This window comes from Manis pentadactyla, chromosome 13, assembly GCF_030020395.1.
Source record: "Manis pentadactyla isolate mManPen7 chromosome 13, mManPen7.hap1, whole genome shotgun sequence".
Taxonomy (NCBI): Eukaryota; Metazoa; Chordata; class Mammalia; order Pholidota; family Manidae; genus Manis; species Manis pentadactyla.
The window spans coordinates 56,440,169-56,512,257 of NC_080031.1; the positions used below are offsets into that span (position 1 = coordinate 56,440,169).

The following is a 72,089-nucleotide window of genomic DNA, read 5'->3' on the forward strand; positions in this document are numbered from 1 at the left end:
CACTATTTATTAGTCTTAAGTATTCTAGAATTTTTACATAAATAAAACAGGATATAATATTTTGTGTCTGGTTTCTTTCACTCAGGGTAAGCATGTTGTTGGGTGTAACAGTTGCTCATCCCTTTCTGCAGACTTCTGTGTTGTGTCCAGTATTGGACCATTATGAATAAAGTTGCTATAAACATATTTACAAGTTTTTGTGCAGTCATATGTTGTCATTACTTTTGAATAAATTCGTAGGACTTAAATGATCATATTAATAGAAGTTAAATTTATCTAAGAAACTGTCAAGTTCTTTTTGAAAGTAGTTACAAAATTTGATACTCACTAGCAATTCATGAGAATTAAATTGTTCAGCATCACTGGCAACACTTAATATTGTGAAACTTTTAACAAGTAATCTTCCCAAGGAGTGTGTAGTGGTATCTCACTGTAGTTTAATTTTCATTTTTCATTTAACTTGCTATGTCGATCACTTTTTCATGTGTTTATTTACCTTTCACATATCTTCCTCTGTAGTCTCTGTTTCAGTCTTTTCACAGTTTTTAATGGATTATTTACATTCTTATGATTGAATTATCAGCAATAGTTTCTCAAAATATTTCTCAGTATAAGTATTTCATCCCATGCATGTGCTGGAAATATTTCCTCCACGTGTGTGACTTGTTTTCTTATTGTCTAAACATATTATTTCAAAAAGCATGTGTTATTAATTTTGATGAAACTTCATGCATCATTTACCATTTTTATCTTTTTTGTTTTCCATTGATCATTTTTTATCTTTCATGATTAGTGCTACTAAGCCCTAAAAAGTATTCGGCCAATAAATAAATAGTGTTGGGAAATCTGCACTATATGCAAAGAACAAAGCTTGACAACTTATACCATATACAAAAATAAACTTAAAATGATTGAAGACATAAGTGTAAGAACAGAAATTATAAAACTCCTAAAAGAAAACATAGGGAATAAACTCTTGGACATGAGACTTAGCAATTTTGGTGGGGGTCTGTTGACACAGGCAAGGTCAACAAAAGCAAAAATAAACAAGTGACACTATATCAAACTAAAAAGCTTCTGCACAGCAAAGGAAACCAACAAAATGAAAAGGCAACCTAGTGAACGGGAAAATACATTTGCAAATGATATAAGTGATAAGGGGTGAATATCCAAAATATATAAAGAACTCATACAGCTCTACAACAAAAAAACGAAACAATCTGATTACAAAATAGAACCTAGGAGGAGGGGCGGAAGATGGCGGTGTGAGTAGAGCAGCAGAAATCTCCTCCCAAAACAACATATATCTATGAAAATATAACAAAGACAACCCTTCCTAGAATAAAGACCAGAGGACACAGGACAATATCCAGACCACATCCGCACCTGAGAGAACCCAGCGCCTCGCGAAGGGGGTAAGATACAAGCCCCGGCCGCCGGGAGCCGAGCACCCCTCCCCCCAGCTCCCGGCGGGAGAAGAATAGGCAGAGCGGGAGGGAGACGGAGCACAGGGCTGCCGAACACCCAGCCCCAGCCATCCGGGCCAGAGTGCAGACACAGTACGTGCCCAGGGGCCGTGGATGCTAGGGAAACAGGGCAGCAAGAACAGTGAGCGGGCACTGGAGGCCGGGAGTCGGAGGACATAAGAAAAGCGCGCGACCATTTTTTTTTTTTTTTGCTTTTTTGCTGTTTTGTTTTGGCGAGCGCTTTTTGGAAATCTTAAAGGGATAGGGACCCCAATACTAGGGAAACAGGGCAGCAAGACCAGTGAGCAGAGGCCTGAGGCTGGCACCGGAGAATAAAGAAAAATGAACGACCACCTTTTTTTTAATTAAAAAAAATTTTTTTTTTTTTTTAATTTAAAAATTTTTTTCTTTTTTTTTTTTTGCTGGTCGTTGTTTTGTTTTGGCGGGTACTTTTTGGAACTCTTAAAGGGGCAGGGAGGGTCACTTAATCCAGAGGTAGGGAATCCGAGGATCTCTGGGAACCCTAACACCTGGGCTGCAGGGAGCAGGGGGGCCCCTTGCGGAGGTAGGTAGCTTCCCAGCCACTCCTGCTCCAAAGCGACTCCACCATTTTGGAGTAGCTGCCCGAGCCAGGCCACGCCCACAGCAACAGCGGAGATTAACTCCATAGCAGCCGGGCAGGAAGCAGAAACCCTGTCTGCGCGCAGCTGCGCAGCACAAGCCACTAGAGGCCGCTGTTCTCCCAGGAGAGGAGGGCCACAAACCAACAAGAAAGGAAGTCCTTCCAGCCGTCACTCGTCCCAGCTCTGCAGACTATTCCTATCACCATGAAAAAGCAAAGCTACAGGCAGACAAAGATCACAGAGACAACACAAGAGAAGGAGACAGACCTAACCAGTCTCCCTGAAAAAGAATTCAAAATAAGAATCATAAACATGCTGACAGAGATGCAGAGAAATACGCAAGAGAAATGGGATGAAGTCCGGAGGGAGATCACAGATGCCAGAAAGGAGATCGCAGAAATGAAACAAACTCTGGAAGGGTTTATAAGCAGAATGGATAGAATGCAAGAGGCCATTGATGGAATTGAAACCAGAGAACAGGAACGCATTGAAGCTGACATAGAGAGAGACAAAAGGATCTCCAGGAATGAAACAATGTTAAGAGAACTGTGTGACCAATCCAAAAGGAACAATATCCGTATTATAGGGGTCCCAGAAGAAGAAGAGAGAGGAAAAGAGATGGAACGTATCTTAGAAGAAATAATTGCTGAAAACTTCCCCAAACTGGGGGAGGAAATAATCGAACAGACCACGGAAATACAGAGAACCCCCAACAGAAAGGATCCAAGAAGGACAACACCAAGACACATAATAATTAAAATGGCAAAGATCAAGGACAAGGAAAGAGTGTTAAAGGCAGCTAGAGAGAAAAAGGTCACCTATAAAGGGAAACCCATCAGGCTAACGTCAGATTTCTCAACAGAAACCCTACAGGCCAGAAGAGAATGGCATGATATATTTAATACAATGAAACAGAAGGGCCTTGAACCAAGGATACTGTATCCAGCACGACTATCATTCAAATATGATGGTGGGATTGAACAATTCCCAGACAAACAAAAGCTGAGGGAATTTGCTTTCCACAAACCAACTCTATAGAACATCTTACAGGGACTGCTCTAGATGGGAGCAATCCTAGAAAGAGCACAGCACAAAACACCCAATATATGAAGAATCGAGGAGGAGGAACAAGAAGGGAGAGAAGAAAAGAATCTCCAGACAGTGTATATAACTGCTCAATAAGTGAGCTAAGTTAGGCAGTAAGATACTAAAGAGGCTAACCTTGAAACTTTGGTAACCGCGAAGTTAAAGCCTGCAATGGCAATAAGTACATATCTTTCAATAGTCACCCTAAATGTTAATGGGTTGAATGCACCAATCAAAAGACACAGAGTAACAGAAAGGATAAAAAAGCAAGACCCATCTATATGCTGCTTACAAGAAACTCACCTCAAACCCAAAGACATGAACAGCCAAAAGTGAAGGGATGGAAAAAACATATTTCAAGCAAACAACAGTGAGAAGAAAGCAGGGGTTGGTGTACTAATATCAGATAAAATAGACTCCAAAACAAAGAAAGTAACAAGAGATAAAGAAGGACACTACATAATGATAAGGGCTCAGTCAAACAAGAGGATATAACCATTCTAAATATATATGCACCCAACACACGAAAACCAGCAAATGTGAAACAAATACTAACAGAACTAAAGGGGGATATAGACTGCAATGCATTCATTCTAGGAGACTTCAACACACCACTCACCCAAAAGGATAGATCCACTGGGCAGAAAATAAGTAAGGACACGGAAACACTGACCAACACAGTAGAGCAGATGGACCTAATAGACATCTATAGAACACTACATCCAAAAGCAGCAGGATATACATTCTTCTCAAGTGCACATGGAACATTCTCCAGAATAGACCACATACTAGGCCACAAAAAGAGCCTCAGAAAATTCCAAAAGATTGAAATCCTACCAATCAACTTTTCAGACCACAAAGGCATAAAACTAGAAATAAACTGTACAAAGAAAGCAAAGAGGCTCACAAACACATGGAGGGTAAACAGCACGCTCCTAAATAATCAATGGATCAATGACCAAATCAAATGGAGATCCAGCAATATATGGAAACAAATGACAACAACAACACTAAGTCCCAACTTCTGTGGGAAACAGCAAAAGCAGTCTTAAGAGGAAAGTATATAGCAACCCAAGCATATTTTAAAAAGGAAGAGCAATCCCAAATGAATGGTCTAATGTCACAATTATCGAAATTGGAAAAAGAAGAACAAATGAGGCCTAAGGTCAGCAGAAGGAGGAACATAATAAAGATCAGAGAAGAAATAAATAAAATTGAGAAGAATAAAACAATAGCAAAAATCAATGAAACCAAGAGCTGGTTCTTCGAGAAAATAAACAAAATAGATAAGCCTCTAGCCAGACTTATTAAGAAGAAAAGAGAGTCAACACAAATCAACAGCATCAGAAACGAGAAAGAAAAAATCATGACGGACCCCACGGAAATGCAAAGAATTATTGGAGAATACTATGAAAATCTATATGCTAACAAGCTGGGAAACCTAGGAGAAATGGACAACTTTCTAGAAAAATACAACCTTCTAAGATTGACCCAGGAAGAAACAGAAAATCTAAACAGACCAATTACCAGCAACGAAATTGAAGCGGTAATCCAGAAACTACCAAAGAACAAAACCCTCGGGCCAGATGGATTTACCTCGGATTTTATCAGACGTAGAGGGAAGACATAATGCCCATTCTCCTTAAAGTTTTCCAAAAAATAGAGGAGGAGGGGATACTCCAAAACTCATTCTATGAAGCCAACATCACCCTAATACCAAAACCAGTCAAAGACACCACCAAAAAAAACACTACACACCAATATCCCTGATGAACGTAGATGCAAAAATACTCAACAAAATATTAGCAAACCGAATTCAAAAATACATCAAAAGGATCATACACCATGACCAAGTGGGATTCATCCCAGGGATGCAAGGATGGTACAACATTCGAAAGTCCATCAACATCATCCACCACATCAACAAAAAGAAAGACAAAAACCACATGATCATCTCCATAGATGCTGCGAAAGCATTTGACAAAGTTCAACATCCATTCATGATAAAAACTCCCAGCAAAATGGGAATAGAGGGCATGAACCTCAACATAATAAAGGCCATCTATAATAAACCGACAGCCAACATTATATTGAACAGCGAGAAGCTGAAAGCATTTCCTCTGAGATCGGGAACTAGACAGGGATGCCCACTCTCTCCACTGTTATTTGACATAGTACTGGAGGTCCTAGCCACGGCAATCAGACAAAATAAAGGAATACAAGGAATTCAGAATGGTAAAGAAAAAGTTAAACTGTCACTATTTGCAGATGACATGATACTGTACATAAAAAACCCTAAAGACTCCACCCCAAAACTACTAGAACTGATATAGGAATACAGCAAAGTTGCAGGATACAAAATCAACACACAGAAATCTGTGGCTTTCCTATATACTAACAATGAACCAACAGAAAGAGAAATCAGTAAAACAACTCCACTCACAAATGCATCAAAAAAAATAAAATACCTAGGAATAAACCTAACCAAAGAAGTGAAAGACTTATACTCTGAAAACTACAAGTCACTCTTATGAGAAATTATAGGGAACACTAACAGATGGAAACTCATCCCATGCTTGTGGCTAGGAAGAATTAATATCGTCAAAATGGCCATCCTGCCCAAAGCAATATACAGATTTGATGCAATCCCTATGAAACTACCAGCAACATTCTTCAATGAACTGGAACAAATAATTAAAAAATTCATATGGAAACACCAAAGACCCTGAATAGCCAAAGCAATCCTCAGAAAGAAGAATAAAGTAGGGGGGCACTCCCCAACTTTAAGCTCTACTATAAAGCCATAGTAATCAAGACAATTTGGTACTGGCACAAGAGCAGAGCCACAGACCAATGCAACAGACTAGAGAATCCAGAAATTAACCCAGACATATATGGTCAATTAATATTTGATAAAGGAGCCATGGACATACAATGGCGAAATGACAGTCTCTTCAACAGGTGGTGCTGGCAAAACTGGATAGCTACATGTAGGAGAATGAAACTGGACCACTGTCTAACCCCATATACAAAAGTAAACTCAAAATGGATCAGAGACCTGAATGTAAGCCATGAAACCATTAAACTCTTGGAAGAAAACATAGGCAAAAACCTCTTATACATAAACATAGTGACCACTTCTTGAACATATCTCCCCGGGCAAGGAAAACAACAGCAAAAATGAGTAAGTGGGACTATATTAAGCTGAAAAGCTTCTGTACAGCAAAAGACACCATCAATAGAACAAAAAGGAACCCTACAGTATGGGAGAATATCTTTGAAAATGACACATCCGATAAAGGCTTGACGTCCAGAATATATAAAGAGCTCACATGCCTCAACAAACAAAAAACAAATAACCCAATTAAAAAATGGGCAGAGGAACTGAACAGACGGTTCTCCAAAAAAGAAATACAGTTGTCCAACAGACACATGAAAAGATGCTCCACCTCACTAGTCATCAGAGAAATGCAAATTAAAACTATAATGAGGTATCACCTCACACCAGTAAGGATGGCTGCCATCCAAAAGACAAACAACAACAAATGTTGGCGAGGCTGTGGAGAAAGGGGAAAACTCCTACACTGCTGGTGGGAATGTAAGTTAGTTCAACCATTGTGAAAAGCAGTATGGAGGTACATCAAAATGCTCAAACCAGACTTACCATTTGACCCAGGAATTGCACTCCTAGGAATTTACCCTAAGAATGCAGCAATCAAGTATGAGAAAGATCAGTGCACCCTTATGTTTATCGCAGCAATATTTACAATAGCCAAGAATTGGAAGCAACCTAAATGTCCATCGATAGATGAATGGATAAAGAAGAGGTGGTACATATACACAATGGAATACTACTCAGCCATAAGAAAAGGGCAAATCAATCATTTGCAGCAACATGGATGGAGCTGGAGGGTATTATGCTCAGTGAAACAAGCCAAGCGGCGAAAGAGAAATACCAAATGATTTCACTTATCTGTGGAATATAAGAACAAAGGAAAAACTGAAGGAACAAAACAGCACCAGAATCACAGAACTCAAGAATGGACTAACAGGTACCAAAGGGAAAGGGACTGGGGAGGATGGGTGGGTAGGGAGGGATAAGGTGGGGGAGAAGTAGGGGGGTATTAAGATTAACATGCATGGGGTGGTAGGAGAAAAGGGAGGGCTGTACAACACAGAGAAGGCAAGTAGTGATTCCACAACATTTTGCTGTGCTGATGGACAGTGACTATAAAGGGGTTTATCGGGGAGACCTGGTATAGGGGAGAGCCTAGTAAACATAATATTCGTCATGTAAGTGTAGATTAGTGATACGAAAAACAAAACAAAACAAAGCAAAACAAAAAGGGCAGTTCCTGTGTGGTAACCTCCAATGAGTTCTACACAAGGGTATAAAGGGCATATAAAAATGTAGGCAAAGGGTCTGTTTGTGTTTATACAGAAGATCAAAGCCTAATTGGGCTACCCCGAAAATGAACTAAGATACGATATGAAAGAGAACTTCCAACATCAGCACTCTCTGGAAGACACATGCCAGAAGATGATCATCAAAAAACCCCAACAAAGATCCACGCACTGCTACAGCTGTAGATGCACTCATCCCACCAGCTCCTGGACTTGTCATGGGAATGAAGGAGATATCTAAGCTGGCCTGTGCATACAGTAAAACAACAAATTTGACTGGATTTATACTGTTGGAACTCAACCAAGAATTAGGAGAAGTGCAAATTGTAGTGCTCCAAAATCTTACAACTACAGACTATTTACTGTTAAAAGAACATATGGGATGTGAACATTCCCCAGGAATGGGTTGTTTTAATTTGTCTGATTTCTCTCAGACTGTTCAAGTTCAGTTGGACAATATCCACCATATCATAGATAAGTTTTTACAAATGCCTAAGGTGCCTAACTGGTTTTCTTGGTTTCACTGGAGATGGCTGGTAATTACAGATATGCTTTGGTTATGTAACTATACTCCTATTATGTTAATGTGTGTGCGCAATTTAAGTAGCAGCTTAAAACCTATACATGCTGAAGTTACTCTACAAGAAGATATGTCAAAGAAATAATCAATCTTTCCATGTTTTCTTCCGACTGCGACTTCTATAGCTTTTCTTCTTCCTTCCTAATTACAACCCTTAAATAGAATTCGTGCCTCATATCAAATTTTCCGAGTATCATAATTCTTCCAAGTGGTAAAGATACCTCAAGACAAATGCTGGGCATAGAAGCAGAGGGCATAAATACGCAAAGAAATAAAAAGCTAACCATTTCAAACAATAAGGCTTCTCTCTCACTTATCAACTTTTCATTTCCCTGTATGGCCCCGGAAGATGACTGGTTAGCCAAAGACGGGTAAGATTCCTCAAGGGAGGAACAACCTAAGACAGGCACAGTCGCAGGGGGGTCATCAGGTGAGAAATTGGGGATCAACAGAGGTGAGGCTTAGAAACTCACCCCCCCGTTCTGAGAGAAATCTTCTGCATACGTGGATGTTTTATTGCCCTTGTCTAGCTTGGATTAACACATAGTCTACAGGCACACACCTGATCATCTACATTTGCTCTCTTACAACACTAAACTATGTTTTCTACCTTTATCTTGTATCTACCTACCACTTCAGCATTTTATTAAAAATAATAATAATAAAGAGAGAAATGTGGTATCCACATATAAATCAAGTATAAAAACCAAATGAGTATTCATATTTGAACTGACTGTTTATAGTTCATAATGCATGAGCAAAACGAAAAGTTTCTGTGATGACTGCCCTTGTACTGTTCACTATGTAACTTATTCATTATGTAAGAATTTGTTTTCCATGTAAGAACTTGTTTGTTATGCCTCAGAAGATTGGAGACTGACGAAAATTAGGCTTGGGGTGGATTAATGATTGTGCATTGAGCATTGACTCCCCTATACAAAATTTTATTGTCGTTAACAACCATTTGATCAATAAATATGAGAGATGCCCTCACAAAAAAAAAAAAAAAAAAAGGACAGACTTCCAATGGTAAAATAAATAAGTAACCAGGATGTAATGTATTGCATAAGGAATATAGTCAAGATATTGTAACAGCTTGGTAGGGTGATAGCTGGAACCTAGAATTATGTATATAAATGTTTTATCACTGTGTTGTACACTTGAAACTAATGTAATGTAATACTGTGCGTCAACTACCCTTCAATAAAAAATAATTATCTAAAAAAAAAAAATAGAACCTAAATAGACATTTTTTCAAAGAAGACATGCAGAATGGTCAACAGACACATTAAAAGATGCTCAATATCACTAATCATCTGGGAAACGCAAATCAAACCACTATAAGATATTACCTCATACCTGTCAGAATTTTTTTTATCAAAAGACAACAAATAACAAGTATTGGTGAGGATGTGAGGAAAAGGGAACCTCTATGTCCTATATTAGTTGGTACAACTACTATGGAAAACAGTAAAGAGATTCCTGAAAAAATTAAAAACAGAAATATCACATGACCCACAGTTTCTCTTCTGGGAATTTCCCTAAGGAATATAAAAACACTAATTCAAAACGATTTCTTCTTTCCCATGGTCATTGCAGAATTATTTACAATAGCTAAAATATGGAAGCAATCAAGATTGGAGACTGACGAAAATTAGGCTTGGCGTGGATTAATAATTGTGCATTGAGCATTGACCACCCTATACAGAATTTTATTGTTAACAACCATTTGATCAATAAATATGAGAGATGCCCTCACCAAAAAAAAAATACACACTTCCAATTGTAAAATAAATAAGTAACTGGGATGTAATGTATAGCATAAGGAATATAGTCAAAATATTGTAACAACTTGGTATGGTGATAGCTGGTACCTAGAATTATCATGTATATAAATGTTAAATCACTGTGTTGTACACCTGAAACTAATGTAATACTGTGTGTCAACTACCCTTCAATAAAAAATAATTATCTAATAAAAAAAAATATGGAAGCAATCTAAGTGTCCACTGATGGATGAATGGATAAAGCAGATGTGGTGTGTGTGTGTGTGTGTGTGTGTGTATGCATACACACACACAAATACATGCAATAAAATATTACTCAACCATAAAAAATGAAATCTTGTTATTTTTCACAACATAGGTGAATGTAGAGGACATTATGCTAAGTGAAATAAATCAGAAAAAGACAAATATTGTATGATTGCACTTATATGTGGAATCTAAAAATAAAACAAATGAACAAACAGAAGAGAAACAAATTCATAGATACAGGCAACAATCTGGAAATTGTCAGAGGGGAGGGAGGAGGGGGCATTGGTTAAACAGGTGAAGAGGATAAAGAGGTACAAACTTCCCATTGTAGAATAAGTAAGTCATGGGATTGGGAAGTACATCATAGGGAATATAGTCAATAATACTGTAATAACTTTGTATGGTGACAGGTGGTAACTATACTTTTTGTAGTGAGCATTTTGAATTGTATGTAACAGTCAAATCACTATGTGGTACATCAGAAACCAATACTGCATGTAAACTATGCTTCAAGTAAAAAAATAGTAATAAAGTAAGACACTTACATCTTCCTTATGCACAGTCTTTTTCAGTGGCAACTGGTATAGGATGAAAAATTTGAGATATACAAAATAATCACCAAAGGGGGGAAAAGTTCATTACCAAAGCAACAAATCTTTGTATGTCATATTAGAATAATTAGAACAAAGTTGAAACAAAAAAAAAATTTGCCTAAAGTTGTAAAATACTTTTACCGTGTATTCTCCCATTCATTTTGTTATAGATATAATATTTTATAAAATTAAACCTGCTTTTCCTCTGATGTAGCTACCTGATTAGAATCTGCCTTGCTTAAAATGCTGTTCTCTCAGGATTAGATTAGAATAAATTAAGACTTTTATATCTGATCCATTCTCTCAGAAGTTGTATAAATAATTTAGTTAGATATGGGAAGCTTTGCTGTGAAGAATGACTCCAAATACATCTGCGGATCACTGGAGACTGGGCTGTCAATTTATTCATAAACTTGACAATCATTCTGAAAATCCATGGTTATTCAATGTCCCTGTATTTTTCCGTAAAAGACTGAATTATAACCTTCTAAAAAGGGCAGGAGACATAAGTAAGATTATTAATAGCTCATGGTGTTGATATCTGATTAACATGAAACAGACTCAACCTTCTACTACTTCCAAGTGCTTTATTGTGTTAAATTGCTAGTCATGGTAAATTTGGTGTATATTGTCTATTTTGGTTTGGCATGTTTCCTTCGGGGCAATGTCCAGAGGATGAATAACTGAGGAGAGAATGAGACTGCAGCATCCCACCCATGAGTACACTTTTCACTGGGGAGTTTGAACTTTCCCCGCATCTGTTTAGATTCTTTGTAAGCATAGCTGACAGAACAGCAGAATATTCCTGGGATGCCATTTACTTGGCAAGGAGCTGCTACAGGCAGTGTCTTTCCAACCGCACGTCAGAAGCGTTCCCGTGGGAAGGCGTGGTGCCCATAGAAGGACTCCTGGGGCCACAGCGCTTCTGTGCAGAGTGACGGGTGAGACCAGCTGTTGTGGTGCAGCGTCTGAATATGAATTTTTTAATCTAATGTAAATCCAATGTAAAGGCTTTCCAAATAAGTTAACTTACATTTTTATGCTACGGCTAAGAAATGAAGGCTAGCTATTCTTTAGGAATTACGGTTTATACTTGAATTTATATATTTCTTTTCAAAGTTATGTATATATGTGTGTGTGTGTGTGTGTTGTGTGTGTGTGTGCATTGCATACATAAATGTATGTATATAGAGAGATTAAAAAAAAATTAGAATGGTGAATCTGGGAAGGATAAAAAGCTGAAAGGGATTTCATGATAACGGCTCCTTCTTACTATCCCCAACTCGCATGTCCTGGGTACCCTGTGAGTCAGTGTGCGCGCGGTATGAGGTTGCTTACTTGTATTGTCGGGCTGTCTTCCCAGACACACTGTCTATGTTAACGTGTCACTAACACGGACCCCGACCCCGCGACGCCTGCCGTGGTCACCGGCGCAGGGCCCTTTCCCTCCCCCGAGAAGGGCTGTCTGGCCGGGACTGACGGTTGTGGTGCTGCGGTCGCTGCTGCAGAGAGGCGAGCCCGGGACAGGGTGGGGGCCCGGGAGGGCCGCGGGGGCAGCCCCGCCGCGGCGACGCCTCGGGGCCCGGCCGGCTCGGGGCCCGCCAGGACAGCAGAGGCCGCGGTCCTGGGAGCACGGCCGCCGTCAGCCTCCGGGTGCGCGTCTTCGTCGCCCCTCCAGGGGCTCAGGGCCCGAGCAGGAAGTCCCAGGGCGCGCCGCCCACCCGCGCCTGCCTTCTGCGGCCGGGTCTCCGGGGGCCGCTCCCGTCCCGCGGGGAAGAAGCCCCCCGACCGCGACACGCCGTCGTCAGATCCGCGGGGGTCCGTCAGATGGGACATTCCTCCGGACGGAGGACAGGGGCTTCATGACCGCAGGCGGCCCCGACTCCGGGGGCTTCCGGCCTTGTCCAAACTCCCCCCGACCCCCGGGCGGCTTTCGGGGGCCTGTGCGCGGATGTGCGGCGGCCCAGGGGACGGGCGGGCTCCGCAGTGGCAGCGCCGCGGGCGTCGGCGCGGGCGGGAGCGGCCCCGGGCTGCGGGGCGTCTGCTGCGGAGCGGGGGTCTGCGGGGCGGCCGCCATCTGGGTCCCCTTCACATGGAAGGGTGAGAAGGTCTGCCCAGGTCATTTTCTCCCCTTTTTACGTTAGCCATGTAAGGAGTGCTATTTCCATATTTCCCGGGGGTCCTAAAATTGGATTTCCTTTTGTTTTGCCATGAGTACATACACAGATCTCAGTTTATTTAAAAAAAAAAAACATGTGAAACTTGCAAATACTGTCCTTGGCACATAATAGAAACGCATCTTCTATTATATACTATCAGTATCCTACATAGTATATTTTTAATACAGAATACTTATTACCAAGCCCCACCTCAAGATCTGTGTCCCAGCACCTCGAACAGCGCCAGGTCCACGGAAGGCACCTTCTAATAGTGTCTACTGGGATTTTATTTCTCCATGCTTTTCCTTTGTTTCCATATGCCTTTTTCTTTCTTCATTACTTCCGTGTCTGTTCAACGCACTTCTTGTGAGACTGTCCAATAAGTAGTGGAGAGAGAAGATATTTCAAAGGGAAATAGATGTCAAATCACAAGAATGAACAAAGGAAAATACATTCTCATGGACTGGATTTGTACTTGTATGGGAAAACAGGTGTCTTCCACTTTACAGCTGAGGGAATAGCTATGGAGAATAAAAAACACAAGTCCTTGTTTATCTATTGGTTTCAGTATTATCCATTACTATAATCTTTTATTGCAGTTGCTAGAATACATAAGAAGTAACTGATATTTCACTTTAAGCCTTTCATTTTTCCCCATTAATGGGTTAGCAAGATAGCAAACCATTAAATGTAATGTGACAAAATTAGTCAAACACTAGAATAACCAAAAAATGACTCTAACTACTTCCCTTGCCTCAGTACTAGAAAACTTATTTTACAAATTGAATAAAGTCAATATAAAACTTTTTAATAGTATGCTGAGATATTGAATCATAAGAGAAACATTCAGAACATGGGACATTATTGTTATTTTAAGAGGGAGACTGGTTTTTAGTAGGTGTTCACATTTTAATGAACAAAAACTTCTTAGTCTTGTGAGTTGTATATGCAAATGTGCGTCCGTCTGTGCACGTGTGTGCTGCAGGAGGGTGTTGGGCTCACGATTTCTTGGGAGGCTGAGGAGGTGGACAGTGGAGAGGTGAGTGAAGGATGACCCCACTAATGCTATTCTCCTCTCTTGGTCCCAGGCGACGGTGATTACATCCATATATAAGGTTACATTTTTTGCAATTAACCTTATTTTCAGCACAACTTAAAATCAGAATGAAACTGAGTGCCTAGAAGTATTGGTGAAAAGTAAGTAGAAGGATATTTCTCCAGGCCATATATCCTTCCCGAGCCTCAATGGCATTACAAAAAATGTGCAATAGCAGGAGCAATGCTGCTGTTTTTATTTTTTATTTATTTATTTGTTTATTTTATTTTATTTTTAGATAATTATTTTTTATTGAAGGGTAGTTGACACACAGTATTACATTAGTTTCAGGTGTACAACACAGTGATTCAACATTTATATACATGATAATTCTAGGTACCAGCTATCACCATACCAAGTTGTTACAATATTTTGACTATATTCCTTATGCTATACATTACATTCCGGTTACTTATTTATTTCACAATTGGAAGTGTGTATATATATATATATATATATATATATATATATATATATATATTTTTGGTGAGGGAATCTCTCATATTTATTGATCAAATTGTTGTTAACAACAATAAAATTCTGTATAGAGGGGTCAATGCTCAATGCACAATCATTAATCCACCCCAAGCCTAATTTTTGTCAGTCTCCAATCTTCCGAAGCATAACAAACAAGTTCTTACATGGAGAACAAATTCTTACATAGTGAATAAGTTACATGGTGAACATTACAAGGGCAGTCATCACAGAAGCTTTCGGTTTTGCTTATGCATTATGAACTATAAACAGTTCAAATATGAATACTCATCTGATTTTTATACTTGATTTATATGTGGATACCATATTTCTCTCTTTATTATTATTATTTTTAATAAAATGCTGAAGTGGTAGGTAGATACAAGATAAAGGTAGAAAACATAGTTTAGTGTTGTAAGAGAGCAAATGTAGATGATCAGGTGTGTGCCTGTAGACTATGTGTTAATCCAAGCTAGAAAAGGGCCATAAAACATCCACGTATGCAGAAGATTTCTCTCAGAACAGAGGGGGTGAGGTTCTAAGCCTCACCTCTGTTGATCTCCCTTTTTCTCACCTGATGGCCCCCCTGCGACTGTGCCTGTCTTAGGTTGTTTCTCCCTTGAGGAATCTTACCCGTCTTTGGCTAACCAGTCATCTTCCGGGACCATACAGGGAAATGTTAAGTTGGTAAGTGAGAGAGAAGCCTTATTGTTTGAAAAGGTTAGCTTTTTACTTCTTTGCATATTTATGCCATGTTGCTTCTATGCCCAGCATTTGTCTTGAGGTGTCTTTACCACTTGGAAGAATTATGATACTCGGTAAATTTGATATGAGGCACGAATTCCATTTAAGGGTTGTAGTTAGGAAGGAAGAAGAAAAGCTATAGAAGTAGCAGGCAGAAGAAAATATGGGAAGATTGATTATTTCTTTGACATATCTTCTTGTAGAGTAACTTCAGCATGTATAGGTTTTAAATTACTAATTAAATTGCACACACACATTAACGTAATAGGAGTACAGTTACGTAACCAAAGCATACCTGTAATTACCAGCCATCTCCAGTGAAACCAAGAAAACCAGTTAGGCACCTTAGGCATTTGTGAAAACTTATCTTTGATATGGTGGATATTGTCCAACTGAACTTGAACAGACTGAGAGAAATCAGACAAATTAAAACAGTCCATTCCTGGGGACTGTTCACATCCCATATGTTCTTTTAACAGTAAATAGTCTGTAGTTGTAAGATTTTGGAGAGCTACAATTTGCAGTTCTCCTAATTCTTGGCTGAGTTCCAACAGTATAGATCCACTCAAATTTGTTGTTTTACTATATGCACAGGCCATTGCTGCTGTTTTTAGAAAGCAGCATTCCATCAGCTACTACGAGAAGGGAGGGAAAAAGTCTTCAGCTTTAAATCCTGTAAGTATCAGCAACTTCTCTTTTCCAACAGTTATATATTCATTTAGGGGATATTTATAAACCATATATTTTGTTTGGTGTTTTGTGTGTGTTAATTAAACCAAGAACAATTTTAAAAAATGATATAGATAGGTGGATACAAATAAATTGATAGGTAGCTAGTATTCTATATGCATAGAATAAAGCATGCAAACTGGATAGCAGAAATAATTAAATGATTTTAAAATGGAGCTTGTTTTTCCATTACAGATTTATCTATTTACAAAATCAGGGTTATAATATCCTAAGGAACCACCAATAGCATTATATATAAAGATCTACGATTCCATACTACCAGACAAATATCTTGGGTAGCACAGAAACTAATTTTTTAAATAATTTATTACAATAATGTTTTTGATATCAACAGATTTATTTAGACTAAAAGGAAAGGTGTGTAGAAATCCAAAACAAAGTAAGAATTGATGTTGATATACACAGAAGTCTATTTAGAAAGTCTGGTTAGGAAGACCTAAAACCTATTAATCTTTTATATTAATAAATCATGAATTATATATATATATGTGTGTGTGTGTATGGGTGTGTGTATATAGATATAGTTGTTACACCACAAGAGGCATGGTATTTAAAGATTACTCAGATAATTATTTCTTTATTAATGGGTTCTAGTAAAAAATATGCTCAAATATTTGGGACAAAAATTGGTATATATTTTGTGTACTTGATTTGGAAGTTTTCTTTGCTCCAGATATATTTGACAGATATGCTCAGGTGGATATTTTTCTTCATATGTTTGAAAATTGATGACCACTTCTGTAATTCTTACATAGGTTTAACAGATTTTGAATTACATACACAAAAAAATGTTGCCTAAGCAGAGGTTGTTTGTTGTTTCATCTCAAATACAGACAATACTGTCCATCTTCTAATATCCAGTTATTCAATATAATTCTCAAATAATTTATAAAGTCACTCTGGTTGATAGATAAATAGGGTCTGTGTTGCATCTTAAAACTATTGATTACTTTTACAGAATTATCTCAAACACTAATAAATTAACTGTTATGATCCATATAGTTTCTCGTGGTCATTACTATTGACATAAATAATTCACAGGGAGTTTTTCCAGAAGAACGTCTGGCTATTTATTGGAGAGCATTTTAAAGCCTCCTTGGTGAGAGAACAGTTCTTGTAACTGTAGAAGACTGAACTTACACATTTCCCAACAGACCAACAGAAAATCTCTCTGGAAAAGTTAAACTATATCCTTGGAAATGAAATTATCAAGTTAGTAATGCATTGTTGTGTACTTTTCTTTCAGTGGTTAATATTCCACAATTCCCATTTTTCCTATTTTGACACTCACTTATTTGGGGATGTAACAAATCAGTATCATACTTAGCCAATATGAGAAGTTCTAACGTGGTAACCACCTGATTTTTTTCAATATGTTACCTAACACATTAGAACTGTTCAGATACTGATACTGGTAAGTTTTCTTCATTAGGATCCAAACTGCTTCCTGGGGTCTAGGATTTATTTTGGCCCATAAATCGTTTTCCTTCCTTTTCCACCACTGGAGATTTTGGGTTGGAAAAATTTGCCTCATTAGTCACCCCTTGTTCTTGCCTTTGCAGAGGCAGTTACATGAGCTTTTCTTATTATCTGCCTTTCCCTCAGTTCTTCCAGCTCAGCACAGAGTAGAACTAAGGCACACTTTATCCTGAGACAAGGGAGAATCACATTTTTGTTGATTATTAGTGTCCTGCCTGCTGGGAGGGCAGTGAAGCTGGACTGCATGGGAGGCCCTGCTCCTGCTGTTGATAATGCTGATTTACGGAGTTCTGCTGAGGATATCAAGCACCTTATATATTGTAGGCATTTCCCTTCCTATTGCTCATGTTATTTAGACATTGCTAAGCTAGATGGCAGCTCCTGAATCACATGAACTCAAAGATGCTTATCCGTGTGTGAGTAATCTTCAAGTAATATACTTATATTTTCAGTGAAGGCTTCTGAAGGTATAACAATTTAGGTAGAATGAGTAGTTCTCTGTGTACAGGACAGACCTGATGATGGGTCAGCAGGAAAAAGGATACGCTGGTGCTAAGTGTCCCCATCATAACACCACATAAGGCACCAGCCACTCTGCCTGGTTGGGGTGAGGCTGAAGAAGAAAAGTGAGTTACATTTGCAAGAATTCATCAGAGAGATTTTTAGCTTCGTTTTCTTCTTTAATACTTTATAAGATTTTAGAGTTTGATGACTATAGTTCATATGTCTTCTGATGATAGAGAACATTCTTTTAGTCTTTGCTTTGCAATGACTTACAACCTAGCTATTGTCCAATGATATAACTGCACATCAACAGTTTATATGTCACCTGCCTCTGGCTCTTCATCCTGGAGAGAGAAAAAATGAGCTTACTAGGCTTGCAATATTTTAGGGTAATTTCAGTGTTTGCTATTTTGGAGAATACATTGTGGTTTTGTATGGTGCTTAATGGATTGTAGTCTTTAATGAAATGCTATCATGTGTTACCCACTGTATAGTATGTAGCAAAACATTCATTTGCTGTCAGGTTTGCATAATTGATATCATTGGTGACAGTTCACTGACTACTCTGGGGGTGCTAGAGCTCTGTGGCAAGGGCTGTTTTTCTTTTTTTCTTTTTTATGATGCTTGATATATAGAAACGAGTTGTGTAGAGAAAATAAACAGCAACCAAAGCAGTCAGATAATAGTTCTGCTCACATATCAGATTAACTGGGATCAGTTTTTCTTCAGAAAGAATATTTGAAGTGTTATTAAATTCACTATGATCACTTGTTTGTTAAGGTCCAATTGATGTTGCATAGATGCATTATTTTTAAATCTGTTTTAATTTTACCTGAATTCAGACCTTTCTGAAGCAAACATGAAACTGTGATTTCTAAATAAAGGACTACAGTTTAATGATGAGGGTTTCATATGGCCTTTGGGGGGAAAAAGAAACAAACAAAACAGTTGTTGACCGGGGATATGTAAAGAATTTTCAAGCAGTACTGACGGTACTCTTGATACTACTACTGAAGTAGGGAACATAAACTTTTGTGGCTTTAATTCCAACAATTGTGTAATTTTCTCTGGCAGTGCTTAGCAGCCCAGGTTTATAAGTTTAATTATATTAACAAGGCACAATGTAATCGAGAGTTAATTGTGCTTATAAATAAAATGGGGATTAATCTCAAATTGAGTCACTTTCCTGATTGCAGGAATAACTGCCTTGCTATCCTTCACTTGCTGAATAAAATTTTACAGTCCTTAGCTTGGTACTCAGTGAACACACCTGTCCCCGACTCTCCCATTCATAAACATTTTTCTTCATCCTATTACAATCTTAACAATGACTATGTTCCATTCTGCTTGCCATGCTCTAAACTGAGTGGAACTACTTACAGCTCTACGGAGAACCCCTTTTTTCTGGACTTTATGCTTTCATTCATATTTGCAGAAGACACACCTGATAGAAGGCTGTTATAAAAAATGTACAAAGAACTCTTAAAACTCACAATGAGAAAAATGCATAATTAAAAAATGAGTGTAACTCCAGGGGGTAGAATCCTGGGGCAAAATACCTCTAAAACAGAAATCAGTCAAAGGAAGATATAAAGTTAAGAAACCCTTTTATTTCTTGCAAGCAGTCATCCCATCTCTCTCGTGACCCGGCTGCAGCAGAGGAGAGCTCCACCCAACCTCTCTGGTCCAGATAAACCCTCTCAGGCCCTTGTAATTACCTATTGATATGTAGATGGACTATTTCTGTCCAGCTCTTGGAAACACCTGATACACAGATACACTAAAGACAGGTGAGAAATTCTGGAAATACTGCAATTTTACCCGCAATGGGCCAGAGACCTTAACAGACACCTCACCAAATAAGATATGCAGATGGCATGTAAACATATGAAAATTGTATGTCATCAGAGAAGCGAAAATGAAAGCAACAATGAGATACCACTACAGTCCTGTTAGAATTGCCAAAATCTTTAACACTGACACCACCAAATGCTGGTGAGGATGTAGAGCAGCAGGAACTCTTTGGTGGGAAAACACAGTGCTGCAGCCACTTTGGAAGACAGTTCAGTGGTTTCTTAGACAAGTAAATATACTCAACATATGATCTGGCAATCATGCTTGTTGTAAATAATCCAAAGGAGTTGAAAACGTATCTCATACAAAAGCCAACATACAGATGTTCAAAGCAGCTTTCTTCATACTTGCCAAAACTTGCAAGCAACTAAGATTTTCTTCAATAGGTAAATGGGTAAATAAACCATGGTACATCGACACAATGGAATATTATTTGTCACTAAAAAGAAGTAACAAGAATAATAATAATAATAGTCATGATAATATCAGCTAATATTCATTGAGAAATTATGTGCATGATTTTTGTGTTAGAATTATATTGTGTGTTCTTGCCCACAAATATAATGGATATTCTATTAATGTGTAATACAAGGACTGAAGGACCAGCACTACACAGCCTCTAGACAGATGGATTTGTTTACAGAAGTATCAAGTTGGATCTTAATAGTTATTCTATTTTGTAATAAATTTTTTTACTGATAACCAATTAATTTAGTATTTCTGCAATTAAAACAACACAAGGAGGTCAGCGAATGAGTTGAATAATACAACCCTGGTTTCCAGGTAAATAGAAAAGAGGACACATCTTGAGAATAATAAGAACTTGCCATCAATAATATTAGGCAATAATTTTCCAGGAATTATGCTAAAATTTTATATGAATTACTTAAATTTCTTTCTATGAAGTGAGTAATAGCATTGCTTAAGAAATATATTCAAGCTCAGGTAATTTGTAAATGAATAAATAGCACTGTATTTAGACCTTTTTGATGACATAGTCTAAGTATATAACCAATAAACTCAAGAGATAAAGGAAAATTTGCATTAAACAGCAGAAAAGGAGGAAAATGAACCTACCCATACATTTTCAGAAAGTCAGATTAAGTCAGTCCAGGTCACCTCTTAGTAGATGAGCAGGAACTGTTAAAACTGCCTGGTGTCACAGGAAGAGGCAGAGCAATTTCACCCTCAGGAGCAGATAAAAGGACAATTTAGGTTAAAAAAGAGAAAGTATTGACAATGCTGAAATGGAAAAATGAAATAATTTACATTGAAAAGTAGGGATTTAAACTTCATAGAAATGATACAAGTAAGGCAAATTCTAAAGAAATCCACCCTTTGCTGTGTTTTTCTTTCCTTCTTATACTAATAGATCTGCAAAGGAAAGGCAGTCCACAAGGTAGCCAGTTATTCTGCCTCAGCCCATTATTCTCCATTTCTTGGTGTTGATCACCTCATCCTCTTTCTGCCAGTCAATTTTGATTGACATTGTGAATAGAAAATTTGTTGTCTTCAACAATAAGTTCTTTGTGGTAATATTTGGAAGTATTCCATTATTGATTCTGATCTTTGGTAACTCTTCCTTTCATATGTTCACATTTTCTGTCATTTCTGTAACAATTTTTGAGCTGGTATAGTAACAGCATTGCTAAGCCTACTCAGCACAGCTCCTCTTTAAGATCTGGAATTTCCATTCATGGTATTATTAATTTGTAGTGACTGTGCTTATTTGTATTAAATGATGTAGGTCAACATTTATAATTAATCTGTGTAAAATAAAAGGGCACATATTTTAAAAGGAACCGTATTTGCTGAGGTAGAGAATTGCAATTCAAAATCATCTATTTAATTACTGAATTTTCATTCATTCTTTTATATATGAGCTATTCTTGTTGACTTGGAAAAATTTCCAGTGAAGTAAGAATAATAATTTTTGAAGACCTCTGTCATTTGGAAAAGTCATTGCTTACATGGATTTTATGATTTAAGAAAAATCTGAAACAAACAAGTAGTTTCATTTTCTTGTTTGACCCAGACCCTGCAATTTAAAATGTGTATTTAAATAAAACTCTAGGGACCAACAGGAGAGTGCCAAGAGATTACCTAAATCATTCAAAATACACATTCATTAATTGTATTTACATGGCATTCTAATACCTTTATAATTATAGGAAAAAACAAGATTGTTTTTATTCAGTGTCTCCTCAGAGGGTTCAGCGCAGACAGCATGGTCAGTTGGGCATCTCAAGGGGATGAATCCATGTCAATCACCCCTGCTAATGTCACTGTATCACTGATGGAGGAACTTTAGCGCAGTTCAGAAATTAAATCTTGAAATTCTTCTATTATTTTTTAAAAAGCCAATCTGAAATATGAAGCTGTATGTAGGTATTTACTTAAAATTATAATGGGAATGCCCTCAATATAGAAAATTACAATTTTTTTCTCATATTTGGTAATTTCAATGATAGTTTCTTCAGTTTCTTTGTTCATCTTAGACTATTTTAATTTAAAAGTCATATTATTTCTCCTCTGTTCTAGTTTTTACTGTTATAAAAGTCATGTGAAATAGCTTGTTTTATCAAGCTAATCACTTTCCTGTTGGCTTCTTTCTCTTCTATTTAATATGGGAATCTATTCAAAATCTGGTTATGTGTTTTGTTTTCTCAGAAAAAAGCATTTTTTCTTTACATATACTTATTCATTCATAGGGATACAAAACAAAAGAACATTGTAAGAACTATAAACTTATGTGTACATGAAGCTTCCTCTCAGCATGTAATTTAAAAATTTCACACCGCTGATATTTAGCAAGTGGTCATGAGTAGTTGTACATAATGGGCTAGTCTGATAGGTCAGGTGACTGTTCTGATATGTTTCTATAGATATTATAGATACTCTGCTAGTCTGTATATATTTTGAATATCAATTCTTCATATGATGCATAATAAGTAGAGCCATAGACATATATTCACTGAAAAATATAAATCAGTCACAACAGACATCTAGTCTCTGGTTTCCATTTATTAAGTTCTAGTCCACACCAGGTGCTGTGTTAAATGCTTTTTGTTCTTTAACCATTTAAACCTTCACAGCTACTCATGAGAAACTCACTATAATGAACTCTTTTAAAGGAAAATGGAAGCATCAAAAGTTAAGTAAATTTTACAGAATTACATAGATAATCAAGGAGCTAAAACTCTAACACACCATTTGATACCAAAGCCCATAGTGTTTTAATCCCAAACTATACTGCCTCATAAAATATGAAATGCCTTCTTGTCTCTTTAAAGTAACATTTAGATAGTTAGTCCAATTAAGACTGTTTTTAACTGGTGGTTGTATGGAAGATAATTTTTAAGCTACTAGTGGTGATTGATAAAATTCATTGAAATCAATTTTATACAATTACTGTGATCTGGACTTCAAAATGGTTACTTTTTTTTCTATGTGACTATATTGATGAAGAGGCAGAAAATAGTTACTATTTTGTGAGACAGGGAAATGAAGAAATCACTGAACCAGAAGCTGAAGTTTTATTATTGCCTTAACTTTACTTGGATGCAAGTATGTATTTAAAAGTAATTTTTGTTTCTGTGCTACAATGCTGGAAATTATAGGAAATTTAGTGAAATTAGGCATATAAATTGCTTTAGGCTTCTAATGTAATGTTCCATAAATACGGCAATGGAATAATCTTGATATTAATTTCAGGAATAATCTTTGGTGTAAAAGCCTGATTTCATTTTATATTAATTAGGATGATCAGTCTGATTACTGCTTTCAAGTAATATTGCTATTCTGAGTACTGGTTTTATGGTATTTATTATTCTGTAAGAATTATAGACACTTATTAAGCAGAGTAAAATGTAATAAATATTTATCAGTGAGAGTAAAAATTAATAAGTGACAAAATCTGAATTTAAAGTCCTATATGTCATGAAAAAAAAAGCTGAAAAGTGGAAGTGGTTAGGAGGAGAGTGAAAACATGCTTATTTCCCGGGATTTTATGATTGGCTGGTGGCAGACAGTTGATTTTTTTCCTTCATATTCCAATTAGAGAAATAACATTTTGAGTATTATAAATGAATAGCTCTTGATTATTCCAAATGTAATGTTCCAAATTGAATAACAGAAAAGATACATTTCACATAAAAAAGAAGCAAAAACATTTAAAAACTAGAAAGTGTAAATGGTAAACAAAGACCAGATTTCGTGTGTGTGACAGTAATTACGTATTAATATTAGAAAGGGTATTTAAGAGTTCTCAAATCCTGTTTTTAAACAAAGCTAATTGGCATAGATTAAAAGTAAAAACATGAAAAGAGATATAAAGATTAATATATAAAAGCAAGAATTATTACAAGTCTATTAGAAACTTTAACTGCACATAAACAATCATTACCTTAAACCAAACAGGATATTGTATAATAGTGAGAACAATGTAAAATTCAGTAGAGCATTTATGCATCAAATACCATTTTACACAAAGTAGCTATAAACACAAAAAGGATGAATAGTTACAGATTCAAAAAGTTAATCATAAACATAACTTTACAGTGAGATTTTAACTATTTCTCTGTGTTCAATAAGTTTTGTCAACATTATTACACTTTTATAGTGATATATTTTATTCTATTATCATTGTTATTAGAGTAGTTAATAATTGGACATTACATTTTATAGCGAAAAGGGAAATAATCTTTCTTTCTTTAAAAATTACAGGTTACTATTTAACAATAAAATAAATATATTTAACCACAATCAAAACCTTCCAAAAATTTTAAATAATAAAAAATATGAATTGTATTTAATCATAATATTAGAACACTATAGTATAATTTTAAATAACAGCAAAAAGCAATATAATTACTAAGGAAAATAAAACATCAAAAAGTAAAGAAAATGAATATAAACTAAAATTATAGAATATGTAAAACTGATGATAGAAAAATATCTAATGAAACATGGAATGACATCACATTAATAATTGACAAAAGTTTATAACTTAAGGAATTTAAGTTATTAACATGTAATATTGAGGCCAAATTATCTTAACTCTGGCTGTATATTAGATTTGTATGAAGAATACCCCCTTAGGCTGGTTAAATTAGAAACTCTGGCAGTGGATCATAGTATCCATGGGTTGTTTTTTTAAATAAATGCAAGGGTTGTTTCTAATGGGCAGCAATGGTTAAGAAATACTACTCAAAATATCCTAATATTAGCAAAAAAAAAACAACCAAAAAACCATAACTTGAAAAAAGGGAATAATGAAAGCAAAGGAAAATTTAATTTATTAGACAATAGAAAATATTTTTAAAAGTTAGAAAGCAAAAAATAATATAATTGAGAAATAAATCTAAAGCTCCTCATAGAAAGATCAGCAGAACAGATGAACTTCTCAAGAATCCCACTGATAAAAAGAGAAAATAGTAATATTTCGATTAAAATTAAGTAGTATTAAAAAATAAATAATTAGTCAAAGGGGGTATTGTCCTAAAATATTTCATAAAGGCCTTTGATAAGCTGCAGTACAAATTTATTTTAAAATTAAATTATGTATAAAATGTTAGCATACACATATTCATTAATGTGGGCAGTTGAAAAATCAACATACAAAAGTAAATAACATATTTATGTATTAAAAATGAATGCTTTTTCAAATCTCCTTTTAAAATTCCAACTACAAAGCCATAGAGATCAGAAAAAATGTTCAAGAATTATATGAATAAAAATATAAAAGTTCACTTCTAAACCAGAGAAAACCTGCTCAATTTGAGAAAACCCCTTTGTTTCTGGATAGAAAGGCTTAATTTTCAAAGAAATGAAAATGTCCTCAAATTAATCTGTAAGCTTTATAATTCCAAAGAAATTATTTTTAAAAATGAAATGATTTCATTCCATTTGAAAAATAAAATACAACAAAAATGTGAGAATATAGAAGAAGAAGAAGAAGAGAGGACATGTACTGTGAGATAGTAAACATATTATGAAATTACAGTAAAGTAAGAACAACAAGGTATAATATCTGGAAAATGGGTCCTCACCGGAACACAAAAAATCTCTCAGGTAGGTGTGATTTATGGCACCTAATAAAGCTGGCATCTCAAGTCAGTGAGGAACCTTTATTTAATAAAATTTTATGTTTTTCTCTCATACATTAAATTCCTTGTGAATTGTACATGTGATTATAAAAATATTAAAATAAATATAAATAGCATGTTGGAAATACTTAACTGTTCATTGTGGGAAAATAACTTTCTAATCTTAAAAGGAAGATAGTTTATAATTCCATGTAGAATGGATAAACTGATACAAGACAGTTGATTCTACCCTAATAAGAAAGAGACATAATTTAAATTCATAATTTGAAAGCCCATCAAGGAACTTAGTCACAACCAGTGGAATCCGAGTAGATGGCTGGCATCTCTGGGAAACGAGAGGACACAAGAAATGTTTTGCCTTTTGCAGAGGAAAGAAAAGGTAGCAAAGCCATTACAATATCACTGTTATAAAAACATGATTTAATAAATGCTATTAATGTAAACAAGGCTCTGTAAAAAAACAGCTAAATGGCCAAGAAACTAGAATTCACAGAAGATATATTTTTAAAGGTCAGGATTCAATGGCAGAGAACAGAATACGCTCTGGTTATGGTTTAAACAGAAAGAGCCTTGATGACTGTGCACTTAAGTCACATGCTAAATGTTTAGAACTGTTAGAAACAAGTTGGGCTTTAAGCAATGGCCCCCAAAGCCACACTCCAGACCTGAGTCAGAAGCTGCATCTTCTACGATCAGGAATCTGCCTAATTGGGAAGTTTCAGCAATGACTGCTGAAGTCACCAAGTGACCATTCTGAAGTCCAAAAGCAGACAGGAATCGGCTGTTACAGCATCCAGCATTAGAACAGTTGCATGCCTGCTGTCATCCACCCTGGAGACCACATACCCCATACCTGTGGCGGCCATGAAGCCAGTGTCTGTACATCGCAACCACTGCTAATATTTCCCCAGGAAAAATAATTCCACCCAGATATTTGCCATGAAGAGAGCAACAGAAGTGAAATCTGTGTCTCCCTTCTGACGTCCAAATTTGAAATACATCTGAGCGATAGATCCCAGTTCCCTCCTAGCCACAACCAAGGCTTGCCTAAGAGTCTAGAAAATAGTTTTTAGCTTCCCAGTCTCTGTGAAGTAGGTTTCTCCACTAGAAGACTGGATGGGTGGGTAGCACCATTTCACTGTAGAGACTATCGCAATGTTTGCACAGGGCCTTAAGGAGAAAATAAGAATGTGCCAGCAGGACAAATTGTAAGACCTTAGGCAGAGAAAGCAATGTGGATAATGAGAAAGAAGAAAACAAGTGAAAACAAATGGGAAGTTTATTTTCTTGAAGCATGAATACATTGGGTATCTGAAAAATGTTCATGTGGATGGGTGGGTGGTGGGTAGAAGGATTTTAAATACCATTTTATAGTGATTAGTTTTTGCCTTAGGAGAAATGGGGAGCTGATGAAAATCTTTAAAACGATAAAATTACCAAATCCTAGTTAAAAAAAAAAAAACTGTTAGTGGTTTTCATGTTCTTCCTGCAAGGATCTTAATGCACTCACATATATTTTTGTTCCCCAGCATGAAATTCAGGCCGTAGTATAGAAAAAATGCCCAACATGTTTGTTACTGTTCCAGATGTCATAATGACCGAGCATTTAGAACAACAACAAAAGCTTAAAATAACTGGATGTAGGTTTGAAAGGATCTGCATATGTGGGGTAAATTGCAGAATTTCCAGAATCTCCTGCCTTAGCCTTAGTCTATTTACATATCAGTAACTGCTTACCACTGCAGCCTCTTGCAGAGTTCAGGGACAAGGGGTGGAGAGAGAACAGCCATTCTCTCTTCCACTCTGTTCCTGGTTTGTAATTGGTCTGGTGTCTGCCGGTCATCAAGGACCCACCCACGGAGTACCTCCCAGAGAGGTTCACAGGAATTAGTGTGCTGAGAGGGCAGAGTGAGAGTGTCAGCCCAGGGGGACAGTTGGGGCCGGGCCTAGCTAGTGGATTGAGCAAGCTGTGAGCAATAAAAACGGTTTCTCCCAACCTATTCTTTCCCCTGACTTATTTTGGTTTCACCGGTTTCATAGGGGGTTCACCCCTAGCCTGAAACACCCTTCTCCCCAGAGTGACAGCATATTTTTTAGCTTTCTGTATTAAATGTGCTAAGGAAAGAGAACCATGAACCAATCACAAAAGTTCCTTAGGAAAACAGATTTGGGCATGACTGAGTTGAACACATCCTCATGGCTTATTGCGAAATGTTCAGTTTTTATGAACTGATGTATAATTTGAATCTTCATGTTGATATTATTCACCATTTTTCACAATTATTTAACAAAGCATATTTTCCGATAGCATTTTGGAGGACAAGTGTTTCATGGAACAGACTTTGAATGTACTTACTGAAACTCATTGAATTTCTCAATTCTTTTCAGACTTCTTGGGAAGTACTATACTTTAAAAATTTGAATTAAGTCAACATTTGGTTTATCTTTGGATATTTGTGTTCCTTTTTAATGTGCTTCCCTTGGGCATTTACAAAGCCAGGCAGTTCTTCATTTAACTGAGCAGCTGGAAGGGAAAGATAGCATGCACAATTAAATTTGTAGATTATTTTTTAAAACATCTTTTATCCATTTTCTTTACTCCTCCTCACATCACAAATATCTTATTCTGAGACATGGTTAACAATTTGTACAATTCACAGTCTCTCCTCTCTTATGCTTACTAGGATTTTAAAAAACTGCTGTAGATGGCTGAGAGCTACAAAACAGGATAAATGAAACACATGTCCTGAAAACCCATGGGTGGTATTGATGTTAATTATTTTAAATTATTAAGAATGCTAATTTAAATAAACAAAAACATGTAGACTTGATATTTTAGAAGATGTCAAAACAAAAATGGCTAAACATTCACTGAACAAAGTTAAATAATTAAGGTAGACCTTATTCAAGGTTATCGCAAGAGGGTGGAGAGGCCAGAATTCGGTCTGAGCTCAACTCTGCTTGAAACACAGAGCTGGGGAATTTTTAAAAGTTAGGCTTGGAGATGATAGGACATCTCTTTTTGCTTACTGGCTTTACACAGAGGAAAAGTAAACTTTCTCTTATTTTCATGACAGCAGGTAGTTTTGCAACTTGGAGCAAGTCATTTTGTGAGGTCAGGCTCCTGAGCTCTATCCCCCATCCCAGACCCTGTGAGACAGGGGCTCTGTCTTCCCTAATGATCACACTTCAAAGGCATGGCTCCCAGGGCCTCTAGAAAGACAAACCTAGGTTGTAAAACTTACAAGAAGTCTTTTTGAAAATTTACATCTATAGTTCTGTAGTGGCAGTGAAAGGATTCATAATTAAATGTTTCCTATAGTAAATGTCCTAAGAGAGGTCAGGAGTCCATGCTCAGGAAGAGCCTGTCCAAAGTTTAGTCAAGCTGAGGAGAAGATTAAGACTCTCTTGGGCACAACATGTAGCCAGAAATGTTGGATGTGAGATTTTCCTGACATTTTCACAATATTAAGTTTGACATATATGTAATACCAGATATACAATTAGATATACCAGGTATATATTAGGATAATGTGTCTTCTCAGGCACTGGACTAAACTAGTATTTTTAATCTCTTTCTGCTTCCAGAAGGTCTGTTCACTGAAAAGCAGAGTAAGAAGGGATATACTTTCATACTTGTTCTTTGAAATTGCTCTCTGAGAAAGTAAAAAATGTAAAAACTGTCATAATCCTAAAATACCCACAAATGAAAGATAGGTACATATTAATACTTAACCCTTCTGTATTTTAATGTGTTCACAGTAGAAAATATACATAAAATGTATTTTTCTCTCCTATCACTTACTCTGGTTTCCTGATTTCTCCATACTTAAGTAGCCAGTAGTTACAAATGTGGCCACATTTCATGCTTCTTGGCATCTCCTTCATTGGAACTCTTCAGACTAAACACTTTGGGTGGTCAGGGTTATTTCACATGTGCTCATGTGAAAGTTCTGGTTGGCCATTTTCTGACTTTTTTTTACACAAATATCGCTTCTGAGCTTTACTTCCACTTCTGCTGGTTTCATTGCACATTCAAGGCTGTCCCACATCAGCGGGTTGCTGCTACCATTTCCCTCAGGTGCTGTGGTCTGAACCAGGTCTCTTGATAATAATGCCCTAATGCGCTCAAGGTAATGTTGCTGATTAACTGGGTTTTGTGATTATTTCTTCTTTTTGTGTATAACTGTTTTTAGAAGATTCTGAACCTCTTGCTGCATGTGCAGTTATGTGTTATAAAGTTGTGAGTTAAGACTTTTCCATATTTATTAGTTCTTCTTATAGGGGTTCACAGAGAAGCCCATGATGGAATGAATAGTAGAGAGACTGCCCTTCTCTGCATTCTTCCCTCTGTCCGCCCCGAGGCCTTATGAGTGTGCTATGCGTGGTGCATCTGGCTCTCCCTTCTTTTGGGATGAGTCTTTCCAAGAGTCTCATTAGACACTTGTGCAAGGAAATTTTTTATTAGACAACACATACTTTTCTTGGCTATCCTCAGACAGTTTAGGTTTAATCTGGGATTTATAATAGTTGATTCTTATTAGTATAGATTCATTCACTCTGGCTTTCACTCACTCTCTTTCGGGCTTAAGTTCCATTAATACAGGTGTATCAAATTGTGGTCTCTAAAATGTAGTCACTTGAAGAACGTGTAAGCTTCAGCTTTTACTTTATATAAACACTGCACACAATTTTCAGAAATAATGAAAACTTTGATATTTTGTACAATGTACAAAGAAGTCATGGCTCCTGTACTTGCCCACCTGCATTTGCAGACCATACTATTTTGCTATTTTTTTAACAAAGGGTCATTTTGTGTAGACCTAGGAATCTGGCTGCACTAATGAACTAACTAGACTTTATTTCTTGTCCCCATGAAGAATATATATAATAAATATACATATGCATGTGTGTATATGTGTGTGCATATGTATATAATTTCCAAATGAAAAAAATAAATAAAATATTAAGAATTTGTCTTCCACATATATTCTGATGACTGTCCATTGCTTCTTTTGTTCTTATTGCTTTCATATATACAATAAAATTTTGCATTTCCTTATAATTGTCTGTGACAAGTCCTTCACTCCCAATGTGGTCTCCTTTTACAGAAACTGTCACTTAATCTTTCAAGAAAAAATATAAAATTGTTGCATTTTTTCCTAAAAAGAAATGAATTAGAAGGAGGCAAGCCAGTGAAAAAGATTTTAGATCCAAGAATCCTGGCTGCCGTTTTTCATATATGTCGCTCAGTAATGGAGTAACTATTCAATTAATATAAATCTGTTTCCTCATCTGTAAAATTCAGCTACTAATAATTTCTCGAAAGGGTTGTTACAAGAATCGAAGAGTGTGGTAATTGTGAGGAAGATGTTGAACTTGGGACTCAGGTGAGCACCTAAATCACTGGTTATGTTCCCTTGCTGCTCTAGCTCTCAAAAATTAAGACTGACAACTAGCAAATCATACTTCTCAAATCAACTTTAGAAAATTGGTAAAATTTAAATAGATACAGCCTCACCAAATTTGAATCCTCTCTTCTTCAACACCTGTCATACTTAAATTTTAAATAAAACACTTATTACTGTCTTTCCTGTATGTTTGTTATCCTCTTATCTCATGTCTCTGCTGTGGTACAACCTCCTCATTGTCATAAATATACTGAGATTATCTCTGGGCTCTAAAGAGTGCCTTGGAAAGGGCTTTGCCCAAAGTATATTCGTAATAAGTAATTTCTGTGTTTTTAATTTGTGGATGTAGCCTTGTAACTTTACATAGTTTCCCCCAATAACATATTTTTAAAATGATAAAAGTATGCCTTATTTTAATAGATTGTCAGGAAGAATAGATAGTTCATCTTTAGAAGGTATTCCCAAGTTTTATTTTCCTCAATTTAGCTTTTAATTGTCAGTATTTCCAAATGCATGAAAACATAAATCTCATTTCTTTCTGTATCCCCAGTTGGTCTTAAATATATTGCTTCTGTTGTTAATGACAACCAAGATAAATTGTATTACTGTGCGTGACAGAGCACTAGAGCACCAGCGAGCCCAGTGCACTCAATTCTGCATGTCTTTTATGGGCTTCCACACATAGAAGCAGAGGATTTACATACTGAGAAACAGTTATGTATTCCAACCATATATACTTTCTACCCCTTTTTAAAGTGATCCAGACTCTTTTTTAAAGAATACAGACTTTGCCACATGCAGCCACATCAACAATGGGTTTCAGGATAAATAAACCAGCAAGGAGATCATGTTGGCAAGGTGTTCACTTCACTGAGTAATAGAACTCATAGGGAAGAAATCCTTAAAAAGTTGCCAGATAGATCAGATGCATATTAGAAAAGTTAGGAGAAATGATAAACAGTGACTACCATTTTATTTCAATTTAGCCGAACTAGAAAACTTTCTCTGGAAAACAGTCTGGTCTCGGAAGCTATGGGGTTCAGGAGATTTGGGTTCCATTCCTTCTCCCAACCTAGAATGTCATTTCAGCAAGTTCTTTATGATGCTATGTCCTTTTTATCCCTTCCATGAAGCCAGGATTGAGAATTGGGTTTCTTCCATTAAGTGGACAGGAAAAGTCGGAGGAGGAAGCAGGTTTTTGTTTCCTGTGTAAAGTCACTGACTGGTAATAACATAAATGATACATAAATTTAGACTCCTTGGGCTGTCACCTAAAGGACTCAGGTATGCAGTACTTGAACACAAGAGACTGGAAATTCATTCTGAAAGTTATTATTGCCAGGCAGCTGCATTTGGGAGGTCTCTTCCTGTGCACCAGGTGAAACCTCAACCTGGATGAGGGAGGATTCCTGACTCTGAATAAGAAAGAATTTTCTAGCAGGTCATAAGAGTATAGGTAAGGAATTCATTAGAGCAAGAGTAGAAATGAATGGCAGCAGCATTGAAGGCAGCTGAGAGCAGGAAAATGCAGAGCTGCAGAGGGAAATGTTTGCTAAACATTCTCTTGGCATAAGTCAGATCCCCTTGTCATCTCTTAAAGCCAGGGTCACTTGGTGTCCCTTGTCCACTTGGATCTGCACTGCATGGGGAGAAGCCTCTATTATCCGGGATTTGGCAGCCATGCAGCACAGGATAGAGTGAGATGATATTCTGAGAACTTCCCAAAGAAAGGAAATTTTTCAGGCAGTGTCCTGCAGCTGCAGTTCCCTGGATCTCACCCAGGTGAGGGTAACTTGCAAGCCCAAATCTGAGCTCTCAGTAGCCCCTCCGTACTTATAGGGGCAAAATAGAGACTTGTAAATAGAATGAAATAGCAAAAAGACAAAACACAGTAAGCTGAGCAGTGAAAAAGCTTTTTAAAAGTGTGCACTTACAGAGAGAAAAAGTGTGGGTGCCCTCAGAGATGAGGCATGCTAAAAGACTGGGGTTTCTGTCTTTTAAGAATTTTTCAAAGGACCAGGGGATATAGACTTGTAAAGTGGTCTCAAAATACTTATCACCAGTGAAAGACATTAAGTCTCTTCTATTATCAATCTTCCAGGTAATTCTGCAAAATTAACTTAACACAAGAAATTGGTCAATTCCTCCCCAGGATAGCAGCCTCCCTCTGGGACCGTATCCATCTAGACTGCACACCCTGCCCCCAAGGTGCTCTGAGTTATTGTCTGTTCGCTAAACAATATGTTAGGAATTTTGCTTTCTAACTTACTGATTTTTAAAATGGAATCTTAGCTTTAAGGTGGAGTCCTTCCTGTTCTTACTATACTGTTTATATCTCAGCATTTTTCATCATAGTCAGGAAAAGTTAACCATGCTGCTTGTCCCAGGGCCCTGCCCTACCTCAGTACAATTCCTGAAAGCAGCATAGTTGATTGTCTAAAAGGTCCCATTATTGTTTTCATCCCTTCTTGTATATTGACCATAACCATCCAATCTTCCAATAATAGCACCAATAACCAAAGGTGGTGAGAAAATTATCAAAAAGAAAAACAGAAAACAGAAAACCCTGAGATTAAAAAAAAGAAATGAGGTTTGTGGGTAAAATTGCACTATTTCCAGAATCTCTCGCCTGGCCTTAGTGCATTTCCATATCAGGAGGTGTTTCCAAGGGGTGGAGAGGAGTCGTCCTTCTCCACATCAGTAGGTGATCCCAAGGGGAAGCGGGGGCTTATCTGGACAGAGAGGTTGGGTGGGGCTCTTCTCTGGCAGCTGGGGTGAGGCAGACACAGGAGAGCAGAGGTGGATGACTGCTTGTAAGGAATAAACGGGTTTGTTTCTCCTCCTTATTTCTCCCTTTGACTGTCTTCGGTCTCAAGGGTATTTTGCCTGGGATTTCCCCCCAGAGTTACGGGTTTGTTGGTTTCATCGTGACATTCCACCACAATTCACCATTACACCAGGACATAAGGCGGAAGGGAGATAGGGGATATTGTCTAGTTTAGAGCAAACTGGGAACTGGGGTTTGCCAGCAGAGATGTCAGCCCTGAGCAAGCTCCCTTGCCATTGCTTGAGTGGTCGCTGTACTTTCAGGGAAGCCACAAAGACAGAGTGAGAATTAGGAGAAGTAGCTAAAATTTGTACACTGACATCACCGTGTTTTTTAATTTTGATTACCTATGAAAAAGATCTCATTATTACTCCAGTTTTGCAGAGTTGATAAGGAATTGGAGGCTCAGAAAAAGTGAGGAGAAATTTTCAGTCACATACCAATTATTTTTATGTGTAGAACTTGGTTCTCTTGATAGTACAATCCAAGCTGTTTCTAATACTTATACAATAACATTGCTTTTTTTAAAATCATTGAGCATATAAAGATAAAGCTCTAAGTAAACAGTTATTTAGAAAAAACATATATATATATATATATATATATATATATACACACATATAAAATTTACTGATTGGCTGTTTTTGTGAAAAGATGTGAGATAGCCTTTCCAAATTAAACACAATATCAAAGATGTATATTTTCAAAATAAACTAATGAAAAAATAGAGAAAAAGATGTCAAAAATATCTTAGGTATTATTGAAATAGTACATTTATTTAGGTTCTCAATTTTCTAATGTTACATCAAACACTGTGTTAAAAGAAAATGTACAAGCTCACACATAAAGGCATACTTCTTTCTAATACTAAATTACAAGATTACTTCATTTTTATCTTTATTGAGAAGACACTGGATATAACAAAAATGGCATCTTCTATAAGTTTGCCAAAAAATGTTATTAAAATTACATTTATTCTTTGTCTAGGTATAAACATAGAGTACAATATACAAATTAGGCAAGCCAGTTCTTCGGATGTTAGGATTACATGGCCTCCTCCTATTTCTTTAGATTATCTAATTCCACATTTCCTGAAATGGCCTGTAGAAAAAGGCATTTAGCAGGATGACAGTAGCGGCTTTAATGATTCCCCTTTTTGTGGAGTATAACAACAAAGCAAAACTGAAGGAACTCCCAGAGTCCAAGAAGGGATTAGCCATTACCAAAGGGGAGGGTGGGGGAAGGTGGGTGGGGAGGGAGGGAGAAGGGGATTGAGGGCCATCATGATTGGCACACGTGGTGTGTGGGGGTCACGGGGAAGATAGTGTAGCACTGAGAAGACAAGTAGTGACTCTGTGGCATCTTACTACACTGATGGACAGTGACTTCAGTGGTGTATGGGAGGCACTTGATAATATGGGTGAATGTAGTAACCACAACGTTTTTCATGTGAAACCATCAAAAGAATGTATATTAGTGACACCTTAATAAAAAAAAATATCTTCACCCATTTATACTCCCATCAGCATGATACTACGTGTACTTGCTAAAGCATGGTCAAATGCAACTTTCCAATAGTTGCCAGTCTTGCATTTATAAAGTTTCATCTCATTTTCATTTTTGTTTCATTTCAGATTGCTAGTGTATTAGAAGTCCTTATAACTTATAAATATGCAGTAATTGTGGGTATTTTAATGTACCTTTTTGCCTATTCTTATTGTATTTCTGGACATATCACTTTGATTTAAAAGTTTTATTATTGTGTATTTAATATATCAATAGAAGTTATGTTTTTCAATTAGAAAAACATCTGTTATTTCTATGTTTATTTAAATTTTGACCCTATATTTATCTTTGAAGAATTAAATTTTCTTTTAATATCACAATATACTTTTACCTGCATCATATCTGTTTCGGCAATGTTTGTGGAGTTTATGCCGAACTGAGATTCCAAAGGAATCTCTGTTTCTACTATTTCTGTTGTATCTTTTAAATTGTCTTTTAGTAGCATCTAAGATGACTTGTAAATTATTCTTGGTTTTCTGTAATAAATGATGATGATGAAGATATACTATTAGTAAATTTTACTTAAAAATTTAAAAAGTAAAAATATTATGTCAAAATCAATAATGCTTTAAATTTACCAATACAATTGTTACTATCAATGTTATTTCTATTACACCTAATCTGATGGAGTCTAAATCAAGAGGCAATTTGTCATTAGAGCCCCGCCTCATCTCAGAATGGCAGAAACTCTAGTTTTGCTTATGCTTTAAAAAGGTGATGTTTTTCTTCTGGCAGAATAATCTCAGAAATACTTGGAATTCTGAAGTTGCAATTATTATATTATTTATTCAGCTGTTCAAATATATATTTAGTCATGGAAATAATCCTCATTAATTGTAAAATTAGAGTATAGGAGGCAATATAGATCATGATATCTATCAAAAAGTTGTTTCAAATCTCCTTGAAAACAATTCTATATCCCATATGTATAGCTTAAGTTCCAGTTTTAAATGAACACTGGGCAGTTCCATTGAATAAGCTGGATCAGTACAGTGCACATAGAACACACTCCTGGTTCCTGGAAAAATATATTTAATAACAGACCTCACTAACCGTGAATATGTGCTGGTTACATCCTTGTCCATTTAGATTGGGAGAATTGAGCATATTTAGCTTTTTCTGGTTTATTACTCTGAAATACCTCAATCTACTAGCTCATCTGTAGGCCTATAAGGAATTTTGGCTATAGGAATAAAAGGACACAGAAGGACCTAAATGATTTCTGTGCTAGTAACTGCCTGAGACTCCTGAGGGTGTGAACCAAAGGACATCTGAAAACCTATTTCCCACTGGTGTACATTTGCTTTTCACAAGCCAATGTAATTTTATTTATATAGACTTATTTATACTTTTAAGACACTACCTTACCGATGCATAATTCATATATCATTCATTAATATAAAGTATGAATTCCATTTTAATTCAGAGTTGTACAACCAACATCACAATTAATTTTGGAACATCTTCTAATCATGGAAAGAAACCCAGCATTCTTTAGGAGTTACTCCCAATTTCCCCAACCTTCTTTTAATTCTAGGGAATCACTAATCTACTTTCAGACTCTTTGGATTTGACTTTTTGTATCTATCATATAAATGAAATCGTACAATATGTGCTTTATAAACTGCCTTTTTAAACTGAGTGTAATGTGTTTCAGGGTTCATTCATGTTATAGGATGCATCAATAAGTCACTTTCCCTTCTTGTCCAATAATATTCTATTACATGAAAATATTATAATTTCTTACTAATTCGTCAGTCAATGAACATTTTAGTTACTTCTACTTTTTTTGGCCATTATAAATAATGCTATTTTAAACATTCACATACAAATTTCTTGCAGACATATGTCTTCTTTTATCTATATACCGAGTGGAAATATTATGCCATATGATAACTCTGTATTTAATCATTTTGGAAACTGCAAGTCTGTTTTCAAAAGTGGCAAAACCATTTCATATTCCCACCAAAAAGATAGGGTGCTCAAATTTCTTTACGTCCTTATTAACACCTGTTATGCCTATTTGCAGATGGCATGATTTTCTGTACAGAAAACCCTGAAGACTATACCAAAAAGCTGTCAGAGAAATTTGCATCAGTAAAGTCACATGATATTAACTAAATACACAGAAAACAGTTACATTTCTATAACTTAAAACAAAGTATCTGAAAGAGAAATTTAAAAAGCAATCTCATTTACTATGGTATAGTACTGAAAAGCAATAAAATACTTAGGGATAGATTTAACCAAGGAGATGAAAGACCTATACAATAGCAGCTATAAGGCCTTCATCAAAGAGATTGAAGAAGATAGTGTCCATCATTAGATGAATGGATAAAGAATATGTGGTACATATACACAATATTCAGATATAAAAAGAAAAGAAATCCTCCCATTTACAACAACATGGATAGATCTAGAGGGTATTTTGCTCCATGAAATAAGCCAGGTGGAGAAAGACAAATACCATATGACTTCACCTGCACATGGAATCTAAAAATGAAATAAAACAAAATGATCAAAACAGTAATAGACTCCTATAAATGGAGGAAAGACTGGTTGTTACCATGGCGGAGGGCTTGGAGTGGGTGGGTGAAACAGGTGAAGGGGATAAAGGGGCACAGAATCACAATATAATATGAATTAGTCACAGGGATGAAAGTACAGCATAGATAATATAGTCAATAGTCCTGTAACATCTTTCTATGTTGACAGACACTTAACTACACCAGATGGGGTGAGGATTTAATAATATATATGACTGCTGAAACACTGTGCTGTATACCTGAAACCAATGTAATGTTGTGTGTCAAATGAACTTCAATAAACACAGAGCAACAACAAGATACATGGTCCTCAGCACACATCACAGGATTAGAATCATCTATCATGTTCCCCATATTCTCTGGTAGACAAAAAAAATTCTGTTAGCCCAGATGTTCAAAAGACTTAAAAATTACTTTCCAGGAACCAGATACAAATGGTTGAAACTTTCTTTAGACTTGGTGTGTTCTTTTCTACGCAGTGTAATACTTTATCCTTTGCCAAGACCTTTTATTAGCAAAATTATTATATATGCCTGAACATTTGAATTTAGTGTAGCATTTGTTTCATTAGTTAAACAGTATTAGAATAAATATGCCTAACATGTGGAGAAGCAATATGTGGTAGGGATAGATGTACAAAAAATATGAATCATTCCTAAAATGCCATTACATATGTTTTAATATTTTGGTAATTTGACAACTCATCTTTCCATCCTTGAGGTACCATACGTGTAATTTATGATAAACTTGTGCATTATTGAAGCTGCACCCTCTACTGCTGCAGCAACTGGGGCCTCCCAAGTATCCACAGGTGGGTGTTCTGGGCATCTCCCCACCCACTCTAGGGGCAGCCCACTCAAGGGTTGCACCCATGCACACAGATTTCAGTTTCAGAGGTCCTGCCATCTACCACCAGATGTAATTCAGGGGGCAAATACCTTTAAACCGAAATCAAAGGGAGAAATAAAGTTTATTTCTTACAAGCAGTCATCCACTTCTGTTCCTCTGTGTCTCTTGCAACCAGGCTGCAGAAGAAGGGACACCTACACAACCTCTCTGGTCCAGATAAGCCTACACTCCCCCTTATAATTACCTATTTACATGGAGATGGCCTACTTCTCTCCACCCCCTGGAAACACCCATTGAATGGAGATGCACTAAAGCCAGGCAAGAGATTCTGGAAATATTGTAATTTTACCCACACCACATAATCAATCCCAGCACTCATGGGACCTTGTAAAGAAACAGTTGCTAGAAGCCTGTTACTCCAGTGTTCCAATGGAAATTAATGCTCTCTCTACTCAATTACATCAACAATTACTTGATATTCAACAAAAAATACAAATACAGGTTGAACAGGTTATCCAATAATATGAAATGATTAAACCCAACAAACTGGTTCCGTGGCATTAATTCACGTATTTGGGTCATCGGAGCCCTTTGTCTGTTAATCTTATCATTTGTCTCGTAGCCTCCTAATGGGTTGTTTCGTTATGACCTCCTCCAAGCATCAAGAACAAAAATTGGTTACCTTGCTGTGTTCCAAGAAGCACCAACAATATTCAAACAAAAAGGGGGACCCGTGGGAAGCCAAACAGCCAAGTCCGGGACCAGAAAGCAGAAGGGCCGCCCTGGAAGCAGAACACTGTTCCCTTTGCAGCATGACGTCGTTCGCTTGTCTATTACTGGGTGCGGAGGGTTTGCTTTCCTTTGAAGTCATCAGAATGGCTCTGCGTGGCTGCCTGCAGGCTCCCTGCAGCATCCTGTTTGGCACACAGCCTTCTGATGTGCTGTGCATTGTTTTTTTCAAACGTCCGCTCAGTAAATATGAGAGCTTGACAGCGGCTCGGGGAAACTTCCCCAGCCTCCCTCTCACCTCTTGCCTTTCCTATAGTCTCACGTAATTCTTCCGGCCTCTGCTGACTTCGCTGGACAAAGCCCTACCTGCCGGCTTCACCCGCCCTAACACGGAGGCCTTGAACCAGCAGAACCGGCTTGTTCAGGAGAAGAAAAGGAAACCCGACCAGGGCTCATCCCGTGAGGGACAGCTGCACCCTCTGGGGACAGCTGCCAACGTGTCTAGGGTCCAGTAAGAGTATGTTCCTTTTCTGTGTTTACTGTGGGTCAGCAAATGACTAAAGGTCAAATAAATGTATTAGACTGAGTAACTCATTCTAAAAATATCGGCACAGCATTCCTGATGTCCAGATAACTACTCAGAGATGCACTGGTGTCCCCGTGGTCAGGAAACTGGGCTTCCTGGTTCCGTGCAGTGCTGATTGTGTGGTTACTCAGGCTTTCGTCTGATTTAATTAGCTGAATATTTCAGTGGTGCGAGCAATTTGTACCATTTAACTAATTATTAACAGTGGAATAATCTTATTCAAATATTGGAAAGTAGCATATGTTTACCTGAGTCAAAACATTTTTGTTGACTGTACATTTTTTAAGTCAAATCAATCACCATTAAAAAAAGCACTTTATGTCATGAAAAGTATAAAATGGGGTAATAATTTATTGATTGTGAAAATATTTATTAACACAAATACTTCATAAATCATAAATAATAGCATAAAAACAAAATAAAAACTCCCCCAAGTGTGGTTACTATCTGTAAACATAGAAGGATGTGAAAGAATCATTTACTATAATCTCCATGCTGTACTGCTATCCCTGTGATGAACTTTATTGTGCTTGAGAATTTTTGTGCCCCTTTATCCCACTCACCCTTCCCCCAACTCCAGCCCCTCCCCCAGGGTGACCACTAGTCACTCCCAGTGTCTCTGTGTCTACTGGCTGTTTTGTTCATTCTGTTTTGCTTTGTTTTTATATTCCACAAATAAGTGAAATCATATGATATTTGACCTATTAACACAGTTTATGAATATATTTATTTATTAAACCACTACACATCTGTGACCTATTTGAGGACTTGTGCTTTCTCAAGTTTTATCAAACCTGTTTCAATTATCATCTCTAAAAATGGACTCTTGTTGTTCTAATTAATCTCGATGGATTGGCCAAAATACCTACAGAAAACAAAGAATTGAAGAGCCATTTTGCATTTCAGAGAGGTGAAAGTACTAGTCTCCTGGGGTTTCTCAGAGGTGCAAATAAAACATTGCCTTTTCAAGATACCTAGCAAAATGGAAAAGCCCAATGCGTGTTATTTCATCTCGCTTAGAATGAAAGTCCTTTCACCTCCAGGAAAGGACTCTCTGAGTTGTGCCTGATGCAGGAAATTGAAGAGTGATATCAGTGGCCTTTACAGAAGAAACATGTCTTTGTGAGAAATACTGATATACGGGGAGAAAGACCTCATGTCTCAGTCATCAGCCTATCATTTCTGCTTCTCTTCCTGCTCATTCCTTTATTAGATGCTACTTTGATTTTCATACCCCATTGGACAAAACAAAACATTTTCAATGTGTGTATATAGTATGTAATATTTTTGCTTTATTGTGTTTTCTTATACCCTAATTATTTCATTAGCTAATTAGTAAGTACTCCTCAAGGTAAAACCACTGTGTATTAGTTTTATATATTTAATTCAATAAACCAATCTGTGTCACATTTTTTGCAGCACGTAAGGACTGAATTGCTCTCCCACTGTTCTGTCCCCAGCATCATCCTCTCTCTGTGTAACTGACCACAGGACACTGAGGCCTGTTTGCAGACATGGGGTGTCTCACTACCCTCATGGGGCTCCTCCTCCGGGACGTCTCCTGATCCCAGGAGCTCCAGGCTCTGCAAGGTGTGGTGTTCTCAATTATCTGGGTGCCCTGGCTGGAAATTTTGTGACATTTACTGTCCCTGTTGTAGACCCACATCTTCACTGTCCTCTTTACTTTTTCCTGGGCAGTTTATCCCTTATGGATTTCGGATACATCTCAATTACTGTTCCCAAATCCATCACAACTTCTCTGATGGGCAGTAAACTTATTTCCCTCACAGCTTGTGCTGCTCAGACTTTCCTGTGTTCCTCCTTTGGGTCCATAGAGTTCCTCTTCCCTGTGGCCATGTCCTCTGACCGGTCTGTGGCCATCTGCCACCCTCCGCACTGTGGGCCCACTGTGGCCCCCGTTCCTGCCCACTGGCTTGAGGTGGCTCGTGGGCAGGTGGGCTGGTCCTTGCTGCCATCCACACAGTGATCCTGTGCAGACATCCCCTCAGTGGGTCCAACGTGATCCACAAGTTCTTCTGTGATGTGCCTCAAATTATGAGCATGTCATCCCAGGCTGTGCAGTTCCCTGAGTCTGTGACCCTTGCTGTGAGATCTTGCCTCATGTCACTCTGCTTTGTCCTCTTATTTGCCTCATATGTTCACATCTTTTCAACCGTGCTGCACATGCATTCTGCGGAAGCCCAGAGCAAAGCGTTGTCCACCTGCTCCCCCCAGATAGCTACACTTATTCTGTTCATAATTTCTGAATTGTTTGCTTGCTTAGGCCCTGTTTCAAACTCACCAAGCATTCAAACCCTCCTCACAGCAGTGCTCTACCCCCTGGTGCCGCCCTTAGTCAACCCCATCATTAGCCTGAGGAACAGGGAGATTAAGTCTGCTGTGCACAGAATGTTAAAGAGAGTTTTCCAGTTCCATAGAAGAGGTCACATAAAAAATAGAAACACAAAATAGTAGTTGTCATAGAGAACATATCATTGTGATAGTGTTTTAATTAATACTTTTAAAGTGTTATTCATTTACAGGACAAAGACTAAGAACATGGAGCTAAGATGGTTGAATTCGGTCACTGACCTTCCTGCACGTAGAAGCTGGGCGGCATGTGATGGGGTGAGGCACAGGGCGTCCAGATTTGGGGCCAGGAGAAGCTCACCAAGATGGTAGGTAGGGGAGAAAACTCAGCTTAACACAGTGCATGATTCCCATCAGAGAAAAGTATTTGTTGTTCTCAGTAAACTTAAGAAGTTCATATGAAATTGTTTGTATAATTCTTATTTCACTGTTGAGTTAAATATATTTTATCAGGAGAGGAGAGGCATTTATATTTATAAAAAGACATGAATTCCATGACTTCCAGATACATAGACAACCTTGATCTAGCCTAAAATTAAATTTTAAATTGAACAAACCATGACCTGTCATGGTCTAACACCCTAATCTGACAAACTCAAAGGGAGAACTGCCTCAGAGTTAGTTGGCAGATAAGTCAATTCATATTAAATATGGTCATCTGTGTGTGCTGTGTGATTCATTCATTCTAATAAATATTACTAGAAATAAATTTCATTATATTTTATTATAAAATGAATTAATCATTGAAACTGCTGAGCTTAACTTTTTTAACTTGTACTACATCCTGCATTGCATGTCATAGGACTCACCACATTATACTGATTCATATCCTTATCAATGAATATCTACATTATTCCAATTCCAGTAGTAAAGGGTCTTGTTAAATCTCCAACCATCTCTACTTCTATTTGTAATGCCCCTACCTGATGATTACTGCATATCCTTAGGAAATTGGGTGCCCAGTTTTCCAATTATTGTCATTTTTGTGCTAAAAATTTTCATCTCAGTTGTATTTTAGAATATTAGTGAATTATACTTTCTAATTGATAAATGTAGTTATAAATATGTAAGGGAGTTATTTTCTAAATATGTAAAGCTATTCTTTTGCCCATTTTATTGTATTTCTGACCACATCACTGTGATTTAAAAATGTTGTTAGTACATGTTAATAATATATACATTCCTTTCTCACTGTGAAGAAAGAGAAGCAATCTCCTATATTTATATTTCTAATTAAGTTTTGATGTTTTCTCTTTGATTACCAACAAATTATTTTATCTGAATCTTCTATGTTTCAATATTATTTTAGATGTTTTTACCAACTTAAGAGGTTAAAAGTAACTCTTTTTTATTTTCTCTATGATTTTATTAATATTTTGTCTTTTAATTATCCATAGTCCAGCATTTTAAAGCAGAAAATAAATTATACATGTGATTTTTCTCCCAATGGTGATATAGTTTACTTGTCACTATCTACCAATCCACTTTTCTTTTGCTTTGGGAAAACCCTTAATTAAAATATAAATTTACCTTGAACGTATACACCTATTTCTGAGCACTTTACCTTAACTTCATATATTTACTTCTACATTATAATTTTGGTCTGACTACCTAGAGCTATTGCAGGATCCTTAATTTTATTTTTGTATTTGTTCTTTTTCAGATTGAGTCATCTCAGGAATACTCTGAGAAACCTTATTTTAGAAATAATATGTAACATAGTCATTTTTTTCCCATAATAATTAGGCATGGAAGTAATACATATTAATTGAAAATTTGAAGGATAGAAAGAAGGGATAGACTTTAATGGCGACCCATAAGGCAGATCCAAGGTTCCTGTAAATAACTGCACATCCGTATGTATTTATGTAAATTTCATTTCTTTCTAATTTTAAAGATACTCTTGGACACATTCATCAAATAAGTCAATATTGGTACAGTGCTAATAGAATCCATCTCTTCATATTGAAAAATGTATTGTTATATCAAACCTTCCTTCTCCTAAGGTGTATCTACTATATCCTTAGCAATTTGGAGTTGGAGAAAGGGACATGTTTAGCTACTCTACTCTCATTACTCAAAATGTTATTTAATAGCTTCTGTTTAGGCACTAACAGACTTAGGGCAGGAAGAGGAAAGCAGTAAAAAGAGACAGAAAATCCTAAATGGCTATATTACTGGTAATTGTGATGGATGCCCTGTGTGTGTTATCAATAGACATTTGAAGATATATTTCTAATGGTACACTATTTCTACACATAAACTAGCACACTTTTTTTTGGTATAGTTAATGTACAATTACTTGAACAACATATGGCTACTAGACTCCCCCTATTATCAAGTCCCCCCCACAGACTCCCCCTATTATCAAGTCCCCAGTCACTGTCCATCAGCATAGTAAGATGCTGTAGAATCACTACTTGTCTTCTCTGTATATACTGCCTTTTCCATGTCCCCCACCCTGCTACCTTATGTGTGCTAATTGTAACGCACCTTTTCCCCACTTATCCCTCCCTTCCCACCCATTCTCCCTAGTCCCTTACCCTTTGGTAACTGTTAGTCCATTCTTGGGTTCTGTGAGTCTGCTGCTGTTTTGTTCCTTCAGTTTTTTTCTTTGTTCTTATACTCCACAGATGAGTGAAATCATCTGATATTTGTTTTTCTCCACCTGACTTATTTCACTGAGCATAATACCCTCTAGCTCCATCTATGTTGTGGCAAATGGTAGGATTTGTTTTCTTCTTATGGCTGAATATTCCATCGTGTATATGTACCACTTCTTCTTTATCCATTCATTTACTGATGAACACTTAGGTTGCTTCCATTTCTTGGCTATTGTAAATAGTGCTGCGATAAACATAGGGGTTCATCTGTATTTTTCAAACTGGGCTGCTGCATTCTTAGGGTAAATTCCTAGGAGTAGAATTCCTGGGCCAAATGGTACTTCTATTTTTAGTTTTTTGAGGAACCTCCATACTGCTTTCCACAATGGTTGGACTAGTTTACATTCCCACCAGCAGTGTAGGAGGGTTCCCCTTTCTCCACATCCTTGCCAACATTTGTTGTTGTTTGTCTTTTGGATGTTGGCCATCCTTACTGGTATGAGGTGATATCTCATTGTGGTTTTAATTTGCATTTCTCTGATGATTAGCAATGTGTAGCATCTTTTCATGTGCCTGTGACCATCTGAATTTCTTCTTTGGAGAAGTGTCATTTCAACTGCTCTACCTATTTTTTAATTGGATTATTTGCTTTTTGTTTGTTGAGGTGCATGAGCTCTTTATATAATTTGGATGTCAACCCCTTATCAGAGATGTCATTTATGAATATATTCTCCCATACTGTAGGATGTCTTTCTGTTCTACTGATAGTGTCCTTTGCCGTAAAGAAGCCTTTTAGTTTGATATATTCCCACTTGTTCATTTTTGCTTTTGTTTCCCTTGCCCAGGGGAGGTATGTTCATGAAGAAGTTGCTCATGTTTATGTCCAAGAAATTTTTGCCTATGTTTTTTTCTAAGAGTTTTATGGTTTCATGACTTACATTCAGGTCTTTGAACCATTTTGAATTTACTTTTGTGTATGGGGTTAGATAATGATCCAGTTCCATTCTCTTACATGTAGCTGTCCAGTTTTGCCAACACCAGCTGTTGAAGAGGCTGTCATTTCCCCATTGTATATCCATGGCTCCTTTATCATATATTAATTGACCATATGCTTGGGTTTATATCTGGACTCTCTATTCTGTTCCACTGGTCTCTGGGTTTGTTCTTGTGCCAAACTAGCACACATTTTTATCAGGTTTATTGAGTCATAATAGAAAGCCAAGATGTGGAAGCAAGCAAAGTGTCCATCAAGAGATGAATGGATAAAGAAGAGTGGTACATATACACAATGGAATACTATTCAGTCATAAAAAGAAAGTGATCTTGCCATTTGTGACAACATGAATGAATCTAGAGGATATTATGTTAAGTGAAACAAGCCAGGCAGAGAAAGACAAATACCATATGATTTCACTTATTTGTGGAATCTAAAAACAGAATGAACAAAATAGCAGTAGACTCACAGACACTGAGGAGCGACTGGTGGTACCATGATGGGGGTGTTGGGATGGGGGTTGGGAGGTTGATGGAGATAAAGAGGTATAAAATTCTTAATCATAATATAAGTTGTTCACAGAGATAGTAGTAGAACATAGAGAATATAGCCAATGATTCTGTAATACCTTCATGTGTTGAAATATAGTAACTACTTAATTGGGGTGAGGATTAAACAATATGTAACTGCTGAACCACTGTGTTGTGTACATTAAACCAATACAAGATTGTAGACAACAATATTTCAATTAAGCAAAAGAAAAGTAACACTGTATAAGTTTAGGGTGCACACCATGAAAATGTTCAAGCTATATATATTGTGAATGACAACAGCAATAACGTTGGTTAGCACATACATTGTCCCACATAATTACATATTTTTGTTGTGTGACATTTAAAATATACTATCTCAACAACTTTCCATTACATAATGCAATATTGTTAATTATATTCAACATGCTGTACATTAAATCCCCAGGACCTATCATCTTGTAACTAGAAGGTTTCACTCTTTGGCCAGTATGTCCTATTGCCACACAATCCAGTCTCTGGAAACCACCATAGTACTGTTTGTTCTGATATTTCGAGTTTGACTTTTTTTAAATGGATTCCACATAGAAGTTAAATCACATAGTTTTTGTCTTTGTCCAATTTATTTCACTTAGCATAATATTCTCAAGGTCTATTCACTTTGCAGTAAATGGTAACATCATCATTTTTATGGCTGGGTAATTTCCATTATACACATGTACCTCAGTTTATACATTCAACCATTTACAGACATGTGCATTGTTTCAAGTTCTTGGCTATTGTAAATAATGCTACAATGAACATGAGGTAGTAATCTCCTCAGGATAGTTTCTTTATATGTGCCCAAACTTAGAATTTCTAGGTAATACATTATTTCTATTTCTAATGTTTTGAGGAATTCCAATACTGTTTTCCATAGTGACTATACCAATTTGTATTCCCACTAAAAGGGAATATGTACTCTCTTTTCTCCACATTCTCACAATCACTTACCTCTTGTCATTTGATGATAACCATTTTAAGAGGTGTGTGGAGATACTGCATTTTGGATTTGATTTGTGTTTCCCTACAGAGTAGTAGAGTTGGGTACCTTTTATTGACTCTGCTTGCCATGTGAGTATCTTCTTTGAATATATGTCTATTCAGGTCCTTTTGTCCTTTTTATTTGGAGAATGATGATGGTGATTAACTAATTTGTTAGTGAGTTGTATGAGTTCTTTATCTATTTTGGATATTGATATATATGTAGATTGTAAATATCAGATATGTGCTTTGTAGTTATTTCCCATTCCAAGGTTGTCTTTTCACTTTGTTGAATGTTTATTTTGCTGTGCAGAGATGTATTAATTGGACTTCATCCCACTTGTATATTTTTGCTTTTGTTGCATGTGCTTTATGTCTCATATTCAAAAAATCATTGCAAAGACCCATGCAAAAAAGATTTTAGCCTATTTTCTTCCTGAAGTTTTATAGTTTTGGGCCATGCATTTAACTCTTTAAACTATTTTAGTTAATTTATGAGAGTGGTGTCAGGTGGGGTCCAAATTACTTCTTTTGCATGTAAATATGCAATTACACGTTTGCCATGAGAAAAGACTGTCATGATCAAATTTTGTTTGGTGTGGCTCCTTTGCTAAATAGTGATTGACTGCATATGCAAGGATTTATTCTAGCTCACAATACTGTTCCACCACTCTATTTTGTTTTTATTTCCAGAACCATGCTGTTTTTATTATGATTGATAACACTGTAATATATTTTGAAATAAGAAGTAAATAACTATCACTGCTATTCTGTTCCAAGATTGCTTCGGCTATTCAGGGATCTTGGTGGTTCCTTACAAAATTAAGGATTTCTTTCTCTTTCTGTAAAAATTGCCAGTGGAATTTTGATAGGGATTGCATAAAATCTATAGATGGCTTTGGTTAGTATGCATATTTCATAGTGTTAATTCTTCCAATCCATGCACACAGATTTTTTTCCTTTGAGTCCTCTTTAATTACTTTCAGTGATATCTTATAATTTACAGTATAGAGAACTTTCACCTACTTGGTTATTTTTTTCTCTTTTATTGTTTTTGATATTGGAACTGAAATTATTTTATTTTTTTAGAAAATTTTCATTGTGTATCAAAAATTCTACTATATTTTTCATGCTGAATTTGGGTCATTCAACACACTGAATTTGATTATTAAGATTAACCATTTTTGGTGGAATGCCTATGATTTTCTCTATATAAGAACATGTCATCTGATAATAGAATTCGTTTTATTTTTTCTTTCTAACTCTGATGCCTTTTCTTTCATTTTCTGGCCTGATCTCTCAAGTAGGACTTCCCATACTCTGTGGAGTAGGAGCAGTAACAGTGGGCACCCTTTCTTAGTTTTGATTTGGAAGAAAAGCTTGGAAATGCTCACCACTGAGTATGATGTTAGTTGTAGTCTTTTCATATACAAAGTTCACCATGTAAGGTTCTGTCTTCTACACCTAATTTGTTGAGAGTTTTTATCATGATCAGTTTTGAATCGTGTCACTACCTTTCGCAACTATTTTGACGATCATATGATTGTTTTCTTTCATACTATTGATGTGTTGCATCACATTTGTTATTTGCATATGTTAGATCATCCTGACTTCCAAGAGATCAGTCTTCTTATTGTGGTTTAAGACCCTTTTCATGTGCATCTGACTTTGGTTTCATATTATTTCCTTGAGAACACTTTAATATATATTTATCCAGGATATTGGCCTATTGGTTTCTTTTCTCTTAATGTCCTTCTCTTGCTTTGGTACCAGGGATATATTGGGCTCTTAAAATGAATCTGAGAGTGTTCATCTTTTCCAATTTTGAAAATAATTGGCATTCATATTTTCAATGTGTTTTTTTAGAATTCACTGCTGAAGCCATATGATGAAGGGTTTTACATTTTGCAGATATTTTTATTATTGATTTAATCTCCTTACTTGTTATTCATATGTTCAGATTGTATGTTTATAATCCAGTCTTGATTATTTGTATGTTTCTAGCAATTTATCCATTTGTTCTATATTGTCCAGCTTTTTGGCATATTATTGTTTAAAGTGGTCTCTCGTGATTCTTTTTATTTCCTTGGTATCAGTTTCAATGTTTCCTCATTCATTTATAATTTTATTGATTATGGTCCTCTCTCATTTTTCCCAATTAGTCTAACTGGACTTTGTCAATTATGTTTTTCTTTCAAAGAACCAACTCAGGTTTGTTCATCACCTCTCTTTCATTCCCATTCTCTACATTTGTTTCTGATTTAATCTTTATTATTTACTTCCTTCTGAAAACTTTGGACTACGTTTTCCCTTTTGTAATTCTTTAAGTTTTAAAGTTAGGTTTTTATTTGATGCCTCTCTATATTCTTGATATATGCATTTCTGCGTATAAACTTCCCTCAGAATGTTTTTTGCTGTATCCTGTAAGTTTGAAACGTTGTCCTTTCATTTTCTGTTTGTACCTTTGTATTTCCCTTTTAATACCTTACCTGATCCACTAAAGCTCAGTAGTATGTTGATTAATTTCCATGGATTCATGAATTTTCTAGTTTCCTCCTGTTCTTGATTTTTACTGAGATTTACGCTACCATTCTATGTTTTGTGATCATCCTCATTAGGATTATTGGGTGACAAACACAGAATCAAGTTTGAATCCATGAGAAATGATATCCTTCCCTTAAGTAGGTGTTATTTGGTTGTGTAAACCTGGGTAATGATTTGCAAATTTTTAATAGATTTTATCTGTGTTTACTTTTGATTCTTTATAAATAATATTAAAATTATTTTATAGTAACATTTTTTGTAATAGTTGTAATGGTTTGTATAAATAATTTTTAAAAAATCAGTTTACTGCATTATGTACATATAAAATTTGTATAATTTAATGTATACAATTCAATTAGTTCTGGGATAAGTATTAACCATAAAACCATCACCACCGTCAAGGTCATTATCATCAATCGCTTGCCAAAGTTTCCTTATGCTGCTTTATTATTATTTTTCTATGGTAAGAACATTTAACCTAAGATCTATTCTCTTAACAAATTTGAAGTATACAATAGAATATTGCTAGCTATACACTTTGTGTTGTACAGTAAATCTTGGGAACTTATTTCAGTTAAGTCTTGTCACCTACCCATTTCTCCTTTTCCCCAAGCCTGGAAAACTACCATTTAGCTCTCTGCTTCTGTGAGATTGATAACTTTTTATATGAAAGTGAAATCATACAGCATTTGACTTTCTGTGTCTGACATATTTCATTTAATATAATGTCATGTGGACTTATCCATGTTGTTAAAAATGGTATGTTTTTCAACACCTTAGAGGTGGAATAATAATTTTTGATAAGCCTTTTTACATGCACAGTAAGTATATTTTGTATGATTTTGTTCAGTGTTTGTTACAAATAAAATTTGTTTAGATATTTTATGCTTTGGTCAGGAAATCCAGAGTAAGGTTAGGTTATAGCATTGCAGTTTTGCCCTTGATTGCAGAAAAAGATCAAACAATATTTCATATTTATATAGGAAACTTGATGTTTTTTGTTATAGTTACTGTTTATGAGAATAAAGTTGGCCCTAACATTACTATTTTGCTGATTTTTTTAAATTAGGAAGTATTGAACTGTAGTAAATTATTTTAGATTCTGTGGAGATATTCTGTGTTATCTCAAATATTTGTTACAGTTCAATATGAGTTCTTGAATTTCCTCAATTAGAATACTTTAGTTGAAAATTCAAATATTTAGTAGAGGCAGAAACATTATTTTTTCTAATATTTTATCTTGCCAATTTTGGTAAAGTTGTGTTTTAGAATAGTGTTTCATTATTATAATATCTTATGTTCTTATTTATAATGATAACTCCTTGACATATCTCCCCATAAATTCGCACAGAACTCCTGAGTGTATAAATCCCCAGAATATCATGAAGCGGAGGCGGCGCTATGCAAGCACACGCAGCGAGCAGCAGCGCACTCCGGCGGGGCGGGGGCTTCTTCAGCCTCCCGGACGCAACAGTTGGCCTGGTCCTTGGTAAGTCTCACCAGGGTTTCATTAATTTTATTTATGTTTTCAAATTTACATACATCATGATAAGTGTAAAATGGGGCCATAATTGGTTGATTGTGAAAATATATATTAACACAGATACTTTTATGAATTTTAAATAAAAGGACAAAACCCAAAAACACCTGTTCAGAAATTATTGAAGAGCTGTTGCTATGAAGTCCATGGACCCCAAGTCCAGAAAGTAACCATCATTTCCCTGCTGAGAGAAAATCAACTGCAATTCCAGAAGGATGAACCCGTACACAGTGTGAGCTTGGACCTGAGCAGGGACAGTCCCGGGCCGGGCCGGGCGGCCACAGCAGGCCCTCTCACCCTGGGTGCCGCCGCGCTGGGGCGCCGCGCTCCACACCCCTCCCCTGCTCCTCCCAGAGGCACCTTCTGAGGACACTGCAGCCCTAGAAATTTTAATAATTGTTTTTTATGCTCTTTTAATCTGCTTGTCGAAGATGTTCAACAGTAAAATGTACACTATGCTTTTTTAAACCATTTTTACATTCCACACAAATTTACTTTTAATGAGTATGTAACCCAAATCGGGAAATATTTTAAGTGGTATATTTTTCTTGTTACTATCTTACTTAACTGGTGTCAAGCTTCTTAGACTACACAATTTTGAAGTTATTTTCAGAATTTATTCAGTGTTGTTCTACTCATTCTTCATGACACTTTTCAGGTTCATTTTGATATTTTGTCCATTTGCCTTTTTTCATTATAACCTCTTCATTAGTTACCCACCAGAGACTCATCCCATCATAGATAGTAATTTAAATTGTCCTGTAATAGCCATTTTCATTTTTCAATCTCTGGCTGCCAAATTTTTTAAGTATTGTATTAATTTTACCACTTATAGGGGTGAATTTGAGTCTGCATCAGGTGATTTTGGTAAACAAATCAGATGTGTGTTGAACACACCTTCTGATGTGTTTTACTTCACTCTATTAACACACATTTTATAAATATATTTATTCCTTAAGCCACTACTGACCCATGAACCGTTTGAGGACTTGTGCTTTCTCAAGTTTTATGAAACCTGTTTCAAATATTATCTCTAAAAATGGACTCTTGCTGACCTACGTAATCTCAATGGATCGGTCAAAACATCTATAGGAAACAAGGTGTCAATAGGCTGTCAGTTATTCAGGAGGCTACAATCACTAGTCCCCTTGAGGCTTTTCAGAAGCACAACTGTGCCTCCAGAGAGTGATCACCATTCAGGGAAGCCCCGTGCCCACTTCTCCATATGGTTTATAATAAAAATACGCCTCTGTGAAAGTGCCTGGGGATCATGCTCACTGAAGAACAACGGGATGGTACTGGATTTGTGTCTGCAAGAGTGCTGTGCAAAAGAGAGAGCTCCTACCTCAGTCCTCAGGTATGACTGGGATCTGAGGGCTCATTCCTTTATGGAGATACAATTTTATTTTTGTATTTCATTGAAGAAAACCATAAAATCTCCAAGGCAACCAAAGAACATTCAATGTTATTACTGTGTTTGTGTTTTCCTGTACCCTGAGTCTTTCACCTTACCAATTACTAAGCACTCTACAATCTATAAACTTATATGAGGGATGTGTAGAGGGTGAAATACATTCCCTCCTCCCTGTTAGGATTATTGTTGGGTCTCCCAAAAAAAACAAGAGCTGGTGCTTTAACAGAAGAAAAGGCACACGCATTTATTAATATTTAAAATTTAAATGCTGAGGGGTATCACAGAAAAAATACCAATACCCAAAATAGTGGTGAGATTTCAGAGTTTTATACCATCTCTTCATATGCATCTTGAATCTCAGTAAATCAATGTATATGAAAATCTAGCATAGAAGTGTCGTTTAGCACTATCTTCATTTTTATTGTAACATCATCTCATCACTTTGTGCATCAACTACAGGTCACTGCAGCATGCTGGCACATGCAGAGAACCTCACCGTCTTCACAGAGTTCCTCCTCATGGACATCTCCAGCTCCCGAGAGCTCCAAGTGTTGCAAGGTTTAATATTTTTAGTGATTTATCTGGGTGCCCTGGCTGGAAATCTTGTGATCTTTACTGTCATTGTGATGAATGCACATCTTCACTTCCCTATGTACTTCTTTATAGGCAATTTATCTCTGATAGACTTTGTTTTCATCTCAGTTACTGTCCCAAAATCCATCATAAATTCCCTAATGGGTAGTAAACTGATTTCTCTCACAGAATGTGCTGCTCAGACTTTCTTATTTATATTATTTGGGTCCACAGATTTCTTCTTCCTTGTGGTCATGTCCTATGACCGCTATGTTGCCATTTGCTACCCTCTGCACTATGGGCTCACCATGACCCCATGTCTGTGCACACAGGTGGCAGGTGTGTCATGGGCCAGTGGGCTGGTCTACTCTGCTGTCCACACAGGGACCATGTTCAGGCTTCCCTTCACAGAGTCCAATGTGATCCACCAGTTTTTCTGTGACATCCCTCAAGTCCTGAGCATCTCATCCCAGGACGTGCAGTTTTCTGAGTCGGTGGTCCTGGCTCTGAGCGCCTGCATTGTCTTGTTCTGCTTTGTCATCTTATTCACCTCATATGTTCACATCTTTTCAACTGTGCTCCGCATGCATTCTGTGGAAGCTCGGAACAAAGCCCTGTCCACCTGCTCTCCCCAGGTAGCTACACTTATTCTTCTTGTGATTTCTGGATTGTTTGCTGTATTGGGTCCTGTCTCAAATGAATCAACCATCCAAACTCTGCTTATGCCCATGTTCTATTCCATGGTCCCACCCTTTATAAACCCCTTTATTTTTGGCCTGAGGAACAGGGAGATAAAGAATGCTGTAGGCAGAATGTTCAAAAGCATTTTCAATTGCGACTAAACAGGTAATTTTGTTTGACTTGAAGAATTATTTCAGAAATCAAAGTGGAGAAAAAGAGTACCCATAAAAAATTATCCACAAATTCAGGTAAATTTATAATTTTAGATATTTGATTATTTGGAACTGTATTATATATATAAATAAGCTATAGTTAATCATATGAAGAGAATATTTCCTTGAGCAAATTGAATATTCACTGTATGCATTATGTTCTTTTGAGTGTTAACATTAGTAGTAAGAGTGAACTTATTTTCCCTATTTACATATTGATTTCAGTAGCAAAGGTAGGATTAAAACAGCCCTCTCTAACTCTGAAATATGCCTTCTTCTTTTTTCCAATATGTAATGCAATCTTATTTTTTCATATTTGTACAAAAAATGTAAATATTATTTAATATATATGTTCACATGCAAAATAAAATCCTACACTTATAAACAGGATCAACCATATCATTAACATACACAACGTAAAATCTGTTTCTTAGTCCCCATGAATAAGCCCGCAAGCTGTGGGCAGGAGACGGCAATCAGCACAGCACAGGAGGGACTCAGAGGTCACTGTCTCACATCCAGAAAACATATGGCGATGAAGAGTAACTACATTATTTTAAAACTGTAATCTAATCATTTAGAAAAACAAAGACTAAGAAGATGGCCCTTAGGTTGCTGCTCTCAGCCACCGGTGCTCCTGCCCAGGGGATACAGATTGCATGTAATGGATGAGGCACAGGGAACCTAAACGTTGGCCCAGGAGAAGCTAATAATGATACAGAGAGGACAAGAAAGCTCTGATTTAGACCCACAATGCATGATACCTCTCACAGATAAAATAGATTTTGTGTTCACTATCCTTAAAAACTTCACAGGCAAGTACTGCTTATATAATGTTTTATTCAGTGTATAGTTGAGTAGTAATATTTCAGGAATGGCAGCAGGAATTCTTAGGAAAAACTGTTAGGAAAAACAAGCTGTTTTATTATCATGATATCCAAATATACAGATAACCATGGTCTATTGTAAGAATGAAATCTTTCATTGTACAACCTGTGACAGTCATGATTCAAGGCCCTGAGTAAACTCACAAGCAGTTCTACAACAAATATAATTGTTGTCATGAAAATGTTTTATTGATTTTTAATAATACAGATGGAAAGGAATTACACTGAAGAATTATTTATTTCCATGCTTTGCAAGTGTAGACAGTTTTTGGGCTGTATACCTTTGTGTGTTTTTTTAAAAATTAATAAACTTTTACATCTATAATCGAATTATTTTAACAAAAGAAAGTATGCAAAGGAAAATGTGTTTGTATGTTTAATTCTAATAGATGTTACTATACAATAAACATGAAACTTTGTTTTTCTTAAATGATGAAAGTATCTGAGAATAAACTGTTTACATTTGTGCTGAGTGCTGCGTCGTAGCATGTGGCCCACAGCCCGTCTCAGTCACCTACTTTCTCATGCAGAATGCTTCAGCGTCCGCACCCAGCTCAGCAGCTGGGACGCCAGCTATAGGGAATCACCACTAGGATCACCCCATGTCTTGTAACACACCAAGCCGGGCTTTCTAGTTGCTATCTTATGTTTATAAGTTGTGTTTTATTTTTGTCTAAATTGCATGTTTCATATTAATAGTGAAATATAGCCTCTCATAATTAATATTCCTATGGAAATTATCTTATTTGGATTTCCGGCCATACCTCTTATATTTGACAATGTTATCAACATTTATTAATAGCTAATTTAAAAATTAATTTGGAGTATGGCAAGTAGCTCCTATTCTCCACTTATCTTGACACTTGGCTTATGTACTAGTCATTATTTTACTATGAACCATTTTACTTGTATCTTTCAATTTAGGTATTGTTTTGGGAGCTTTGGCCAACCTGATATTATAAATCTATGATGTGATAGACATGTTACTTATGCTATAGTGTAATGATATTGCTATATTTGTACAGTGTAATTACACTGCTACATATGTGTATTGAATCAACATGTTGCATACATTAAACCTGCACAATTACATGTCAATTAAATCTGCACAAATGCATATAAGAAATGACTGATATTTTTTGGCATTTTGTCCAGTATGAATGGAGGCTACTACTATGAATCCTGAAAAAGTATCAACAGATACATGTATATATTTCTGATGGCCAAATGTATAATGCATAACATCATTCTGCCAAATTTGTTTTGCAGTCAGACCTCAGAAATTGACCCCCCTGTGGGTAAAATTGTAGTATTTCCAGAATCTCTCCCCTGGCCTTAGTGCATCTCCATATCAGTAGGTGTCTCCTAGGGGTGGAGAGAAGTAGGCCATCTCTATATCAATAGGTGATTACAAAGGGGAGTGAGGGCATGACTGGACCCAAGAGGTTGGATGGGGTCCCTTTTTGCACCCATGCTGAGAGAGACACAGGTGAGCAGAGGTGGGAAACTGCTTGTAAACAGTAATCGGGTTTCTCCCCCTTTACTCCTCCCTTTGGCTGACTTTGGTTTCAGAGGCATTTGCCCCAGACTTTGCCCCTTGGACTTGCGCTCCCATGTATCTCACCCATAGTGTCTCTAACAGCACACTATGGAGGACTCCTCATCCTTACATCTTCCAGATGACAAGGAACAATTTAGATAAAATTTTTGACAACACATGTTATATTTTTACGGTGACTTCCATGGCTTGGTATATGTCCTGCATTAGCCATTATCATGTGACTAAACACAGTATTTCACACGTGGTTATATTAAAAAGAAATCCCAAGTTTGGTTGCTGGCAAATTTGACATGACCGTGGAAGGGTCTAATGGTCTTGCTAAATTGACTCCAGCCATGTATTAATGGAGACCCAAGAGATTTACTGGACAGCGCATTGCCTTCCTCAGTTCTGCAGCCATTATTTTAGCTACTGCCTCTGTAGCAGCAGTGTTATTAAAGAATCTATCCACACGGCTAAGGTAGTGTAACTCTGGGGGGGCGGAATATTTTCCCAGCCTGGGGTAAAATATCTTTGACCTGAAATCAGTCAAAGAGAGAAATAAAATGGGAGAAACCTGTTTATTGCTCACAAGCATTTGTCCACTTATACTTACCTGTGTCTCTCACAACCTGGCTGCAAAAAGGGACCCCACCCAACCTCTCCTGTCAGATATGCCGGGCTCCCCTTGTAATTACCTACTGATATGGGGATGCACTAAGGCCAGGTGAGAGATTCTGGAAATATTGCAATTTTACCCACAGGTAGTTAACCATGTTATGACTAACATCACTTAAGCAATGATAACACAAACACAAACTGATAACGGCTTTATGCAGAGGCTGCCAGCTGTGGAGGCTGCTCTTCGGTGGCTTGGGGACTAAGAACAAGCTCTCATTGATCAACAACACATGCAATGCGACTGACAACATGACAAAATCTGGTCACAGCATTGCCGTATGATCAATCCCAGCACTCATGGGACCTTGTAAAGAAACACTTACAAGGAGCCTTCTCCTCCAATCTTCAGATGGAACTTAGTGCTCTCTCTACTCAATTACATCAACAATTACTTGATATCTAACCAGAAACACCAATACAGGTTGAACAAGATTTACCAGCATGGCACTTATTCCATAACTATGCTAAAATACGGTCAAACCTAGTTTTCCAGTGGTTGATATTTTATGTTTATCAAGTTATTTCTCATTTTTGTCTGAGTTGCATTTTTCACATTACTATTGAATTAGATGTCATAACTGATATACATGTGGGAATTATCTCACAGATATTAAAAAATATTAGTTTTCCCACATGTTTTAGTTGATGTATTAATGTGAGAATTAATTTTTTACACTTTCACATTGTGAAATAATTACCACAATTATAATTAACACACCCATCATTTCGCATAATTACCGTTTTTGTGTGTGTGTCATTGGAAAACAGGATCTTTCAAGAAAAATATCAGGTACACAATACATTAGTGTTACTTATAGTCACCATAGTATACATTAAAATGTCTCTCCAGAAAACTGGAGTTACAGGCAGGCACATGCTGAAAGCAATGCCTTAACTAAATATAGACTCTCAAATGAAAACCACCATTGAAATCAGTACAGGGATGGGTAGGAAAACCTGGACTGCAATTGACTAATTGCTGGAGACTCAGTTTTGTAGAACTCTTAGAGTCACAAACACCATGGGATTCAGTCAAAGTGATGCTGATATCTCATGTCATTTTGATTTGCAAAACCATGATGATTAATGAGGAGGAGCATCTCTTCAAGTTCCTGTTGGCCATCTGCATTTCTTCTTTTGAGAGAAGATCTGTTAAGGACTTCCACCCATTTTTTTAATCAGGTTATTTGTTTTGTTGGTGTTGCGGCATAGGAGTTCTATGTATATTTTGGATATTAACCCCTTATAGGAGAAATCACTTATGAATATATTCTCCCATACTGTAGGTTGACTTTTTATTCTATGGATGGTGTTATTTGCTGTACTGAAGCTTTTAGTTAGATGTAGTCCCACTTGTTCCTTTTTTAAATTTTGTTTCCCTTACCTGTGATGTGTCCAGAAAGAAAAAAAATTGTTCCTGCTTATGTTCAAGAGTTTTTTTCTTATATTTTCTTGGAGAAGCTTTGTGGATCAATGTTGTCATTTAGTACTTTAATTAATTTTGAGTTTACTTTTGTGGGTGGATTAAGACAGTAATCCACTTTCTTTCCCTTGAACATAGCTGTCTAGTTTCTACAGCAAAAGTTATTGATGAGACTTTCTTTCCATCACTGTATTTTCATGGCTACTGTATTATATATTAATTTACCATAGATTATCCAGGCTCTAGTCCCTTCTGTTGATTTCTGGGTCTATTCTTGTATGACTACCATACTGTTTTGATTACTGTAGCTTTGTCATATAGATTGAAGTCAGGAAACATACTCTCAGTTTTGTTCTTCTTTCTCAAGATTACTTTGACTATTGGAATCTTTTGTGGTTTCATATGAATTTTATGTTTATAGTTATTTGAAAAATGCCATGGATATTTTGACAGTTACTGTAAGGAAGCTGCACATTGCTTTGGGCATAATGGGCATTTTGACAATAATAACTCCTCCTACCCATTAGCATGGGATATATTTCCATTGATTTTTGTCTTCTGTAATTTCACTCAGAAATACCTTATAGTTTTCAAACTAGGTATCTTTTACCTCATTGGTTAGGTTTATTCCTAGGAATTTAATTCTCTTGGATGATGCAATTCTAAATGGAATTGTTTTCTGAATTCACTTTCTGCTATTTTGTTGTTAGCATAAAGTAATGCAACAGATTTCTGTTTATTAACTTATGTCTTGCAACTTTGTTGAATCTCGTTATTTTTCTAATACATTTTGGTGGAGATTTTAGGGTATTCTATGTATAGTATCATTTCATCTGCACATAGTGACAGTTTTACTTCATCCATACACATTTCGATGTCTTTTACCTCTTTATCATTTTCTAATTACCTTGGTTAGGACTTATAATACTGTGTTGAATTAAAGTGGTGAGAGTGGACACCCTTGTCCTGTTCCTGATCTTAGAGGAAAAGCTTTCATGTTTTCACTATTGAGTATGATGTTAGCTTTGGATCTGTTGCATATGGCATTTATTATGTTGAGGTTTTCTTTCCCTCTATACCCATTTTGTTGGTAGTTTTTAACATGAATGGATGTTGAATATTTTTAAATGCCTTTTTAGCATCTATTGAGGTGATCATATGGTTTTTATCCTTTTTTGTAATATGGTGTATCATATTGATTGATTTATGAATAGTGCATCATACTTTCATCTTTGAAATTAATCTGGCTTGATTGTGGATGATTATGTTTGCTAATATTTTGTTGAGGATTTTTGTATCTATGTTCATCAGGGATATTGATTTATTATTTTATTTTTTGTAATGTCTTTAATTTTGTTTTTAGTATAATGCTGCCCTCATAGCATAAGTTTGCAAAATATTCCCTTCTCTTCTACATTTTGTAATACTTTTAAAAAGTATTCTTTAAATGTTTGGTAGAAATCAGCTGTGAATGAAGTTGTCTGGTCTTGGAGTTTCGTTTCTTGAGAATTTTTTTTATTACAAATTCAATTTCATTGCTGGTAATGGTCTGTTCATATTTTCTGCTTCTTCCTTGGTCAGTCTTGGATGTGTACTCTGATAGGAACTTTTCCATTTCTTTTAGGTTGTCCAATATATGGGAATATAATTTTTCATAGAATTCTCTAAAAACACTTCATATTTCCGTGGTGTCAGCTGTAACTTGACATATTATGTTGACAATTGTTTTCTGGCACAATATCAGGGATATATGTAGAATATTGCATGTGCTTCTGGGAAAATTAATTTTTTAAATTTTTTAATGAAAAACATTTTCTTGTTTGAGGGTATTGTCAGCATGTCTTTTATGTCAGGTTAGTTTATCATGCTCTACAAAATCTGGGCTTATCAATGCTCTTTTGCTGATGTTACTCATGTTCTTGAAGAGATGTTAGCTGGAAAGTAGATCAGCCTGGGGGTTATTAAAACAATGTCATCCCTGAGGCCATCCCAGAGTGAAAAGTGTGGCTTAGCAAAACACAATGCATATCCTTATAGGACAAGATTCTTACAGACCAACGTGAATCCCACACATAAATTAGGATCACAGGCCGCAATGTCCATTTCTGTCTGTCATGTGATGGGGTAATGTGGGATGATAGCCATTCTGTGAAACATCAGAATTCACAAAAATTTGGAAGTATCTTTCAGGCTCAGACATGCTCTTGAATGTTGCAAATGTTATTCTGGAGTTTTGATATAGTTTTTCCTGATAGGTATTTCCAGAACAATAGTTTTGGTGAAGGGACTAATTCCTGGACTGTCCTGGACATCACTTAATTTCCTTAGAGTTTTACAGATATTATTTCTTCCTGGGACATTTTTAGTTTTGCTATATACTGTGAAAACATTGTTCCTTTATCTTCTTACTTACATTGTTTAAATGAAAGTTTACAATCAAACTTATTATTTATCTTTTATATGTTTTTTTCTCCAGCTGATTTTCAGTTTTACTCTGAACAACTAGGAGCAATTTTACCATGACGTGTGTTTGTGAAGCTTTTTTCATATTTGTTTTGCTCTCAATACATTTATCTCAGACATGGTAGTTTATAGTTAACATCAAATTTGTAAAAATTTGGCAATTATTTCTTTAAACATATTTCTTCCCCTTTTTCTTACTCTTCTCCTGTGTGGATTCTATGTCAAATGGGCTGGTTTCAGTTGATTTTTTACATTTTAAAAACTCTTTTGTGTGTTTTATTCCCAATACTTTCTATCACTGTAATTTCAGTTTCACTCTTTTCTTCTGCAATGCCTAAAATGCCATTATTCCTACCAGTATTTTTTCCTAGGTGGGAAAGTGTATATTAACTCTAAAATTGAGATTTGGGTCTCTCAAAATTTCAACCAAGTTACAGACTTCATTGGTATTTTGTTTTCCTTCTTGTTTTTTCTTGCTCTCATTTCAATCCAGCATCCAGTTATGATATGGAGTCATGGCATTGAATCCACTATATTACATGGTACTTTGTGATCATGTTATCTATTGTCCTCACATCTCTGGCCAATTCTCAGTCTTCCTTGTGTTTCATGACCATTAGTTCATTAATTCTTTTGAAATACAGAAGTCAGTTATTTTGCAGAATGCTTCTCATTTTGTGTCTGATGCTTTCTCATGGTTAGATTTGAGCTATAAATTCTGGGGAAGAGCAAAACAGAAGTGAAGTTCCCTTCTCTTCCATTCTATCACTGTGTATTTTAGATTAAGTTAATTAACACTGACTATGTTAATACTGATATTTTTTTAAGGTGCTGTCTGGTGTAACCATCAACATATACTTATGTTAGGCAAAAGGACCTATGTATCTCAGGCCAACACCTGGCTAGGGAAACACGACCAATGACATAGGTGTGAGGAAATGGCCAATAAATGGAGCTCCATGATAAAGAATCTCCAAACTTATGGGTAAAATTATAATGTACAATATTTGGCTTATGAGAAAATGGGGATATTACTATTGATGGGATGAAGATGAAAGTTTGGATAAAATCTGGAATATATGAACAAATTTTATGTGAGTAGTTTCATTTGTCTGAATTTATTATGGAAATTAATATATCTACTCTTAAAAAAAAAGGAGGCATATAAATCCAACATTCTTGGTGTACCAACTGGATATGCTAAATGAGAATATGTAGAAATGCTGAAATGCACACATATTGTTATTTTGGAATAGTTAAATATATCTGGTCGATAAAAAGAGATTAACATTTTAATACATAACATGTTAGGAGCCCAGTTTTTTGGAAATTTTAAAACTCTGTATTCCACATCTGGGGATAGTGCTATCTCCTATCATAAAAATACCTAGGTACATCTTTAAATGGTGAAATAAATACTGGAAAATATAATCTGAAAATAGTGGTCTTCCCCTAGATACCTTGGGCCCCAAGGATCCACTCTCAGATTTGATTTTGGAAGTGCCTATAGCACATCCTTGTGCAGGGTGGAACTTGTGGAAAAGGCTGTGAGAAGCTTCTAACAGGGACTACTTGAATTTAGACCATAGAATTTTCAGTGGAGAGATACTAGCTTGGTATTGCCCTTAATAATATTGTAGTCTGGCTGAAGGACCTACAGTAATCATAAAAGCTGAGATAGCACACATGTTTGGTTGATACTGAATACTCTAATGGGGATAGTAATGTTCAGATGAGATCCACAGCAAAGTGCAAATGGATTCTTCAAGAACATGCTACCATGTAATGAAACCACTCACCTTATTCACAAGCTGATATCTTTTTTTCCAAGACCGACATTGGAACCACCTGAAGAACATCTGAATCCTATTATCCTATGGTCAGTGCCCTATGAACAAACCAATTTTGAACAACAAAGAGCTGCCTGCAGCAACCAGGAAGCACAAAAACTCTTTGACCTCCCTGAAAGTACCCACACGACTCACCTGTAGCCCCCAGCATCACTCTAGGCCACAGCAGCTTAGGGGATTAACCCAGAGGCTGCTCTACGTGCACCATTGACCAGCACAGACAGCAGAGACAGGCACTGTGACCGGGAAGCACGAACGGGATTTGTCCTCATGACAGAGCCTGCACCACTCACGTGTGACCACTAGGCCATCCTGAGGGCTGCCCCACCCATGGCATTTTAGGGCATTAACCAGATGCGGCTCCCTGCACACAGCTAATTGGCACAGCAGAGGCAGGCACTGTGACTGGGAAGCAGGAAGGGAGTTTCACCTCCCAGCTGACACCCACGCTGTTGCCTGCAACCACTCCCATCACTCAAGGACTATGAAAATGCAGAAGATTCTTGTTCAATCCCAAATCCCTTAAACACCAGGAAGAGGTCTTAGTGAGACTGAAATCACCAATGTTTCTGAAAAAGAATTCAAAATAAAAGTCATAAGCATGCTAATTGAGTTACAGAAAAATATTCAAGAGCTAAGGGATGAATTCAGGAGGGAGGTAACAGAAATGAAACAAACAATGGATGGAATTAAAAGCAGATCAGACACAGTGGAGGAGACTGTTAGTGGAATAGAAATCAGAGAACAGGAATACAGATAAGCTGAGGCAGAGAGTAAAAACAGATCTCCAGGAATGAAAGAATATTAAGAGAACACTGTGATCAATCCAAACAGAACAATATTCACATTACAAGGGTACGAGAAGAAGAAGAAAGAGAGTACAGCATAGAAAGTATCTTTGAAGAAATAATTGCTGAAAACTTCCCTAATATGGGAAAGAAAAGATCTCTCAGACCATGGAGGTGCACAGACCTCCCAACAAAAGGGAGCCAAGGAGGACAACACCAAGAGATATAATCATTAAAATGGCAAAGATCAAGGACGAGGACATAGTATTAAAAGCAGCCAGAGAGAGAAAAAGATGACCTACAAAGGAAAACCCATCAGACTTCTCAGCAGAAACATTACAGGCCAGAAGGGAGTGGCATGTTACATTCAAGACAATGAAGTAGAAGGGCCTCGAACCAAGAATACTCTACCCAGCAAGATTATAATTTAAATTTGAAGGAGAGATTAAACAATTAGCAAAGTTGAGGGAATTTACCTACCACAACCCATCTATACAGTGTATTTTAAAGGGAATGCTCTAGATGGAAGCACTCCTAAGGCAAAATAGCTGTCACCAGAGAAAATAAAACCACAGCAAAGGAAGTAGACCAACTCAATACTAACTAATGCAAAATTAAATCAGCTACCCATGAAGTCAGTCAAGGGATACACAAAGAATACAGAATATGATTCCTAACATATAAAGAGTGGAGGAGCTCCAGTACTATGTTAAATAACAGTGGGTATGTTAATTGCATCCTCAGTTACAGTACATTTTTGTATTTTTTATTAAAAATGCCTTATTGCATATTCTCACTTTAATTTAAAAATACTGGTATTACATTTTGCAGCCATTTTAACAAATACAGTTTTAGTTTTAGATGTCTTTGTCTGATGATACATATAAAACAATGTGTATAATAAAAAGATTGGAATCTAAAAAAAAAGAGTGGAGGAGGAAGAAAAAGAAAGGAGACAAAAGATAATCAAAAGATAATCTTCAGACTGTATTTATAATATTGTAATAAATGAGTTAAGGTAGACTGCCAGAGAGTAAAGAAGCTGCCCTTGAAACTTTGGTAACCACGAATACAAAGCCTGCAATGGCAATACATACATATCTATTGATAATCACCTTAATGTAAATGAACTGAATATAGCAATCAAAAGACAGTTACAGAATGGATAAAAAAGCAAGACCTGTCTATAAGCTGCCTACAAGTGACTTCAAATCCAAAGATATTCACAGACTGAGAGTGAAGGGATAGAAAAAGATATTTCATGCAAACAATAGGGGGAAAAAAGCAGGAGTTGCAGTACTTCTATCAGAGAAAATAGACGTCAAAACAAAGAAAGTCACAAGAGACAAAGAAGGACATTACATAATGATAAAGCAGTCAGTCTAAGAGGATATAAATATCTATGCACCCAACACAGGAGCACCTAAATATCTGAAAAATATTCTAACAGAATTAAAATGGGAAATAGAATGCAATGCATTCATTTCAACATACCACTCACTCCAAAGGACAAATCAACCAGACAGAAAATAAGTAAGGAGACAGAGACACCAAACAATACATTCAAACAGAAGGACCTAATAGACATCTACAGAACACTCCACCCAAAAGCAGAGGATACACATTCTTCTCAAGTGCACATAAAACATTTTCAAGAATAATCATATACTAAGCCACAAAAAGAGCCTCAGGAAATTCAAAAAAACTGAAATTGTACCAACCAGCTTCTCAGATCACAAAGGTATGAAAGTAGAAATAAACTGTACAAAGAAAACAAAAAGGCTCACAAACACATGGAAGCTTAACAACATGATCCTAAATAATCAATGGATAGATGAACAAATAAAAACAGAGATCAAGTAATATATGGAGACACATGACAACAATAATTAAACACTGCGAAATCTGTAAGACACAGAGAGGGCCATGCTAAGAGGGAAGTAAACTGCAATATAGGCCTACCTCAGGAAAGAAGAACAATCCCATATGAACAGTCTAAACTCACAATTAATGAAATTAGAGGAAGAACAACAAATGAGGCCCAAAGTCAGTAAAAGGGGGGAACATAATAAAGATTAGAGCATAAATAAATAAAATCAAGAAGACTAAAACAATAAAAAGAATCCAAGAAAGCAAGAGCTGGTTCTTTGAGAAAACGAAGTAGATAAGCCCCTAGCCAAACTTATCAAGTAAAAAGAGAGTCTACACAGATAAACAGAATCAGAAATGAGAAAGAAAAAATCACTATGGACACCACAGAAATGCAAAGAATTATTAGAGAATACTATGAAAATTATATGCTAACATTCTAGATAACCTAGAAGAAATGGACAACTTTCCAGAAAAATACAATCTTCAAAGGGTGATCCAGGAAGAAACAGAAAATCTGAACAGACCAATAACCGGCAATGAAATTGAATAGGTAATCAAAAATCTACCTAAGAACAAAAGTCCTGGACCAGATGGCTTCACCCCTCAATCTCATCAAACATTTAGTGAACATCTAATACCCATCCTCCTTTAAGTTTTCCAAAAAGTAGAAGAGGAGGGAATACTTCCAAATCCATCTATGAGGCCAGTGTCACTAATACCAAACCAGGCAAAGACACTACAAAAAAAGAAAATTACAGACCAATATCCCTGATGAACATAGCTTCAAAAATGCTCAACAAAATATTAGCAAACCAAATTCGAAAATACATAAAAAAAGGTCATCCATCATCATCAAGTAGAATTTATTCTAGGGATGCAAGGATGTTAACAATATTTGAAAATCCATCAACATCATCCACTATATTAATAAAAAGGACAAAAAATCACATGATCATCTCCATAGATGCCAAAAAAGCATTTGACAAAATTCAACACCCATTCATGATAAAAACTGTCAACAAAATGGGTATAGAGAGCAAAGGCAAGTACCTCAACATAATAAAGGTCATATGTGACATACCCACAGCCAACATCATACTTAACAGCATGAAGCTGAAAGCTTTTCCTTTAAGATCAGAACAAGACCGGGATGCCCAGTGTCCCCACATTTATTCAACATAGTTCCAGAGGTCCTAGCCATGGGAATCAGACACAAAGAAATTAAAGGCATCCAGATTGCCAAGGAAGAAGTCACACTGTCACTGTTTACAGATGACATGATATTGAACATAAAAAAACCCTACAGAATCCACCCCAAAACTATTAGATCTAATATTTGAATTCAGTAAATTTTCAGGATACAAAATCAATTCACAGAAATCTGTTGCATTCCAATACACTAATAATGAACTAGCAGAAAGAGAAATCAGGAAAACAATTCCATTCACAATTGCATCAAAAATAATAAAATACCTAGGAATAAACCTAACCAAGTAAGTGAAAGACCTATACCCTGAAAACCAGAAGACACTCTTAAGAGAAATTAAAGAGGACACTAATAAATGGAAATTCATCCCATGCTCTTGGGTAGCAAGTATTAATATTGTCAAAATGGACATCTTGCCTAAAGCAATCCACAGATTCAATGCAATCCCTATCAAAATACCAACAGCATTCTTCAACGAACTGGAACAAATAGTTCTAAAATTCATATGGGACCACAAAAGACCCATAATAGCCTAAGCAATCCTGAGAAGAAAGAAGAAAGCAGGAGGGATTTCGCTCACCAATGTCAAGGTCTATTACAAAGCCACAGTAATCAAGACAATTTGGTACTGGCACAAGAACAGACCCATAGACCAGTGGAACAGACTAGACTAGAGATATTAACCCAAGCATATATGGTAAAATTAATATACAATAAAGGAGCCATGGATATACAATGGGGAAATGACAGCCTCTTCAACAGCTGGTGTTGGCAAAAGAGGACAACTACATGTAAGAGAATGAAACTGGATCACTGTCTAACTCCATACACAAACATAAACTCAAAATGTATCAAAGACCTGAACATAAGTCATGAAACCATAAATATCTTAGAAGAAAACAAAGGCAAAACTCTCTTCAATATAAACATGAGCAACTTTTCCATGAACATATCTCCCCGGACAAGGGAAACAAAAGCAAGAATGAGCAAGTGGGACTATATCAAACTGAAAAGCTTCTGTACAGCAAAGGACACCATCAATAGAACAAAAAGGCATCCTACAGTAAGGGAAAATATATTCATAAATGACATATCCGATAAGGGGTTGACATCCAAATTATATAAAGAGCTCATGTACCTCAACAACCAAAAAGCAAATAACCCAATTAAAAAATGGGCAGAGGATCTGAACAGACACTTCTCCAAGGAAGAAATTCAGGTGGCTAACAGACACATGAAAAGATGCTCCACATCACTAATCATGAGATAAATGCAAATTAAAACCACAATGAAGTATCACCTCACACCAGTTAGGATGGCCACCATCCAAAAGACAAACAACAACAAATATTGTTGAGGTGTGGAGAAAGGCGAACCCTCCTAAACTGCTGGTTGGAATGTAAATTAGTTCAACCATTGTGAAAAGCAGTATAGAGGTTCCTCAAAAAACTGAAAATAGAGATACCATTTGACCCAGGAATTCCACTCCTAGGACTTTACCCTAAGAATACAGGATCCCAGATTCAAAAAGACATGTGCACCCCTATGTTTATCACAGCACCATTTACAATAGCCAAGAAATGGAAGCAACCTAAGTGTCCATCAGTAGATGAATGGATAAAGAAAATGTGGTACATATACACAATGGAATCTTATTCAGCCATAAGAAGAAGAAAAATTCTACAATTTGCAATAACATGGATGAAGCTAGAGGGTATTGTGCTCAGTGAAATGAGCCAGGCAGAGAAAGGCAAGTACCAAATGATTTAACTCATCTGAGGAGTATAAGAACAAAGCAAAAACTGAAGAAACAAAACAGCAGCAGACTCACAGAACACAAGAATGGACTAACAGTTACCAAAGGGAAAGGGACTGGGGCAGATGGGTGGAAAGAGAGGGATAAGGGGAAAAGGGGGGCATTATGATTAGCACACATAATGTAGGGGGGGGCACGGGGAAGGCAGTATAACACAGGGAAGACAAGTAGTGATTCTATAGCATCTTATTATGCTAATGGTCAGTGACTGTAATGGGGTATGTTGGAGGGACTTGATAAGGAGGGGAATCTAGTTTCCACAATGTTGCTCATGTGATTGGATATCAATGATACCTTAATAAATATAATAATAATAACAAATGCTGACAATAATGTAGAGAGATGGGAATCCTCCTACACTGCTGAAAGGAATGTAAATTGGTGCAAACATTGTAAAAAGCAATGTAAATATATAATATATAATAAAGATAGCTTTTTGATTACCAATTCTGTTTCATTGTTAGTAATTGGTCTAAGTTTTTGTTTCTTCCTGGGTCAGCCTTGCAAGGTGGTATTTTTATAGAAATTGTCCATTTCTTCTAGGTTGTCCAATTTATTGGCATATAACATTTCATATTATTCTCTAACAATTATTTGTATTTTTGTGGTGTCTTTTGTGATTATTCCTTCTTTGTTTCTAATTTTGTTTATGTGTGTATCCTTTCCTTTTATTGATGGCTAGGGGGTTATCTATGGTGTTTATTTTCTCAAAGAACAAGCTCCTGGTTTCATGGATTTTTTTCTATTCTTTTGTTCTCTATTTTATTTATTTCTGCTCTGATCTTTATTTTGTCACTCCTACTAATTTGGGCTTCATTTTTTCTTCTTTTTCTAGCCTCTTTAATTGTGAGTTTCAGACTGATTATTTGAGGTTGCTCTTGTTTTTTGAGGTAAGCCTGTATTTCTATTTACTTCCTTCTTAGAATTGCTTTTACTGCATCCCACAGGCTTTTTGGGCTGTTGAGTTTTATTTCCATTTGTCTCAGTGAATTGCTTGATTTCTGTTTTAACTTGGTCATTGATCCACTGATTATTTAGAACCATGTTGTTTAGCCTCAATGTTTTTGTAAGCTTTTTTGTTTTCTTTGTGTAATTTATTTATTTCATACCATTGTGGTTGGAGAAGCTGCTTGATACAAGTTCAGTGTCTTTGAATTGACTGAGCCTCTTTTTGTGGTCTAGTATGTGATCTATTCTGGAGAACATTCCATGTACACTTGAAGGAAACATGTATCCTGCTGCTTTTGGCACGAATGTTCTGTAGATATCTGTTAAACCACCTGAGGTAATGGATTGTTCTGTCCATCTTTTCACTTTTTTATTTTCTGTCTGGTTGGTCTATCTGTTGTTTTGGGCGGTATTTAAAGTATCCTAAAATGAATATGTTGCAGTCTATTTCCCCTTTAATTCTGTTAGTATTTGTTTCACATATTTAGGGGCTCCTAAATTGGGTGCACAGATATTTATAATGGTTATATCCTCTTGTTGGACTGACCCCTTTATCGTTATACAATGTCCTTCTTTGTCTCTTTTTTACTTTCTTAGCTTTGACATCTATTTTGTCTGATATAGGTACTGCTAATTCTTTTTTTATCCCTATTATTTGCATAAACTATCTTTTTCCATTCCTTCACTTTTAGTTTGTGTATGGCTTTGGGTATGAAGTGATTCTCTGGTAGGCAGCATATAAATGTTTTTCTTTTTTTACCCATTCTGCCATTCTATATGCTTTGATTGGTGCATTAGGTCCACTTACATTTAAGGTGATTATTTATAGATATGTACTTATTGCCATTTTATTGATTTTTTATGGTTGTTTTTATATCTCCTTTCTGTTTCTTTTTTTCTCTTTAATTTGCTCTCTTGTTTTTTGATGGATTCCTTTAGTGCTGTGATTGGATCTTTCTCTTCTCTCCCTTCTTTCCTTCCCTTCTTCCCACCCTCCTTCCCTCCTTCCTCCTTTTCTTTCTTTCATGTATCAATTGTAGGCTTTAATATTGTGGTTATTAAAGATTCAAAGATAGCTTCCTTACTATATAATAGTCTGTCTTAAATTGCTGATTACTCTATTTTACACACAATCTAAGTGTACTTTTTTCTTCTTCTTTCTCTTCCGCCTCCACACTTTTTGTATTAGATGTCGTAATCTGCACTTGTTGTTTCTTTGATTAGTTTTGTGAGTAGTTAATTTTGCTTCTTCTGTTTTAATTTTATAATTGTTTTGATACTAATTTATCTACTACCTTTACTGTGAGTTTATTTTCACTGGTAAAAGCTACTTAGCCTTAGGAACATATCCATCTGTAGGAGTCACTTTAACATATCCTGCATGGATGGCTTAGTAGTGGTGAAGTCCTTCAACTTTTGTTTATCTAGAATTTGTTTAATCCTTGATTCAAACTTAAATAATGCTCTTTCCAGGTTGAGGATTCTTGGCTGGAGGTCCTTCAGTTTCATTACATTAACTAGATCATGCCTCTCATTTCTGGACTGTAAAATTTCTGCTGAGAAGTCTGCTGATAGTCTGATGGGGTTTCCTTTATAAGTAATCTTTTTCTCTCTCTGCCTGCATTCAATACTCTTTCCTTATACTTGATATTTGCCAATTT

At 36.4% G+C, this 72,089-nt stretch overlaps 1 protein-coding gene and 1 long non-coding RNA gene across 2 annotated transcripts; one reads left to right on the plus strand and one right to left on the minus strand.

Moving 5' to 3' along the window:
• Positions 1 to 15,393: 15,393 nt before the first annotated feature.
• Positions 15,394 to 40,369, minus strand: LOC130680342 (uncharacterized). Its single transcript, XR_008993318.1, has 4 exons — positions 39,837 to 40,369; positions 28,312 to 28,479; positions 20,926 to 21,035; positions 15,394 to 18,338 (listed from the first exon to the last, which is right to left on the minus strand). It is a non-coding gene; the product is annotated as an uncharacterized LOC130680342 (long non-coding RNA).
• An 11,492-nt stretch (positions 40,370 to 51,861) lies between these two features.
• On the plus strand, positions 51,862 to 54,902 carry LOC130680210 (olfactory receptor 14I1-like). Its single transcript, XM_057490485.1, has 2 exons — positions 51,862 to 52,022; positions 53,947 to 54,902. Exons 1-2 carry the CDS (start codon positions 51,935 to 51,937, stop codon positions 54,900 to 54,902), a joined length of 1,044 nt encoding a protein of 347 aa, XP_057346468.1. The 5' UTR covers positions 51,862 to 51,934.
• The last annotated feature ends 17,187 nt before the right edge of the window (positions 54,903 to 72,089 follow it).

Excerpts from the sequence above, each read along its gene's own strand:
- LOC130680210 (XM_057490485.1), top strand. The coding sequence starts at position 51,935 with ATGCAAGCACACGCAGCGAGCAGCAGCGCACTCCGGCGGGGCGGGGGC. Across the intron at positions 52,023-53,946 it reads AACAGTTGGCCTGGTCCTTG|GTCACTGCAGCATGCTGGCA; the intron begins GTAAGTCTCACC and ends CATCAACTACAG.